Consider the following 70,664-nt stretch of genomic DNA (forward strand, 5'->3'; position numbering starts at 1 on the left):
ATAGGCTGGAAGGAGAGTGGGGGAAGGGCATCTAGGTTTCTGGCTTCAGAAAGTGGGTGCATGGGGTGCAGTGGTCACACTCAGGCATTGCCTAAAGTAACGCCCATTCTGCCTCAGGCGGGCCTCAGCTGCCCCGTGTCCCCTTTGTCAACACTACATAAATCAGGCCTTGATTTCTAGTCTTTTGTAAAAATTTTTTTCAGAGGGGAGGTAATTAGGTTTGTTTGTTTATTTTTCTAATGGAGGTACTGGAGATCAAACCCAGGGCCTTGTGCATCCTAAGCACACACTCTACCACCGAGCTCTACCCGCCCCCTGTTGCCTAGATTCTTGAAGTATCCTCCTGACCTCTCCCAGTCCACACTGCTGCCAAAGTCATCTTCCAGGAACAGCCAAACAAGAATCTTCAGCAGTGTCCCACAACATAGCGAGTAATCTCCAAGTTCTTCAGCGGTGACTATCAATATTTGCTGCTAGAGGGGACATGGAGACAGGCTCCTTGTTCTTAAACAGCCTAATTTTCCAGAGAAGGTGGGGCATGTTACATGTGAAGTAGTTAAAAGTTCAAATGTCTTTGGAAGGGGAAAGAAGGAAGGAAGCAAAGTGTCTCCTAGAGGTGACCCAAGGTGACCCCGGTCTTTCCCCATCATGTTTTTCCAGGTGTGTCTGCCATCCTCTCCTGCACCTGCGCTCTCTGGTCTGTCCACACTGGTCACAGAGTTGCCTGAAAATGATTCCCCTTTCCCACCACGCTGTCTTTCCTGACTCCATCGCCTCTGCCTGGAACACATTCCCACGCATATCTGCCCATTGAAATCCCACCCATTGTCAATATCCAGCCCAAATGCAAGAGCTCCACCGAGTCCCTGACCCAGATGGGATCCCCAGGAAGCACGTGATCTCTCTGATGGATCTTGGTACATTTTACTGTGTACAGCACTTACCACGCCTCATCTGCCCCCGCAAGACAGGAGCAGAGATGGGAAACTGGAAGCCCTGGGGGTCAGTCCAGCCCGCAGGTGTACTTTGTGAGTTTGAACTCTTATTTTTTAATCAAAATTAATTTATGAAAAAGTTATAACCTGTACAGAAAAGTACAGAATACGTTATCATCAATACTCGGAACCTATAGCCGAGAATGAATAGACGGCCTCCAATACCTCACCACCCGTTTTTTAAGGAACAAAACATTACACATACAATTTAAGCACTAGCCCACGCCATCCCGTTCCCAGGGCTGGTCTTCACACTGTTTTTCAAATTTAGAATTAGTTGACAGTATTTAGAAATCAAAAGATTTCACATAAAAAAAATGGGAAGTTTTGCTTTCCTTGAAGGGTCAGCAGATCTGGTAACTTGGGGAATATTCCCACAGGAATCGGCAGGGGCTCTGCCGCAGCTGCCCCCCTGAGGCATGCCACACTCCCCACCGCTCCCTAAGGCCTCTTAGCTCTAGCTTGCCTCACCTATACGCATGGGTGTCTGGCTCCTGCAGGCGTGTGAGTTTGCCATCTTCATGTAAAATCTTTAAAGTCAAAAAGCCTTTTCACTGCTGGAACTGAACCACTAAACAGCTGGGTGACCCTGAGTAAGTAATTAACCTCTCTGTGTCTCCATTTCCTCATATGTCAAATTAGGATAATAAGAGTACTATTGTCACGTACAGCTAGATGTGGCTTGGAATTCAGATTTCTTTTTGATCTTAAGTGTATCTATCATATATTACAGAACACCCCCAGCAGGATCCAGGTTAGCATCTTGTAATTAAACACCCTGAAATTTCTGCAGGAAAAAAGCATGCATATTCACATGCAGTACCATACACAGTTAAATTGCGTCATCTGTTTTAGGGTGGGCCCAGCTGCCTAGAACAGTCAGGTCCTCTGGGATGAGGCGGGCCCCAATCTCAGACCCAGGCCGGCGCGGCTTCCTTCTTCCCTCCGAGCCTCTGCTGCCCCCGTGTGGTTCTCCCTATGCAGTGCACCCCCGGGCTCGTGTGTGGGAGCTCAGATGGCCCCGTGCTTTATTCTGTGCAGGCATTAAGCATGGCTGACTCGTTGGCCAAAACATTCCCAGGTTTTCATGCTTATTCAGTTGAGACCAACAGCTGGTCAGATCCCCTCCCCTCTTTCTCCGCGCACGCCAACCCAATGAAGTGGTTTATAGGTGTGGGGCTTCACCAGGCTGAAAATATGACTGATGGGAATTTGATCCAGACTCCACCACCCTTGTTTCCTTCCTTCCCTGTTGGCACAGACATATGGAGGCGTGCACACCTTACAAGGCTGGACAGATGCTGCCTCCTGTGTTTTGTGTAGTGGAGGATGGCAGCAAGAGAGGGTTTCATTTCTCATCTCACCCCACTCCCGTGGGACGACTCCACCCGGATCTTGGGGTGCTGACCCTTCGTCCCTTGGGGTTTCGAAGGTGACAGAAACCTGTCTGTCTGGGCCAGAGCATTCTTTTCCTTTCTTCTTAACAGTGAATGCTTAAACTATCTCCTTTGTGATAATTCAGTTGAATTCATGATCCATTAATTCCAAGCAAGAAAGAGGCCATCTTGATGTTGGCTGTGATTCTTGTGTGACGGTGGCTCATACAGATGACAACACCCTGGTCTGGAGGGAGACACAGCCCATCTCCCACACTCTGACGCCCACAGCCACCTCGTCACCTGCTTCAGGTCACATGGTCCTTGTTGGCCTGACAGTATCTCTTTTGGCTGTTGGTCCTCCGTTTAGTTAATGAATGTGTCATCACTTACGTCCCCAAAGTTGTCTTGATTGGCCTCTTTCTCTTAGGGGAGTTGAGCAGGATGAGGGGACCAGTGACTAAGGGGAAGATGGAGGGAAGGGACAGAGGCTAAGGAGGTGGAGGGATAAGGGCAGAGAGCATGAAGGGTGAGGGAGGGACGGGGAGAAGGAATGAGGAGGAGCACAAGTTAAGCCTGGAGGTGTGACGGAGTAGACCTCTACTTCTGGGGCTGAGCAGGAGACAAATGTTTGAGGGAGCTCACCCAAGTTCCCTCTACTTTCCTAGGAACCCATGGTGTGGCTTCATTGTGTGATTTGAAAGCTTGGAATACAGGCTTATGAGTTGCCAGAGTCGCCAACACACATGTACCCAGGAGTATTCTAGAGATCTTCAAGGACAGTGGCATTGGCAGTGAGGCTGGCTGCCTCTCTGCTTCTCCCTTGCCCAGCGGACAAGGGTATGAACACCTCTCAGATTCCCCCAAGGGGTTCTCCTTGGTCCTAGGGAGTTTCCTGCACAGGACCAGGCAGGAGGTAGGTGACCCAAGGGAGCTGGGCTCTCCCAAGGATCAGCACCCCATGCTCCAGTGCTCCGCTGCACCCCCGACAAACCTATCCACCACCCCTCCCCACTTTGCTGTAAATTTTGGGCAGTTCAGGCTACACGATTCAGTGGGGAGATAAGGGGTTTCAAGTCAGTTGATCTGGATTAAATGTCCTGGTCACCTACCAGTTAGTGTGACTGTGAACAAATTTCCTTATTCATAAAAGGACATAGTAACCCCTGGCCCCTAGGTTTCTGGTGAGGGTTAAAGAAGTGATGCATGTCCGTCATCTGTGACACGCCTGAAACATAGTAGGTGCTTAATTGATCCTAGTTTCCCCTCCGGATGCTTCTGCCCACCCCAGTTCCATGCTGCTTTCCTAAGTAGGAGATGGTGACACCTGGAAACAGAGGGGAAAGGAAAAAGCATATATTCACATAAACCACAACTTCCTCCTGATAAGCCATTAAAACATTTATTTTCATTGAGCTGTGTGAAGGAATACGAACTTTCAAAAGAAATGCTTTTGCATTTACCAAAGGAAATGGAACCAACAGGCAAAACTCTCAGTGAAAAGTAGCCCAAATAGCTCAGAATGAGCAACTGAGACTTCAGGACCAGCAACGACAGCAAATCACCTTGTCTGTCCTCTAAAGAGCAGGTAGGGCAGAAATCTCCTGGCGGGGCCAGTGGCTGGGAAGGTTTCTGGTGGCGGGAGTGAGACAGTAAGATGGCCATCTTGTAAAAGGGAGGCTGTAGTATCCAGGCCTGTGTCTGTGTTACTCTCTGTAGGAAGCCGGAAGGAGAGAGCTTGACAGACATCTAGCAATATGCACATCCACATTGTCGTCGCCCCCAGATCAGTGAGTCTTTGTTTTCAAGGTCTCCCTGTGCTGTCTCACCAGGGAGCCAACCCATTCCGTGGTATTCTGGCTGGCTTCCTCCCACGTGAAGAGGGGTTCATACCCCAGATCTCGCTGAGCTTTCTTATAGGAGAAGGTGAACACACTGTTTGACAGTGTCACGAGGTGGCGGCTGAAGGTGGGCTTGTATTTGTAAATTGGACTAAGCAAGAAGCCCACCATTTCCAGCAGGAAGGCAAGCCAGTACTGCAGAGAAACAGGAAGTTTCATTCTGGAATCAAGCCGGAAGCCCCAGTCTTTGCTCAAAGCATAATTGAGGTCATCATAGCTTTGGTGAGGCGTGTCGTCTGAGATGTAGTAGAACCGTCCTTGGATGCTTGGGGCCTTTCTGGGGTCCCGCAGGGCCCTCAAGGCCAGAATATGGGCCCAGGCCACATTGCCAACATAAACTGGGTTGACGACGGAGAACCTGCAGTAATTTGTCAGCATGCCATTGTTCTTCAGGGCACTGTCCATGTAGCCAAAAAGGAAGGGGCTCCCCTCCCCATAGATATACATGGGCCGTAAGGAGCAAGTGTACAAAGTGCCACCGTTCTTAAGAGCGCACCCATTAGCTTCCAGCACAGCCTTCTCAGCAAGCTTTTTGCTTTGTGGATATGGAGCGCGCCATCGGCTTTCGAGTTGCTCTTCTTCGTGGCCATTCTGGATGACCTCTTTGTAGGAGTTGGGCCCAGCCACCTCTATGGTGCTGGTATAGATGAAGATGGGCACACTCGCCTGAACACAGGCCTCCAACAGGAGCTGGGTACCTGCCCACGGGGAGCACACCATCAGTGTCAGGAGATAACCCAGAGCCAGCCGTGCCCGGAGGCAAAGTCTGCCTCTCACCCCGCAGCCGGGTGGTTATTGCAGAACAGGAGTGCATTTGTCTGTGTCTCTGGCTGAGATGTGACCATGCTATGGCCATAGGACAAAAGGCAAAAATGAAAAGGGACCAAGACTTGGGTTCTAGAGAGCAAGCATTTCTAAGCTTTTGGGTTTCATGGACCTGCATAAGAATGTTTAATTTTGGAGAAGGATGGAGAGGTGCCACTTTATATTTTGCAGAGTAAGGAGATTTAAAAATGCTCATTTTTCACCTCTACCACCTCCTTAAAGACAGACTATCTTAAATAAGAAAATCAGGAGGCCAGCCTCTTGGAATATAGACAATTCTAGCTTTTAGGCAAAAGAAGACAGTTGAAGGACTCACATGCACACACAGAGTTGTGTATATGTATATAGGTAATATACACTCTTAAATATACACTGAATTGTTCGTATTTTTCTTTTTCTTTTCTTTCTTTCTTTCTTTCTTTTTTTTTTTTTTTTTTTTTTTGAAGACCAATAAAAACGTCCCAAGGACCCTTTTTGAGTCACTGTGCAAATGATTGGTGGGTTCTGGGGAGAAGCTAGAGATCCAGACTCTGTTTCTGTGTGTTCCCTACAAAGGCCACTCCTAATTCTGGCTGTGACTCTGTTTACCCAGGTAGGAAAAGCGGGAAGGCGTGGGTGGGTGATAAGCCTTTTTACTTAGCGTTCTAGAGCCCTGCGCGGGCTTTGTATGTTGAGCCTGGTGAAGAACCAGAGGGGAGTGCGCCCTCTGCTGGTAATATCTATAATGGGGGGACCTGGCCGAATCCCCTGAGCCGGCGAGCATTTTAGCTCGTGGAGGTAGTCTAGAGTGCCTTTCCGACAAGAAGGAAGGAATTTCCCGGCAAAGCACAGTTTTTTGGGTGGTATTTTGAAAAACAAAATCCCTTTTAAAGCCTTTGTCCAATTTGATTTTCAGGAGGACAAGATTCATTTTTTCTTTTTCATTAAATCTAGAAGCAGAGAAACTTTGGAGCTAATTCACCTGCAGAGAGGGAAATGACCATCACTGGGATGTATTTTCTAAACCTGGGAGCAATACTACTTTTAGTCAACAGCGGCCTCTAACATTTCCGAGGGATTTCAAATGCCCTGTTGCTGGCAGCTCTGTAGAGTAGAAATTATGAGAAGGGGGCCTGAAAACTAAAAACTGGTTAATCTTAGCACCTTCCTGGCAGCAATCAGGGGTGATCAGGGGTGTGGCTAAGTAGAAACTAGAAAGGGTCTTTTCTTTTTTTTTTTTGAGATTGTTCTATTTTAGGCTGGAGATGCAAAAGCAATGAGTTGCTTTAGAAAAGGAGTCTCTGAGTAGACCAACTCCGGTGGGCAGGGCGTGGAAGACAGATGGGCTGGGGGCTGGGGTGCTGTGGTCCTAGAGAGGCTGGCTCCCAGGGATCAGAGGGATGATACTACAGAGCAAATTAATAAGGGGTTTAAACTAATCCCTGGAGTGAATGTGTCTAGATTTAAAGTAGATTGGAAAGCCACAATTCAGAAAGAGCCACCAAGCACTGAAGGGATGAGGATTAAGGAGGGTGTCCTTGGGGCTCCTGGCTAGAACTACTCTTCAATAGTAGACCTGGCAGTGAGCTGAGGGGACGCTGTTATGGATAATGGGAAACTATTCTTGTTTAGAAAATATTATGGGAAGGCTAGTGGTGGATAATTCTGTACTGCCAGGCCACTGTGAACCAGCTTTGCTAGTTCTCCTGGGAGGAATCCCCGGGAGCTGAGCTAGAGGTCTCTGGTCCTCTTACCCTTGGGGGTCCTGTGCAGGAAATCCTGCCTGAAGGGAGCCAGCCTGGAGCTGTGGCCCGTCGCTCCTGACTTGGAGGCACCTCCTATCACAAAGCTCTTAGTTCTTGGCCGTAGCGTGACCACCCGCTTCTAGCCACACAGAAGGGTTAATGTTCTGACCAAGGAAGTACTTGGAAGGTCTGGTTCCAGCCCAGGGGAGGCAGGAGGTGGCTGGAGAACAGGAGTTTGAGGTTGGAGTTTAGTCCACACTTAATTGGAGCAGCAGAAGAAAGAGCTTTCATGGCCTTTGGAGCCACACAGGTGTGGGTTTAAATTCTCTCTCACTACCCCTAGGGCCTTGGACATGTTGTTTAGCCCTCCCAGCCCTAGTTTACTCATCTGAAAAAACTGAGGATGCAGGCCCTGAATCTCTATTGGAGGTGACCAGCAGAAGCACTTGGCGCCCGCTCGGCAGGGGTTCAACCAGCTTCCCTTCCCTTCCTCATCCTGGCTTCTGCCCCTCGCTGGCCCACCTCGCTCCATCTCCTCCCCGGGACCCTGTACCTTTCACGTTGATGTTCATGATGGTCTCTTGCTGCACGGCATTCACGACGTCAATGATGGCCGCCGTGTGGATGACCACCGAGATGCCCTGGCAGGCGTCCTTCAGGCACTGCTTATCCAGAATGTCTCCCTCCAGCATGGTCAGCTTGATCTTGCTCTGGAGCTCTGTGTGAACATGAGTCTAGTCACTGGAAGGCTTTCCAGACCTGGAAGTTTCCTGATAAAGGTGGCATTTTACCCAGGTCTTCAGGGACAGGTAGATTGAGGGGAAGAGGGGCGGAGAAGGGGGGACATCCCATGGAAGGAACAAGTCAACCAGGGCACAGAAATCAGAATGTGTAGCATTTCTGGAGAAAGAGCCAACATCTCTTTCCACCCCTTCTCTTTCCCAAAAAAAGAGTTGAAGCAGTGAGGAGCCAAGAGTGCCTGAAACACAAAATCATTGAAGACACTCATGAGGAGTTCATACAATATATTAAGGAGACAGTCTGAATTGAATTTGGAAGGGAATGAGAAATCGTGTATGGAGAAATGTGGACAGAGTTGTGAAGGAAGCTAACCCTGGCTGCGGTCTTACAAAGCAGATCAGTGTCAGGGGGCAGAAGAGAAAGCACGGTGATCATGAGATTAATTGGACCGTCTGCACCACAGTTCACAGGAGGAGGGATGGAACCCAGGGTCCAGCAGTGGGAGCTGAGAAGGGGAGACACACACAAGGTTCGACTTTCAGACCTTATCTTGACAGGTCCTGGTTCTTATTGGAGATGAGCTGAGAGGAAGAGGAAGAGTGAAAGGCAGCCTGAGTTTTTCCAGCCTGAGTGATCAGGAGGATAGTGGTGCTTATTAACAGGAATTTAGTTGCAAAGAGACATGCACCCCGATGTTCATAGCAGCACTATATACTACAGCCAAGACATGGAAGCAACCTAAATGTCCATCGATAGAAGACTGGATAAAGAAGATCTGATATATTTACACAATAGAATACTACTCAGCCATAAAAAAGAATAAAATAATGCCATCTGCAGCAACATGGATGGATCTGGAGACTGTCGTTCTAAGTGACGTAAGCCAGAAAGAGAAAGAAAAATGCCATATGATATCACTCATATGTGGAATTAAAAAAGAAAAGAAAAGAAAAAAGATGACACTAATGAACTTATCCATAAAACAGAAACAGACTCATAGACATAATGAACAAACTTATGGTTATAGCGTCGGGGGGAAAGGGGGTGGGAAGGGATAAATTGGGAGTTTAAGATTTGCAAATATTAACTACTTTATGTAAAATAGATTTTTTGAAAAATTTCTCCTGTATAGTACAGGGAACTGTATTCAGTATCTGGTGGTAACCTATAATGGAAAATAATATGAAAATGAATGTATGTATGTGTATATATGACTGGGACATTATGCTGTGCACCAGAAATGGATACATTATAACTGACTATACTTCAACAAAATTTTTTAAAAACCCAGGAATTTAACATAGGACCAAATGATGGATTTAACTGAAAGAGCTCTTATTAGATATCCTCAAAAGCAGAAATCAGCCACCCACAGACGAACAGGACAGCCATCTACCCAAGGGCCATGGATACGACATCAGGGCTTCCATCTCCTCTGAAGCCCCTGGGGAGTGGCACCGCCAGTAACATCATCACCTCAAATTAGCCCACAAAATAAATGCCACCCTACGTACAGTTTGGGTAAACACCCTGTACTTATTTCGTGCTTTTTATTTGGCACACAACTTTCAGTTTTCTGATTTCCTTTCACAGTACCTATCTCATGAGATATGTACTCTGATTTTCACTTTACAGGCAAGGAAACTGAGGCTCAGAGAGAGTGAGGGACAGGTCCAAGTCCCACTTCTAGTGAAGACTCAAGCCTGCTCACTTTCCCGTCACCCACACGCAGGACTGGCACTTTTCCACGGCAGAGTGAGGATAAGTCAATTTTAGTGAAATTGGCAATGGAGGCCGGAGGAGAGCGAGAGAGAAATTCAGAGTGAAAAACTCAAGGCTGGAAAATTGCCTTCCTGGGTGACAGCTTGGAAGAAACATCTGCTCTCCTTAAGCATGTACCAGATTAGCTCTGCCCCAGCCCCTTCCCACGGTTAGGCAGCTCCCAAAAGGCCACCAAGTGGGAGAAAGGCAGAGGAATTAGCTGTTTAATTTTCTGATTGTGTCCCCACCTCTGCTTTCCTCCCGTCTTCCTCTGCCTCCCCTTTAAGGCTAACTTCAGCAGACTGGCTCCAAGGACTTGACGTGTGGAGGAGGGAGAAGTCCAAAGCCCAGTGCTGAAGAGCGCTTATCCCATTAGTCTGCAGGGATGCAGACAGACCAGCAGAGGGCACTGTGGATGCCTCAGTGGTGGAGCCACAGCTCCCTCCCTCTCCAAGGCTCCCTGGACTTCCTGTGTTTTGCAGAGATGGAATATGTAGTTGCTGCTGTAGTGTGAGCTGGATTGGAGGAGGGCCCAGGGAGAAGCTACCAGAAAAACTGGTGGTTAAGAGCACAGACCCTGCAGCTAGACTGCCTGGGCTCAAATCCAGCTTTGTCATTTTCCACGTGTGGGGCGTGGAACAAGGTAATTAACCCCTGCTACGTCTGCATGTCTGCGTGTTCTCAAATCCATTTCTTGAAATCCGAAAGCCAATGTGGTGGCATTAGGATCATGAGTGGGATTCGTGTCCTTATAAAAGAGACCCCAGAGAGATCTCGGGTCCCTTCCACCATGCGAGGGCACAGCGAGAACGTGCAGGCCAAGAACCAGGAAGAGAGGACCCTGTTCCGAGAGACTATGGCGCTCAACAAGAACCACACGGAGGGCGGCGGAGTGATCGTCAGCAACACTGAGAGCATCCTAATGTCCTATGACCATGTAGAACTTACGTTCAATGACATGAGAAACGTGCCAGAGGCCTTCAAAGGTACCAAGAAGGGCACCATCTACCTTACCTCGTACCGGGTCATCTTTCTGTCCAAGGGGAAGGACGCCATGCAGTCTTTCATGATGCCATTTTATCTGATGAAGGACTGTGAGATCAAGCAGCCTGTGTTTGGGGCAAACTACATCAAGGGAACAGTGAAGGCCGAAGCAGGAGGTGGCTGGGAAGGCTCTGCGTCGTACAAATTGACCTTTATGGCAGGGGGTGCCATCGAATTTGGACAACGGATGCTACAGGTGGCATCTTAAGCCTACCGAGGTGAAGCCCCCAGCGGAGCCTATGGTTACTCTTACATGCCCAGCGGGGCCTATGTCTTACCCCCCTCCAGTCACCAGTGGAATGTACCCCTGCCCTCCTGGCTACGCCTATCCACCGCCCCCACCTAAGTTCTATCCAGGACCTTCCATGATGGATGGAGCCATGGGATATGTGCAGCCCCCGCCACCGCCCTACCCCGGGCCCATGGAACCTCCAGTCAGCAGCCCCGATGTCCCCTGCACTCGTGTAGCTGAAGCCAAGGCCGCAGAAGCAGCTGCCAGCGCCTAGTGCAACCCGGGCAACCCGCACAGCGCCTGCAGGCCCACGAACCGGCCCCCGCCAGCTCCCTACTACCCCCCAGAAGGTAAGAAGACCCAGCAGACCCCTCCCACCCACTCCTCCCACCTCTCATCCCTCTTTCCTCCCCTCCCCTTGGGCTGAGTCTGGGGTGGGAGGTGATGGGAGAGCCTTGTCCTTCCTCCAGGTTTGATTATAAAACAGTTACCAGGAACTGTCATTGAGGGAGGGGAGGGGCCTCTTGACTCGGGGGCGGTGCCTCCCAGCTTCCCACACGAGCCCAGAACCCCCAGGCGCTTCCCTCCCCCCACCTCTGGGGGCACCCCCCTTGTTCCTGTTTGGCTTCTACACACGGAGGGACTCTCTGGTCACCTCCTCCAGCAGTTCTGCCCCCTGTTTTGGTAGCGCCTTTATCCTCAACCTCACGAGCTCCGTCAGACAAGCCACGTGTCTTCCCTGGGGCCCCTGCCAGGCCCTACTCACATCCCCCCACTCTAGTCTGTGCCTGGCTGTGAGAGGCCCCCTTCCTGCCGGACTGTCGGCCCACATTCCGTTCCCAGCCAGCCTCGGCCCCCGTCTCGCTCGCCTTCCCTTCCCTGTCCTGTCCTGGTCATCCTGTTGCCACCACTTTTGACTTTTGGAGCTCTCCCCTGAGCTGCCAGGGCGGTGGCATCAGGGCCAGGCCCCTGCGGCAGGGGAGGGGGCCCTTCTGCTTCCCTGCTAGTTTTTCTGGAATTTGTTTCCCTTTGCCTTCTCGCTATTCCCTCCATAAGGGGCTTCTTGGACTGGAACTTGGGAGTGCATGTCCATTTGGGGGCTGCGAGGCAGGCAGGGAACACGGCACCTGATCCCTGGGGTCCGGCCAGGGTGCTGACCATGACCTCTCGCCAGCCCCTCAGCCTGCCCCCTTCCCTTTTAGCTTCACGTCTGGTTGGCAGTATGCCCCCTGGATGCACTAAAATTTGCTCTCATTTGCTCCTGGACTGGCCTTCAAGTGAGGAGATGGTTATTTAAACAGAATTCCCTATTTATTTGACAAAAAAAAATCCAGTTAATAAATTAATGTGAAATAAACCCTGTTTGCACCTTGTTTTGTCTGCTGAAAATGTGAACTAGTAAAAATGAAGTAACTGGGAAAAAAAAAAAAAAGAACCAGGAAGAGAGGTCTCCCCAGGACTTGAATCTACCTTGATTTCAGACCTCCAGATTCCAGAACCCTGCGAAATACGTTTCTGATGTTTTTAAGCTACCCAGCCTGTGATGTTTTGTTATAGCAGCCTGAAGGGACTGTATTTTTCTGTACCTGTATTCTTATCTTAAAAAAAAAATACTATAACCCATCCCAGAGCGTTGTAATGAGGAGCAAATGAGTTGACCCAGTAAAACACATAGCACAGTGCCCGGTACAGAAAGAGCACGGTGAGCATTCTCTGATACTATCTTTACAGAGGCCCCTGCCCACCCACGACAGCACCTGATTTGTCACATATGGGAACTGGTCCTCTAGACTGAGAGTCGCCCTCTCTGGGCTTAACTTGTCACACTGCAAGTATGGCTGCCATGCAGGGGTCACAAACAGCTGATGTTGATCATTTGTGAATTTGTTTTCTTCAAGTCAGAGACACTGCTGAAGCAGAGGGGAGAGGAGGTAGGACGTTTGCAGAGGTCAGGGGAGACGGAAGGAGAACGGAGCGACAGGTTCAGTCCAGGAAACAGGCTGGGGAGGGGGCTCTGTGTGGGGAGGTGGTCCTCTGGGCATCCAGGGACCTGAGTTCACTTACTAGAAAATTCCTCTCGAACTTCTGATTTGAAGACTTTGTCTAGGAGCCGAATCTCCTGCAGATCCTTCTCCTCCACCAATAAGCGGACGATCCTCTGACCCACAAAGCCTCCTCCTCCTGTCACAAGGCAGCTCCACCCAGACATGGCCAAACCTGAGCTCTGAGAAACACTTGCCAGGAACCAGAAGACCCTGGGGAGCAGACTGGATGAGAAGTGACCCTGGAGAGGGCCAAAGAGAGAGGACAGGTGATGACGTGCTCACAGAAACCCATTGTGCTCCTTCCATTCCACTTTTGCAAAAGTCCCACGCACCTCCCGGGACAGCTGAAAGAAAACGGAAAAGCTCTAACCTGTCAGACTGTCGAAAGCCAGATGAAAGAGCCTGGGTCCTGGTCTCTGGATCTCCTATGGGCAGGACTGGACGTTTATACACTGTTGCTCTGACTCAGCACTTTTCACCTTGAACTGCCTCTGCATACTCACTGCTCATCCCTCCCACTTCTTAAGCAAAGCCTGTCAACCTTTAACATGTATCTTTTCTTCTCCCAACACACAGGAAGAGAAAGCCAGCTTCAAGGCCACAGCGTGACAAAGATTCTTGGTTTACCCTTCACTTAAGGACACCTGGCAGTCAGTGTCAGCTGTGTGAGATCCACCATCTATGAACTTAAAATAGATGGGGAGAAATCTCCCCGGTGCAGAGCGAATTGTTACCTTTTCACTAAATACATCTGGGGCTGGGAGGTGGGGCGGGGTAGGAATCCACTGGAGTCCAGTTTCTCCTCAGAGTGGTGTCTGAAGCGCTGTTGCTGTTTTGCAAAGTTTAGAAACTTGCTGTCATGGCAGCTCCAGTCACTAAGTTCTATAGAAGATGACTTTCCAATCCAATACACCTGGAACCTCAATTTCTCTTCCCCCTTGGGGAGCTCTGGCTTTCCTCACTGAACAGAGGCTAGCTAGTGATAACCACCGAGTTCTACGACATGTATAACACAGCAGGTGTATGGCTGTTTACAGAACTGAGCCCATCTTAGGCCCTTACAGTTTCTCCTGTCCTTTTGTTGACCCTACCCAGGACTGTACTGTGCAGCACTTCTCTGTCATCAAGGGCTTTGTAATCAATATCAATAGATACAGTTTTATAATCATTGAGGGGGAGGGTATAGCTCAGTGGTAGAGTGCCTGCCTAGCATGCACAATGTCCTGGGTTCAAACCTCAGCACCTCCATTTAAGTAAATAAGTTTAAAAAAGTACCCCCCCCCAAATAACAATCATTAGGGACTGGTGGCCTCTGTGATCTGTTAGTCCCCAAACAATGATGAAAACTGATGTGTGCCTGGTACCCACGAGACTAGTTACCTGTTCATAAATGTTAACCTAGGAATGCACATCCTGTTTCGAAGCACCCATCCTCATGCCCTAGGTTAGCTATAAAATTGTCCCAGTGCCCCCCCCACCCCCCCACAGTGTGGAGTGTGGCTGTGAATGCATCTGGATCACTGTCCATTAACTCCCACCCTGGGAGTAGGTCACGCTCTCATCAGCTGATCCATAGGTTATGTGGAGCTGCCTGCCTTGTTATTCATTCTCAAGATGCCTTTTCAGATAGGGATCTGTAGCTGTGGGCCACAGTGGCTTTAAATGTAGATGTTTGTACTCACCCCACAGTTTAGTTGTAAAACCACCCTCAGCGGATTCCTGAGCTGCAGATGCTGTAGATGCTTCAGATGCCTATGACCCAGAGATGCCCAAATACCACTGCTTCTCAAGATACTGTCTTTCTTCTGCTTATAAAAATTGAGGTGTAATTTACATGCATTAAAATGTTCGGATCTTAAGTGTTAGTTCGACGAACCTTGACATCGTGTACATAGAGTTGTACACTATATGGTCTTTGGCATCTGACTTCTTTTACTTATCATAATATACTTTTGAGGTTCATCTGTGCTGTACAGTGTATCAGTATTTCATTCCTTTTAGGTACTGAATACTGTTTCACTGTATGGATAGCCCATATTTTGTTTGTTCATTCGCCAGTTGATAGTTGGAGTGGTTCCACCTTTTAGGTACTGAATACTGTTTCACTGTATGGATAGCCCATATTTTGTTTGTTCATTCGCCAGTTGGTAGTTGGAATGGTTCCACTTTTTGCACTCTTACAGATAAAGCTGTTATGAATATTCACATACGACTGTTTGTGTGGACATATGCTTTCATTTCTCTCGGGTAGATAGCTAGGAGTGAAATTGTTGGGTCATATGGTAAACTTATTTTTAACTTAAGAAGCTGCCAAACTGTTTTTCAAAGTGGCTGCATTTCCTGCCAGTAAGAATTGAATGTTTGAGTTTTTTCACCTCATTGTTTCTTCATATTATCCAATGGACATTGTCAAGCTTTCTTATGATTCTATTGGATAAGAAGTAGTGTCTCATCATGGTTTTGATTTGCATTTCTCTCATGACCAGTGATGCTGAGCATCTTTTCATATGCTTATTAAACATTCCTATACCTTTTAGACGAAATATCTAAGTGAATCTTTTGCCCATTTTTAGCTTCACTTATGTATGTATGTATATATGTATGTATGCATGTATGTATGCAAGCATCTATTTAATGGAGGTCCTGGGGATTGGACTGTGAACTTTACCAGTGCTTCTGTGTTTCCCCACCTCCCACCTTATGTGGGACAGCATGGCTAGAGGGGCTGGACTTGGGTATTTCCCATCTCCTGGGTGGGTCAGGCTCTAATGAAACCCTAGTAGGTGAGGGTCTAGTAAAACAGGTTCTCTTGAGGGCAGGCCTTGTCAAGAACAGAATGCTCTGGCATATTTCAAAATGGTTACTTTCTCCTCCCCTCTTTGGAAGCTTCAGGGAATTTTTCTCTGATATTCACTGTGAAAACCTAGTAGACTTCCTGTAGTTAAAACAAAATATGGGGGCCTCCCCTGACTGGGCCTCCCTGCAGTTTTGAGCTCTCAGACTTGTCCACGCTGCTCCTCCAGCAATTCATCAATTACAGTTCAGGTTCTCTGACCCTGGTGCTGGTTTTCATGGAGGTTCCTACTCAGATAAACTATGATTCTTTGTATCTTCCTATCTCTCCAGTTTTGGGGGCAGTGGTGTGCCCTGTGACCTCACTTTTCTGAGCAATCTAGAGGAGTTGTTGACTTTTGAGTTTTTCCCACCGTTTACTTGCTGTGGACTGGCAATTTCCAAGCTCCTTACATCCTGGATTGGGAATCAGAAGCCCCCCACTATCATTTAATTTTCACAACTAGACGCCAAGAATATCGGTATTATTATTAGTAGATGAAGAAAAAGATGCATTGAATCTTGCCAGATATCTTGAGAACAGTGCAGTCAGAATCTGAGCCCAGACAGCCCGACTGCGGGCTGACTCCAAGGCTGATCTTCTTTATCAGAATACAGTGCTTATCTTTGAGATACCGTGTTCTGTTCAGCTGTTGAAACTTTCCAGTGGGGAAAAGTTTCTCTGCCTTCTTTACCCATGCATTCTAATGCAGAACATTTTCAGGGGCCAAGAAATCCCTTCTGAGGTTTACTATGTATCTCTTCATGTGACCCTGGATGTTCCCTGTCCAGACTTCTGAGGCGATGAGAACAGCCTTTTGGCACTGACTTTATAACATGCTTGCTTATTGCCCCTGGAATTTTGGAGCTAGCCCACTGAGTCTGGAAGGAAAAGCAACTTAAAAAACAATGCACACATCTGTCCAGGACCGAAAAAAAAAAAAAAGTACAGTTATCGCCAAGGTAGATGTTTACAGGGAGAATTTGTACGAGACTTTTTTGTAAAGTGAGCTAACCCCATTATCTGCATACCAAATTTCCTTACCATCATATTGTATTGTGATTTGTTTCTTTCCTCCCCAAACCAATCTGGAATGACTGAATCAAGCCCCATCTGATGATCTCAGGGCTGAAGAGACAACCTGGCCATCATGCCTACTTAGACATTCCTATAATAAGTAGGGTTATTTCAGAGAAATTTGAGGAATTGTGTAGCATGTTCATCAGCCAGTTAGATCATCTGAGAATGGAGGAAAAGATTTGGTTTATGAGATTGCAGTGGGGTGGTTAGAGAGGTGGATGTTATCCCACCAATGATTTCTCTGGTTTCAAACCTTATTTTCAAGGCTGCTTATTGATTCTTTTGCAGCACAAAGGATAATTCAGTACTGAGATATTCTCATCTTGTTTCTGCCATGAAAGAGTAATGAGACCAAAGTTATGGACTTAACACAAATGGAAAGAGGCTTCAGCAAGGGGCATCTGAGGCAGAGTGCTGTGGGCTAGAAGTCAAATTCCAGAGACTGAAGTTCTAGAAAGTGTGCCAAGCCCCAGTGTATGTGATGCTGTGTCCTGGGACGGGGGTCTAAGAGGGCTGAGGACCAGGGCAAAGGAGAGCCAAGTCTCTCTAGGAGCTGTCACCTGCAGCATGAAGTGCCTGGGTTGTGCGGTTCTCCCATGAGTCTGCCCCCTGTCAGAGTCCATGTTCTTGAGGACCCCTGGGTACGAGGATATTTCTCAGACTTAAATCTCTTCGCTTGGTTTAACTCTTTAGTGCTTTATTGAGAAAGTCTACGTCTGTCTAGTAAAACTGTCCAACGATCCAGTATGACTGAAATAAAGATCTCTCCTTTCTCATGTATTGGTGAAGGTCTGGTATAGTCTATTTTAACTTGTTTCCAGAGTCCTTGAATCTCGTCTCAAACTCTCTTTTTGCGACTTCTCCTGGAGGTCAGTGTACTACACAGAAGAGGCATTCCTTAATGGGCCATAAGGTCTTGTAGCATCCTAAGTTACAAAAAAATATTATTTTAAGCTTTTATTTGCTTTTCTGTTCTCTCATGTCTCTGTGAACTACAGTAAAAAAGTTTCCCAAGATTCCTTGCAGCAGCACATGAGTTGGGGTACCCCAGGACCACAGCTGCCCCACATCCCTTTTTGATCCTTTGAAACTCCATCTTTTCCAAGGCACATGTTGCTGCTGTAATCAGTGTGTTGAGGGTCTCCTTCAAACCCGAGGTTGTTTAGCCCCCCGTCCCACCATGCAACTTTGACATCTCTATCAGCCCGGGAGTTGTCCCTAGACATGGCACTTCCTTCAAATGTTCTAAACTTTTAGCACCAGCACTCCATCCTTGCTACCAAATTAAGACTCCTTCTTGGCCTCAAATTGACTATCAGCCCAACAATGAAGGAGCTAATTTTAATTTTTCACTGAATAAAAACGTTAGACTCTAAGAGAAAGGTCATGGGCAATTCTCCTTTGCCTTTTATTAACTCATTAACAGTGACATCTCACTCAGCCTCCTGGGCCTCCTTCCAAAGATCACAGCCTTATGAAGTATCTACTACCTTTTAAGCATCCTAACTACAGTAGCTTCACCTTCCTTCTTCCCTCTAGTTGGTCTATCCTGCCCGTCTGATAGTTAGGGAGTATGATTTTGGCCGGGGAATATTTTATATGGATAGATCTTCTGTCCAGAGTGCAAATTTCCATAGTTATTTCATAAAGGTATAGAGGGTGTGCAAAAAAATATAGCTGCTGCAATCATTACTGATCTGCCCTTTTAAGATCTTTTATTCAGAGAACCATCAAAGGAGTTGATTATTTGGGAATCTGAGTATTCACTTCCTTTGTATTCTGGGTTCTGAATACCCCCAGCGTAGGCAAACAGGACTATCTAATACCACTATACTTTGTTTTTTCTTTCCAAATATGTAGGCGACATATGTGCATATATTTGGGTTAGGCAAGTGGCTATAGCATTAAGAGTGATAACCAGGGAGGTCACTGCAGGACTGCCTTGACTTTCAGTGTTTCCCGTGCTATCTGATGTTCCCTTGACCAGGCCCTTGGTTATGTGATGTAAGCTGGGCGAACGTGTAACTGTACTTGGCATGGGTTCAGGCAGAAGAGTGTCCAGCCCGGGAATGACAGGACACTTGATGTCTGTTGGCTTAGGTAGTGACCAGTCCAGCCTGGCTGTGTCTTAACTCACTGTTTTCCCTCCGGGACGGCTGTACTTCTCCAGATGTGGCAATGCAGTTTGACCCACCTTTGTCTTTTCGGATTATGTCACTGAACAAATATTTACTCAAAGCGTTCATGGGGTTGGGCATGGTTCTGTGCTCTGGGAATGAAGGGGAGAGCACAACTGACGAAGGTTCCGTGCTGGTGCAGATGCACGATGAACAGATAAACAAAGGATAAGTTAATTGCCAATTGTAGTAAGTACTGCAGTGACAAAGGGGAAAACAGGTTGCTGTGATGAGTCAGGTAGAGCCCATTCTAGATAGGATGGTCAGGGGACTCTCACCTCCCCGCGGAGGTCACATTTAAGCCGAGATCTGAATGTCAAGAAAGAGCCAATCACAGGCAGAAGGTAGGGAAGGACATTTTATGCAGAGGGAACAGTTAAGTGTGGAAGTCCAGAGGCAAGAAAGAGTTTTGCTTGTTTAAGAAACAGAAAGGAGGAGTATGGCTGGGGCGTAGTGAGCGAAGGAGAGAGAGAGTGATAAAGAAATGAGTTGGGAGGGTGACACCGTGCCCCGGAGGGCTGATCATCAGTTTAGAACTTGGGCTAAATGGAGTGGGAAGCCATAGACAGGCTTTAAACAGGTGAGATGTAGGATTTGCTTATACTTAAACAAAATCTGATAGCTGCATGGAAAAACAGAACGTAACAAGGAGCAAGAGAGAACACCTGGAAACCAGTTATGATGTTACTTATTTAGGACACTGATTTCTATCCCTAACTTTCTTGCTGTCTGTAAGTGTGAGAGCTTACTCAGCTGGGTGTTTCTGCTCTAGGAGTCTATTTTCGCTGACTGACTGGTCTGGGGAGTTTTTCCGCTGGTAGGGTATTTATTCATTTTTCCACCTCTCCTTTCACTCCGTTCACTCACTTCAGTCCATCCATCCACCCATCGTCCCACAGAAGTTTACTGAGATGCCACTGCATGTCAACCCCGGAACCAAGTATACAGTTTCTTGCTCAGAGTCACGTATAGTCTATTTGTGGAGCGAGAGATGTGAAAAATTCAATCAGCAAAACCACATTATATTAAGGGTTGTAATAGTTTAATGTGCAAAGTACAACAGGAAGCCCTTGGGAAGCAGGCAGGGTAAGAATAGGTGACCTTTGAACAAGGTCTGGAAAGATGAATAGCAACCTGCCAAATAATAAAATCTACTGTTCCTTAAATGTATCAGGCGCAAAGCATTGTGCTCTGAACATTACGTACATTATCTCACTTAATCTCTCTCTCATCGTAGCAAGCTGGGTAGCATAATCCCCATTTTATAGACAAGGACATGGAAGCACAGAGAGACTGGAAAACTTGCCCAAGTCAAAAGTTTGACTGTTAATCCTGTCTGTATGGCTCCAAAGCCTATGTTTCTACCTCTATTATTTCCTTATTATCTGCAGATAAGAGTATGAGTTCTGTTGGGGAATATTTTATATGCAGTGCTCGTCTGTCGAGAGTGTAGATTTCCATTGTTGTCTCATAGAAACGTATAAGACAGGCAAAAAAATTGAATCCACTAGCTATTTCAGTCATTATTGATTTGCCTTTTGAAGATCATGTCTTTTGGAGGAGGATTTTAGGCAAGAGAACAGCCAGGCAGTGAGGCAGAGCAGGGCACATTTGAGGAGAATGAGGGATTGGCGTGGAGTGGTCAAGGGTGCAGGGAATGAACCACTGGACAGGATGGGGCTGAGGCAGGGTAGCATCACACGTCACACTATGATTCTGACTTCCTCCTCTGGGCAAGCTCAGCCATCAGTCAGGTCATTCACTCTCTTTCTTTACAACCTGGAGAACTGGATCAGGTCCCGATTGATCTCAGCAACTGACCGGCAGCCTAAAAGAACAACATAGTTTAAAAGCTCATTTCTCTAAAACACCAGTTGCCCACCCCATTGTGGGTATGGGATGGTCCAGTGCGAACAAGCATGACTTGATCTTTGTTCTCACCCTGATAAAATGTTATGTACACTGGATGTACCATGTAAATTTGATCACACTGGGAATTATTTTGTGAGCCTATGCCTGGGTTCTCTTTTAAAACAGCCATGTCAAAATGGCATGATAAAAACGTAAAAGCAGTATTGCAGCATGTTGAAAAATCAATTTGTCTGCAGTAGATATACTTGGCCTTTATCTCAGTCCTGATAAGGCTTAAGGACATAGGAAGTCTCTGTCAGGGAGGAATATGACTCAGGGATAGTATATGACATAGGGTGAGTATTGCATCCACAACCACCCTCTAAGGGAAAGTTGTAAAACAGAACTCTTTTCTTTAGTGGAGGACCTTAATTAAAAAGCAAAATTAGGGCTAGAGATTAGACTGAAATTAGACACAGGAACTGAAGACAGTAACTCCAGATAAGAAGTAAAAAGAGACGGCAGAAAATGATAATATGAGCTGGAGAATTGTGGGCTCAAGATGACAGTGGAAAATCACTGGTGATTAGAAGGCTGAAAGAATTTAATAAGAGGCTATGTCCTGTTTTGCTTGAAGTTCTCATCCACATCTGTGAGGTATGCACCTTCACCTCCCAAAACATAACTAGCAAAACGTAGTACTCACAAAAATATAACTAATGCGGGTGTCCTTTCCTGAAAATGGAAGCAGAGAGAAGAGTTGAGTTCCATGCCTGTGTTGATTATAGTGGACGGAAATGACAAGCAGGGGGTAGAAACATAACCTGTAATTGACCTAATTCAGCAGAAGAAGGAATTCAGAGCCAGAGATGCTCTCGTCAGAACTGACAATGATCTTGAGAGCTCTGGGCTTCTACAGAGCAGAGAACAGAGCAGCTTCAGAGCCGGCAGGCCTCCTCGAGGAGCACAGAGATGCCAAAATATAAACTCCGGTTACGTGTTATCATAGAAATAATATTTCAGCTGTATAAAAGTCTCAAGGGTTGCAGCAGAGTGTTGTGATTCCATTTGGAGGCAACTTGAAGCATCCATTCACATATAAGCCCTGGTGATATCTGTGTATTGTTCTGTGTATCAGTGTAAGCTCATCAGACTGGGTCCCACGTTGTACCAGGAACACCATCTCGCTCTTGGTAGAGGTTTCATAGAAGGTTAAGAGCAAATGCAGAATTACAGTGTCCTCCTGCTTTTTCATTACAGTAAATAAGGAGGCTGTTCACACTAAAATACATTGGCTAATTTAACGTGAAGTGGGTGCTTCTAAGCAATAAACCTCCAGAAGATTCACAGTCTCTGATTCAGTCCCCTGCCCTTACAAGGGAGGAAACCTGAGTGAGGGCTGTGCAGGCTTGTGTGGGTATGAGTTATACGTGCACGTGTTTTTTTTCTTTCAAGACAAATCAGGATTTTAACCTTTCTATAAATGTAATTTCAGCAATAGGTTTCACAGTTAGAAAAGCGTTATTTTTATGCTGATTTTGTTTTTATCAATAGTGCAAATAGGGTTCTCCTCCTGGGGCTGTGATGACACAGCATCTTAAGGGAAAAGCAGCACATATTTCTGGGGGAATTGGGGAAGAAAATCATGTTGACTGGTCACCTCCTGGTTGCGGACTCTGTATCAGATGTCTTATGTGCATTGTGCTGGGAAGAGCTAAGGGGTAACAGAATCTCTGGGGTTTCATAATACGATTCTGTATTCTAGTGCATTCCACCAAAAGCACAGGCCTCCATCTGAGACCCTCCTCTCCCCAGAGACTCACCTGGGGAGAGGGGGGGGTCTCTCCTGGAGAGGGAAATTACACAGAGGATGCTGAAGGATGCTTTTCAGCCTAGGTTTTCTATTCTTTCTCTTCTTCCTCAGACCCTCTTCTCCATCCCACATTTGTTTGTTGATTACTGATTTTTCTATATATTAAAAAATTTTTTAACAAATATTTTTATACAATTTATTTTATTTGTTTACTTTGAAATTTTTGAAGGGGGAAGTAATTAAGTTTATTCATTTATTTTTTAACTGGGGATTGAACCCAGGACCTTGTGCATGCTAAGTACACACTCTACCACTGAGCTATGCCCTCCCCCCAATTCTTCTATACATTTGAAACAATACATTTTCATTGTAGACCAATTAGAAGAAAAGGAATATAAAAAGTCAGGCATAAAAGTGCTCACCACCCTGTTTTTACTTTCTTTTTTCCCTGTCCCCTTTTAAAAAGGGTGCTTTCCATGCTCTAATTCAGAAAAAGATTTTCCAGCCACCACTTATGCCCCAAAGGTTGGTCAGTATAAACTTTTGGTGGAATAAAAAAGCTTTGCTATTGCAAGTTCCCCCTTCTGGTAAAGAAGTTTAGACAGCATTTCACAAGGATGGGAGAAAATATTTGGGGGCACAGGAGAAGTCATCTCAATCTCCTGGGATCTGCAAAAGCCTATAGGTCTTCCCATCTCTCTCCCTGCTCCCTCTCAGGGGCAAAAGACACCAAGATGATATCTGTTCACACTTGTGCTCTCCCCTCCCTCATGGGAGGGACTTGGTGACATTGAGTCATTTACTGACTTACATCATAGGCTTTGTAGTAGGGCTCTGGCCCCAAACCCTCGTGGTCCTTGATGCCTTAATCTATTTCCCCTTCTTTCTATGAATCTGCTCGGTGGAAAGTAGGCTGGTCCTGGTGTTAATGCTGATCTAAGTTTTCTAGCTTGTGCTACTCGAGCCCAAAAGGTTGAGTCCGCAGCCCCAGTGGACGCTATGCAACTTGGACACTGGGTACAAGATTCTTGTCCAAATATCAGATCAGACCAGACTGGAAAAGACCTGGATGCCCTGTGCCGGGCACATGGCAGATGCTCGGTGGCATCCGCAGAAATACGGCATGAAAGTGCCCTTGATGCCACTTTAGAGCTCTTGGTTCATGATTTCCTCACTTCTGCAGAAGATTTCTGTTATTACCAAACTTTAGGATTGAGGTGTGAAGGGCGGCATTATCGGAGTCCACCTTGTCTGTCTCTCACATTGCCATCAATTATCACCAACAGCAGACAGTGACAGTCAAAGGCAGAGAGAGCTACTGGCCACTGGTGTCTGAGCAGGACAGTTCTCTCTGAGACGGCTCCAAGCATTTTAGGACACTCAGCATCCCTGGCCCCTGAGCACTAAATATCTCCAGTACCCACCTTCCAGTCATTATGTCAATTAGAAGAAAACCAAAAACCCAAATCCTAAAACCAAATGCTCATGAAGAGAGAAGTTACCATCATTAGTTGAGAAACACCATTTTATCAACTTGCTGGGATTCTAGGCTTTGCTAAAAACATAAACATGTTTATGAGCCCTGCTTTACAGTCTTCTCATTTTTGACGGCAATCCACCTGCATGTGACTTCAAGACATTCATGTTTGTCCTGCTGTCTGTGGTTATGGAAGACGATGTTTCTCCTCCTCCCTCTTCCGTCCTCTGGTTTACCTCCATCTCCCCAGCCCCTCCATGCTTCTGCTCTGACAGAAATTCTCTGTTCTTCAGAGTCCATGAATATTCCTTCAAAGACACCCAGAACCACATCCAACAAGCCTGATGTGATCTGAGCAGAGTAAGTGGGACCCTCTTTCCCGTAATCAGAAATTGCACTTGCTTTGGTAGCAGATGTGTCATGTTTGTACTTTGTGCTTAATTTTTGTCTGGAACATTCCCTCCCTGCTCTCTCCTGCAGCCACTGGGCCCAGGAAAGGCGAGCAAGAAGAAAGGGCCACCTCTCCTGCTCTTTAGATGGCTGGCTTTCAGTTGCGAATCAGGAAAAGAGCTGTAAACACTTACCTGTAAGGGTCATGGAAGTGTGGAACTCATTTTTTAAGATGTTCAAAACTTCCTCAACACCATGTTCACCCTGCTCCCGAGACAGAGACAGAGAGGAGAGAGACAAAACGAGGCATGATGGAACATTCTGACCATGTGCTGAGTATAAATTTCAGGTGAGCTCAGAGCTGTGATGGGGAGGATGGAGCCATGAAATCAGAACTATGCTGGGAATAAAGGAAGGCAAAGAGGAGAACATAGGCATGAGAGCCCTTAAAATTTTGCAACACGATACAGAGGAAGCAAAGAGGGGTGGAGGAGGTGTCACAGTCCTTTAGGAAACTGTGGCACCTCAAAAAACAGCTGAGCTTGGGGGTCAAACCACAGAAATGCGTGGAAAGGAATGGGCAGCATGGTATCTTCTGGTGGTTTTCCCTTTGCCACTCTCACCTTGTAGGCAAGACCCCACAGGATCGGTCTCCCCAGAAAAATGCACTTGGCTCCAAGGGCCAGAGCCTTTAGCACATCATTGCCGGTTCGGACCCCACCATCCACGTACACTTCGATTTTCCCCTTCACAGCAGCCACCACTTCCATCAAGGCATCGATCTGCAAAGGAGAGACAAGAGTGGCTCGAGGGATTCCTGTTTTGACCCTCAGGGCATCATGGGACAGCGCCCCCTCCACATGGGCTGGTACCAGGAGGTCCAAGTCGGGGCGATGGCTGACAGTTCCTCCCCTCCCTGCTTGAGGATGCTGGTGCCTATCAAAGCAGTGCGGCCACAATCCCAAGGCTCAAGGACCTTCTCCGGGCTCTCCCTCCTGCCATCTTCTGATCGGACAGAGCTCAGATGTCTACAGCTTGGAACAACCTCTTGGTTCCTCATCACATCCCCAAGGGGACATTTTCCATTTAGAGTGTTCACTTTAATGCTCTTCTTTTTAAAGAATATCTTGACTTTTGGTTTTTTTCCACCTTATCTCTTTCTGGGGTGGCAGAGCTAGAGATGTTTTCTATCGCTTAGACCATGCGTCTTTTTGGCAAAACAAGCACGATCAGTCATGACCCCAGTGTCTGGACCGCAGCCTGTTCTGTGTAGATGGGTCCTACCTCATTTTGAAGACACCATACTTGAGCAGCTTGTTCCTGACTCCCTTGGGGGTTGTCTAAGACAGGGGATAGGAATGCAGCAGTAACACTGTAAAAGTAGGGTTGAAGCCTTTGAAAGACAAAATAAAAACAGCTGATCACTTTGGCCTGGTCTCCACTGGCTCTTTCCTCTCACCGTGTCTCTCCCATTTCAGGCTCTGTGGCCAATAGACCTTGTGGACCTAAGATGCCCCAGACCGAGTCGTGCTCCTGGGCATCTCCAAGTCTGTAAGGAGGAGTCACAGCCGAGTCTGGGAGGAGGGGCCTTCAGGAAAGGGTTCTGGAACTGCCTCGGGGCTCCTGTTCTGTGCCTCTTTGAGGAATGACCAGGGAAAAAGAGCAAAAACTGGGCCCTGCGGGGACTTCTGCTGCTTAAGGAGTCAATCAGCCTCACCCCGCTTCACGCCTTTTCTTTTTCTTTCCCAAAATTCCATCTATGATGGATATAAATTCGTAAGTCAAGGGGGAAAATTACACTATCCCAAATTTTTAACAAAGGATTCATAGAACATATTTAAGTTTTATTGTGAAAGATAGTTGTTTATTAGCTTAAATGTGGCACTGTTTCTTCCTGGAATGTGTCATATGAGAAAATATGAGGTTATTATATAATCCATGCAGACAGGCAAGCTTCTCACTGAACACTCCTTCCAGATGGCTGGAGACCTCAGTGCCTGGGGCACAACTCCTCTGTCAAATTCCAGCTTGACCACTTACTGACTGTGTGAACTCAGACAAGTTACTTGACATCTCTGAACTCCAGTATCCTCATCTGTAAACTAAGGATAATGATGCCTACCCTGTAGGACTGTTGTGAGATTTAGAGATGACATATGTCAAGTTTTAAAAAATAACCTGGCATATACTAGGCTATTAGTAATAATTAAAAGTCCTTACAATTCACAGGTATAAACCAACATAGGTGGTTAGGGAGAGGGGAGAGTGTGTATCGAATGACAGAGAGTACCTCGCTGTGGATGCACACACAACTCACAAACACACTCACTCTGAAGGCATCCTACTCACGGAAGCAGGAACGTCGTCGAGCTGCCTCCCGCCATGGTTGGAAACAATGATGCCCTGGACATTGTGCTTCACAGCTAACTCTGCGTCCTCTTTCGTCAAGATCCCCTTCAGGATGATGGGCAATCGAGTCAGGCTCTGAAACCAGGAGAGATCATCCCAGCAGATGGCTGAGTCAATGGGGGTCATCTGGAGATAAGGCGCTGAGTTTCCCTGTGGGGGATACAAGAGAACCTTAGTGCTGAACTCCTTCAAGACTCCCATTCCAAAGATGGGACACCATCTGAAGAGCCACCATTTATAAGCTTAAAAAAGGAGGCAGAAAATCCAACACTACTAGCTCCTTTTCCTGACAAATTTTCTGTAGAAGAATTTCTCCGTAGGGGGAGGGTATAGCTCAGTGGTAAAGTGTGTGCTTAGCATGCATGAGGTCCTGGGTTCAATTCCCAGTACCTCCATTAAAAAATTAATTAATTAATAAACAGAAGAATTTCTACTTCAATTGCTTATTTATTTACCATTATTTGTGTCCATGCTCAATAGTTACGCCAGGATCTGGGCACACAAAGGCAGATGAGACACAGCCCTAACAACAACAACAACAAAACCTCAGAGTGTAGTAAGTGAGGTGGAAAAGCGAGAGCATGTGTAGGCCGATGTGATGTGTTACGGGGGAGACAGGCACTGGGTACCAGAAACTAAGCAATACTTCAATCATTCTGAATCTGAGATTACCCAATTTGTATCTTGACTCTCCATGTGAATCAAATATCTATAGACCCCAATATATCCCTGGAATCTGAGATAGATTCCAGGAAACCTCAAGGCCAATTTGTAGTTAATGAGTAGAATGGCTGAGGCACTTGGCTGGGGATCACAGCTGCCCATTCACTGAAAAGGCTGGTGTTACCATCTGTAATGAAGCCAAGGGATGCCAGCTTCACCATGGCTTTCTCTCTCTGGGCACTCCATCCCATCTGACTGTAAGTTCCTTCTGTAGTCATCTCATCCAAGCAAGTGTGCTGTGGCACTCTAGTGCCACGTGGATGAGTTCTAGACGTGCAGAGATAGTGCCCCCTCAGTTTTCAACACTCCAAGGGCTGTTCATCTTGGCTATAAGCATCCTCTTCAGAGGGTCCGTTTATCTCAGTGTGCCAGCCAAAATGATCTTCTGCTAAGTGTGCCATAAAGTAGAAAATACTGGGAGAACTTTTTAGTTCAATCTCCTATTTTGTGAAAAAAATCTTTCCTTAGCTTTCCTATTTCTCGGCACCCAGCCCCGGCCAGAACATTTTTGGTGACAGGTGGGGCAGCTCCAGGGCTGAGAACATCTGGCCTTATATGCTGCTTGTCTGGAAGTTCTGGGTAGCAGAAATGACAGCTGCCTTTGGGATGGCTGCATCCCTAGCGCCCAGCGCAGGACAGGCACTCAGTGACTTCCTGTGGAAAGAAAGAAGAGAGGAGAGAGGGATGGAAGTCTGCCTCCTGTGACGCCTGTGCATTGGCTCGGGTATCTTTCCTACCTTCTCAGGTGATCCAAGATTTTTCAGCAGTAAGCTCTTCTTTAGGTCCATAACGTTGTATCGTCTGTTGCCAATTTTGGGTACATCCACAGTGATCACCAGAGCTTTGAAACCCAGGGATTCTACCTTTTGGATCAGCTGTTTGTTTAGCTGCCGATTTGGCTGCACATACAGTTGGTACCACCGCAGGCCCTCGGGGGCAGCAGCAACAATGTCTTCAAGGCTGCAGCTGGCATACGTGCTGGTGATGTAGCAGACATCAGCTGCTCGGGCAGCTGCAAAGCAAGTAACACAACTCAGATTGAGGAGCAGACACATTCTGCTCTGGGGTGAGAAGCCCTAGAGATCTGTGCTGCCTATGGCTGCCTTGCCCTTTGAGTGAGGGTACCACCGGCCTGCATTTTGCTTTCCTGTAGGGCCGGCATAGCAGGTATATTTCATCAAGACTAGCAGACCTAAAGCTGTCTGGGTCCTCCTCCCAATACCCGCCTTACAAACTCTGCCCTCGGTATCCAAAAAATTTCCAGCTAGAGATGACATTAACTCCCCAGAACCATTTTGGGCCTGTTGTGGCTTTCAGATAGGAACTGGGCTTCTTGTGAACTCATCAATGAAGCAGAAGGGAACTAAAATGGACCAAGGATGAGAAAATGTAATTCCAATGGAGAAGGCTGAGCTACATTGTAGAAAAAGCATGACATTTGGAATTAGAAGAATGCTGGTTCCACCAGTTCTTGGCTGCGTGGCCTTGAGCATCATTTTCTTTATCTTTAAAAGGAAATACTAATATCTCTCTTATACGGTTGCAAGATGGGATACCAGCTAGGGGAGCAGTTTTTTTTGTTTGTTTGTTTGAATTTACGAAGTGAAGTATTGTACAAATGCTAGTGCTTATGAGACTGACAATGACAAGCGCTGCTTAATTCTCATTTCTTCTTTTAGTCATTCTCAGTGGGATTCTCCAGAGGGTTCATGTCACAACCATCCTACAATCCAGGGGCAGAGAATTCAACCTAATCAGAAATTAATATTTTCCATTCCTAATGTCAGCAGGAGATACCCCCATCCTCTCACCCCACAACACACTCAACCAGGAAGATTTAGTAAAGTAGTCATATTCACATAGGGTATTCATATTTCAGCTTGGCCAGACCTGGGTCCTAACCAGATGGATGCCACTCTCAGCTCTAGAATCCTTGGATTCTAGATTCTAGATTCACTGCTTCCTATATCACAGAATCAAAGGAAAAGAGCTCAGGGAAGCCCTGGGCATCTTGAAAAAAACCAGACTGGGGGTGTGTAGCTCAAGTGGTAGGGCGCATGCTTGGCATGCATGGAGTCCTGGGTTCAATCCCCAGCATCTGCATTAAAAAATAATAATAAATGAATAAACCTAATTACTCCCCCCCCCCAAAAAAAAAACTCCCCAGATTTGGCTGAGGGTGAAGCTTACAATGAGTCACAGGAATATTTTGACCCTCTTCCCCCTCCTTTTCCCCTCCTTTCCTCTCCCTCTCCTCCCCCTTCCCTTTGCTTCTCATTATTATTTTTTGATGGTAGTGGATGAGGGAAAAGAATGAGGGGGTACTAGGAAGGCAACAGAGCCCAGTGAGAAACTTTTTGTCAAATAAGATGGTCAAATCAACTGAGGAGAAGGGAAATGGAACATCTGGACAAGAACACCTGCCAGGGCTTTGCATCAGGGCCCAATGTCATGACTCTCCTCATCCTAAATCCAGAGACTCACCATTCAGCCCCAGCCCTGGCCCACGAGAGTGCAAAGAGAGCCTTGCCCTTGGGGCCACACTGAGCATCCCTTCCCCACAATGGTGTATCCGAGGGGCCTGTGCCCCTCTTCTGTGGGCTGGCTTGGTGGGATCTTCACACCCTCCTATTCCTCTGTAGCTCCCTCCCACTCTGATCATTCTTTATTATGGAAAACTGGCATTTTCTCACTCTTAGGTGAAATGTTACGCAAACACAGTTTTAAGCATTCCTTTTACTACCCTTCATTCCAGCCAGATTGCTGGCTGTGAACCCTTTAACGGAGAAGTTCTGGAGCTGCTTGCCGCTGCTCTGAAGGACACCTCCACACACGTTAGGGCCCCAGGGAAGGGAGCCTCGAGGTGGGGTCTGTACCTCTGGCTGTGCTCATCTCTCCATCAGGCCAGGCCAAGCAGTGGAAACCCGTGGGCGCGATGCAGATGGGGGCACTGATCTGCTCCCCTTGGATCGTGGTCCTCATGTCCACCTTTGACACATCTTTGAGGTACCGGGGACGGAGGCGGATTCTGTGCTGGACAATAATGAGATTTTCTATTGGAGGAATGACTCTCCAGCATGGAGGGGCTGCCGGGTGCTGAGACCTCCAGATTCCTGGCACAGATTTAGATCAGACTGAGTCCCAAGAAACTGCTGTTTGAGGGTGTGGGTAGCTGATCAGGCAGCATAGACAAGCTGGAGGCTCCCTTCCTCCAGGAAGCCTCTCCCAACACCCTGTCCCACATTTACCCCATTAACCCTGCCTTCTCTAAGCCCCCAGTGCACATGTGGTCCACTGATTTTCCCCGTCAGTGGTCTGTGTCTTGGAGCCATGCTTCCCTGACCAGGCTCTCTGCACTTGTATGCTTTGATGGATTCATCATAACAAGGACTAGAAAGTAAGAGAATAAGTGGGGAGGATTCCAGGCTCTTCCTTCTTAGGTTGGAAACAAGTTTCTGTAATGTAAGGAAAGGTCACTGAACGAGGACAAATTCCAGAGGATGATCATGATTTTTTTTTTTTGCTAGAAGCTAATTCACTTGAAAATGTAACTTAAATATGACTTTAGAGGAAGGTATGGCAATTGAGAAATAGTAAATATGTGAAACATACATTTAAGTGCAATAGGTACTTAGCCTCAGGGTCCCAAAATGCTTGTTTCTCACAAGATATTATTGTTTCTGTACAGAAACTGAGAAAGGTTTTTCTGGAAATACTAATTGTGCAAACTTGGGGAAGACAGCATTAGTTACTTCATCTGTGAAATGGGCATAATAATCCAACTTTCCTAAGAGTCCTGAAGACAAAACGAGATAAAGCAATTAAAGTGCCTAGTATAGCATTAAAGATGTAGGAGAATACAGAAGACAGTGACCACCTTGCACTCCTTTTTTCAGTTTTCTCCTGACTTCTGTATCATGGGGTCAGTATACGTTTTCTGTAAAGGACCAGATAGTAAATACTTTAGGCTTTGTGGACATGCAGTCTTTGTCACAATTACTCAGCTCGGCTGTTGTAATGCCAAAGCAGCCATGACAATGTGTAGATGACTGAGCTTGGCTCTGTTCTAGTAAAACTTCATTTATGGGCACTGACATTTGAATTTCATATGATTTGGACATGTTACAATTCTTCTTCTTTTGATTTTTTTTCAACCATTTAAAAATGAAAAAAGAAAAACATTAAAAACAAAAAGAAAAAAGTTAAAATATAAATAAGAAAATAATTTTTTTAAATGTTTTAAAAAATGGAAACAAAAAACCCTCATCCTTAGCTTGTGGACCATCCAAAAATCGGTAGTGGGCCCCACCTGGCCTGTGCACTGCTGTTTACTGACCCATATTTTACCTGCTACTGCCCCAGTCCAACTCTTCTCCATGAATCAGTCTTCTTTCATCCCCAAGACTCCTTGGGTCTCCACATTTCCTCCAGCCTTGAGCCCTCTCTCCTGTTATACCTCCAAGTGGGAAGTTAGGAGCTCAGGGGCTTTAGGTCTACCCAGCCAGCTTCTCTTCCCTGCCCAGGTGGCTGGAGACACTGGGACTCACGTCCTATCTTCTCAGGTGGCAAAGTCACCACGATGCAGCAGGAGAGGGCTAGTTCACTGGTGCTAGTTCTGCAGCAGCACTAAGATAAATTCTCTCTCTCCATCCTCTCCCCAGTCACCTGCATCCCCTGCCAACAAACCCTTCCCCACAAACAACAACAAAAAACCATTATTCTGAGTTGAGTACTGTTACATTCTTTGGAAGCAGAAATCAGGACTGCTACCTTCCAAAGAGCTCTCAACCAGTGCACATTAGCTTAGCATAGAAAGGATACGGATGACCAGACTTTTTAAATGCTGCGATGTTGTCATCCCTCGTGAAGCCATCATCAGCTCCTCCTTCAATATAATCCCAAGTTGACTTAGACAGCCGCTCCCGTGCATGGGCCTGAAAGTCTGCCAAACACAGCAAGGGCATTCTGGACCTTTAAAAGAAAAACCAAAACTACTCAAACAAAACCCAGTAAGAAAGGCTTCAGATATAGAGGAGAGGGTGAAGGAGGGGCTACAGAACGAAGCTGTTTGGATTCCACACGAACCCCCCCTGTAATCTTTATCTCAAAGGAGGTTCTGCCAAAGATGCTGGTTGTAGCCAGAAAGCAGGGAGTCATGCTTCACGCCTCCATTCCCCAGCCCCATCTCCAACTCCTGCTCACTTGGTTTTCTAAATATCTCTCACGTCTGTCCCCTCCTCTCTAGATCTAGTTGACTTGCCTCAGACCTAGTCGGGGCCCCACCATCTCTGATGAGTCTTACAAAAATTTCTTTTTTTTTTTTAACATTTTTTATTGATTTATAATCATTTTACAATGTTGTGTCAAATTCCAGTGTAGAGCACAATTTTTCAAATATACATGAACATATATATATTCATTATCACATTTTTTTCTCTGTGAACTACCATAAGATCTTGTATATATTCCCCTGTGCTATACAGTATAATCTTGTTTATCTATTCTACAACTTTGAAATCCCAGTCTATCTCTTCCCACCCCCCACCCCCTTGGCAACCACGAGTTTGTATTCTATGTCTATGAGTCTATTTCTGTTTTGTATTTATGCTTTGTTTGTTTTTTTGTTTGTTTGTTTGTTTTTTAGGTTCCACATATGAGCGATCTCATATGGTATTTTTCTTTCGCTTTCTGGCTTACTTCACTTAGAACGACATTCTCCAGGAGCATCCATGTTGCTGCGAATGGCGTTATGTTGTCGGTTTTTATGGCTGAGTAGTATTCCATTGTATAAATATACCACATCTTCTTTATCAGTCATCTGTTGATGGACATTTAGGCTGTTTCCATGTCTTGGCTATTGTAAACAATGCTGCTATGAACATTGGGGAGCATGTGTCATCTTGAAGTAGGGTTCCTTCTGGATATATGCCCAGGAGTGGGATTCCTGGGAAAAATTTCTTATCTTTGTCCCTTGGCCTCCAGATTCACTCTCCATCTCGTCTCCCTCCAGCTACCCAGAGATCATTCTAAAATGCCAGTCTGATCACAGCTCTTGTCTTTCAAGGGCCTGTATCACCGCGTCCACAGCTTTCCAGGACCTGGCTCCTGACCCAGCATTTCTTGATGACTTTTTCTTGTCATTTGAGTCACTGTGAGCATATCCTAAACTCCCTGGAGGGTGATTTCATATCTCTGTGCCCCTTTTCGGAGGAGATCCAATAAAGTGAGAAAACTGGGTCTGAGCTGACACAAATACCTGCAAGTTCCCAAGAATCTCCGGATGTCTGAGTTACGAGGGGCTGGAGTGGATTACCAGGGAGGAAGCTGACTTTTTGTGATTCCTTGGCTAGGTCATTAAACATGGGACCCAGAAGACTTTGGAGACCAAGAAGACAACATATGCTCCCCCATTTGTTCCCATCTCCAACCTGAACCCTGTAAACCTGGAGCTTGGTACTGCTGCTACCACCACTCCTCAAAGAGGAAAGAGGGCAGGGCTGGGTAAATCCCTCTAGTGGGGGCAAGGGCAGTGGGAGCAGCAGGTGCAGAGCTGGCTGAGGGTGCTGGTTACTGTCAGCCTCAGCCAGTAAAGCTTCTGTATAAGACGACTCCACGAGGACAGGCAGACAAATCTGTATTTTATAGCTCCAAGCATCTCTCCAGCAGTTGGCAAGGGGATAAAAATTAGCCAAAGACTGGAAGTAGAAACTAAATGACTTTTAAGTTTTTGTTTGAGGGGATAAGCCCCAGGAACTAAGGCTTCAAACATGATTGGGGCAGCAAACAAGGGGGCCCAGGAGGCCAGATGAAATGTAGGGCGTTAGGAATCTTGGTAAGGGTAAGGCTGTGTCAAAATCCAGTCAAGTCAAAGAGAAAAGTGGCCCCAAACACCCACCTTAAGGGCTAAGCAGAAAGAAGTGACATGACAGGCAGAAGACAGAGCCCCTGGGATGCACCGTGAGTTCTAGAAAGAGGCTACGAGGTGAGTTTGGAAATCAGCCACAGAGCTCTTTATAAGCACCACACCTTGTCAGTGGGTGGGCAGGGAGCAACTGAGGTGCTGAATTGAGTTTGACAAAGTACCATAACTATGTCGAATTTATCTCATTCCTATCTGACCCTTTGAAGGCTGGGTAACTATAATCAGATGAATTAATCATTGTATTTAACCATCTGTACTGTCATAAGTTATTTAAACCACTGTGTGCATAAAAGGGTTAACAGCACGCCAAAGAATGCTAGTCCTCCAAAGGCCTGCTTACAATGTTAGACCTTGGCTGGAGTCCGGGATCTTGGGTTTCGGGAGGGTTCCCACCATTTCCTGATAAGAACGGCTCACTGTGTCTAAACTGGCTATGCAAACAATGTGCGCTATGTTGGACATCTGCTTTCCCTCTGAGAGTCTAGAATTTTGGTATGGGTTAGGCAGAGAGTGTCCATTTGACCAGATTCCAGTAAAAAAAAAAAAACCTTGGGCACCAAGTCTCTGAAATGAGCTTCCCTGGTAGGGTGACATTTCACACGTGTGGTCCCAACTGCTGGCTGGAGGGATTAAGGGCATGCTGTGCAGTTCTGCTGGGAGAGGACTTCTGAAAGCATATGCTTGGTTTCCTCTAGATTTTTCCCTTGAGTGTTTTCCCTTTGCTAATTTCACTTTGCATTCTTTCGCTACAATAAATCACAGACTCAACTACACGCTGTGTCCTGTGAGTCTCCCTCACGAATCACAGAACCTGGGACCCCCCAACACACGGCTTGTCCCCAGGCAGTAGGATAGCATGTGACACTGACTTGCTGATCATAAATGTTCATTATTTGAATTTAACATTCCCCTGGGTGTCATCGCTCTGCCTCGTTGGATGAAAGTTCTCCACCGAGTTTCTCCTTCTGATGTCTCAACAAACCCACATACCTGTACATTACACACTCACAGAAAGGTTCTTCATCAGATTTCTAGCATTAAAAACTCAACAATGTTGGTATCTAATCCAAGAGAAATAGTACAGACTCACTCAGAGTTACTTGCCTGGAATAGTATGAATTCTCTCATCTGAAAGCTGCTTGGAAATAAATCAATAACCCAGCATGTTTAGATAGGTCAGACACTATTTTATTGCATTTCTATCTACTATTTTCTTTCCGTTTCCCTGTGAAGTAGACAGGGAAGGTATCAGTCTCTTTGTGTTGCATTTGAAGAGAATGGGGCTTAGGAAACAAAATAACTCATGAAAGATCAGGCAGGGGAAAGCTCAGAATCCTGTCTTCTGGTAGTCTCTAAAAATAGACATTTTCCCTTTTCAATTTCATGGTGCAGAGCAAAACAGTTGGTTCTTATAAATGACTTGTTATATTGAATTGAAAAGAATTTTGTAAGATATAAATACAATTACGATGCCCCCTTTTTTTCTTTTCATGGCATAGGTAAAGCTTAGTGGAGTCCTGAGCCCATTATTCTCACTAGAGGTCCAATATAAGGTTCATAGTTGAAGGGGACACCTTTGTTGTTCAGTTTTCTCTGGGTTTGGAAGGGAGACTAAGCACTATATATATATATATATATATATATATATATATATATATATATATATATATATTTTTTTTTTTTTTTTTTTGCAGGGGCACTACTGAACCAGGAAGCTTTATTTACGCAGCGAGAGTAACAAGCAAATTCCTGAGAGACCAGAGCGGCGCCAGAGCAGGACAGTCATGGCTGCACGGAGGACAGGCTGCGGTGGGTGGAGGTGGGCGACACAGACCCGTGCCTGCTGTGCATGGAGCGCTGCGCCCCAGGCAGGGGCCTGCCCAGCACTGCACATCTGCGCCATCCCCCTTCCTGGAGCTCCACGAAGCCAACAAGGTACAGTTGGGAAAGCACACAGGACCCCAGAGACAGCCAGCTGGTTGTCACTGGGCCCCCAGGACATCGCCCCTGCACTCAAACACAATTTCTTACCAACAAGACCATGCTAGAAAGTCAGACTATCCTACCTAAGCCATGAGATTTAAAAAAAAATCTTTTTCTTTTCTTTTTAAAGAGGCATGGTTTTCTCTGGCACCAATGGGAGGGGTTTGACCAACTACATGGCTGGGACAAGACGCAGCACCACTGCCTACACGGAGACACAGCCCTGGCCACCCTACATGTTTTTATGTATTTCAGTTTGATCCAAACTGGCTTTAAAATCACCAGAAGCTAATGGGAGGATCCAAGTTATTTAATGGTTTTTTTAATTCCCATTTTATTTGATCTCCAGTCCAGTATTTTTCCTTCTTTCCTCCTATATCCCAGCTGCACAAGCAGAAGAGAAAGGGGAGAAAAGGCTAAAAGTCTCTTGCTCACCGACCAAGAACTTCAGCTCATTTTGGCTCATTTAATCTGTTTAGGCTTTTGGTCTATGGTTAAAAAAAATGATGAGGTGTAACTTACATACCAGTGATGAGGAAGCTAAAATCTAAGAGCACGGACACTTGGTGGTACCCGTTGCTAATGATCTGAAGTTCAAATCATTTTCCCCGGCTGCGAGAAGGGGGATGGACACAGACTGGGGCTGGTTGGCATTTCAGGGCAGACTCTTTTCTTCAATATTGCTGTTTGATGGAATGCAGTTTAGCTAGAAAGCAACCTGTGCTCATTTGAAGTTTCAAATGACTCATGTGATTTGTGTCGACATTTCAGGAATCCTGGGATATCAGAGATTCTATGTGGATAAAAGCTCCTAGGAATTCTGTAAGAAATCTCAGGGCGGAATGCACAGGACAGATCGCTGAGATACAAGGCGGGTGGAAGCAAAGGCTATCCCTGAAGATCACCTCCCGGTGCAGGTGCTTGGTGTCCTTAAAGACCCTTTGGCCCGCGCCCTGAGAACTCATGCCAAGTTTCCCAATGGAGTGGGAGAGATAATACCAAGGCTACCATCTGGGGGCCTTGTTTGAGAGATTACACAGTTCAAGGTTGGCCGGAAGTGCTTTCATCTCTGTGGGATGAAAGTCTCAAGGAGAGAGGCCGCAAAGCCTAGAGCCATCGCCATAGCAGCAGTGGCACTGAAAGGGAAGACGTGGAGGCGGGAGAAGGCCCTGGTAGGGGCTGCGTGGGGGCAGGAGAGGGAGGGCCCAGGGCTGCTGGGGTCCCAGGCAGGGTCCCAGGGTCACTGAGGCCGACAGGCCCCCCCGAGGTGTCCCTGAAACAGGGAGGAAAGATCAGGGTAGAGGACTTGGGTTCCCAGAGACATCAGGTCATATATCAGAGTGAAAATGAGACTGGAGTGTCCCTCTCATTGGAGTGGTCTCAGGAACCGAGAATGACATTTGTCTGGGAGGGAGGGGGCAGAGGGACAGGCGCCAGTAGTCACACACCGACTGGGGTTTCTGTCAGTCCAGGATCAGGTCTGGCCTTTTCCCTGAACCCTCGCACATTTTGAATCGAGGACTCAGGACCCCTTCCAGGCCATAATGGCCATGTTTTCGTTTTATTCTGTTTTGTCTAATAATATTCTGCCCTCTCCAGCCACCACCCCATCAACCGCTCTCATTAGCCAGTTTTCTTTCCCAGGAATTAAAATGTCCCCTGCTGACCTGCAGACACGTTCTGCCCTGAGGAGAAGCACACACAGTTCTTCAGAACCCAGTCTGCAGGGAAGTTGGGGGAGGATCACATCTTTGTTTTATAACAGGAGCTTTGTTTATTGTGGGTTGAAGGAGTTTTTTGAGGTCTGAGGGGAGGCACATCTATCTGAAGGATTTGCTCACTCTGGAGTGATCCTGACCTAATTAGGTCATTAGCCACCAGTCCCAGCTCCGTAAGCCATAATGACCGCAAATCCCACCCGGCCAGGATTAGGAGACAGTTGGAAGTGCTGTGCTCAATGGAGCTGAGAGGGATGTTAGACAGAGGAGAGCTGTGCACATGTTCACGTCGGAGCAGAATTTCAGCATGGATCTAGGTCTCCTGCCTCCACGTTCAGGGCTCCGCCTGACACAGCTTGTCACGCTAAGAATTTCCACTGGAGAGCCTGGCAAAAGTACCTGGAATTTGCTGCTCCTTATTTTGAAATAAGCATATTTTGAAATATGCTTCTCAGCATAGCCCTGAGGTTTCTGGAGACTTATCTGCACCGGGTTTCATCCCTCCAACTCCAGCTCCACTCCTGTCCCCGCTTGGTTCACCAGTGTCAGGGAAAAGGGCCGCCACTGGAGGGGCACAGCAAAGCCTGGTCTACGCAGTCGGGGGGCCGGTGCTCGCAGAGGCAGCCGGCGCCCGGGGAGGTGACTGACATGACCAGCCCAATGAGCAGAGGCAAGTTATTTCATCTGTCTGGGCCTCAGCCCCTCCTTTGAAAGACTGCAGGTTTTTATTCATGTTGGTAGAACCTCTGCCGGATTTGAAGCCACCAGAAACTAAAGGCTGGGCTGATGTCCAGGTCCTCGCCTGCTCTGCTTCACTTGGTCACCAATGCAAAGGCCTCCGTCTGGATGGGTCCTGTTAACATTCTAGTTCAGCACCTCCTCCGCGGCTATAAAGTACAGAACAAGGAACTAGCCGGTTAGTTGGGCTGGTTCCTAGCAGCAAATAGATGGGAGCTCACAGCCTTCGTTGCCTCTTCCTCACCAGCCTTGAGGTGGCTTTCATCACAAGCTGTTCTGGCCCAGTGGCGCCACCTAATGGCTTCAGAGGGGAACTCTTTGACCCGTCAGGACACCATTTCCCTTTCGCCAGTGGTGTATGTTCTCACCCCATCCGTTCCCTGCTGGCGGTCCAGGTAATCCATCTTACTACTGACATCTGCCTTTTCCCCCTTCCCTGATTTCGCCAAGCTATTGGCTGTTTCTTTGTTTTGGTTTGTTTTTTCAGGAAATCTTTCTCATCCTTTCTTCCTTTTCCCTAGTCTCTCATGTCTCCTTCCCTTTGCAAACCAAAAGTAACCCCATCCCAATGTGATGGATGAGATTAGTCCCGTGGATTAAGAACAAAAAAGTAAAACCGTTTTGAAGTCACATTAGAGCCAGTAAAGAACCTCCAAAGCCTTTGAAAATACCCTCAGAGGCACTTTAAGATTCCTTACTGAAGTTACTGCTGGACTCTGTCTTCCTCTAATTAAGCCTGCTTTTCCTTATCAGGAGCATTTATGAAAATTAAAGAAAGCATTTATTACACAATTTTCTTAGCTTTTAGTTTGGACCTATGACTAGCAATACATTACTTTGTGCTCGTTTGCATGGCAATTATGCCAGTTTTCTGCTACTTAGCATATCAAGTGGGTATTTGCAGTCACTCGGGAATCCAACCACTACTTTAATAGCATTCTTTCTATGGGAAAATAAGTGCTGAGTTTCAAACAAATGACTTCCAAGTAGAGTTTTGGAGCACAGCCATGTTGTGAATTGTGGGCTGCCTATGGGGTGTTGGAGACGGTTTAGGGTAGACTGGGAGACACTGATCCAAGGACTCTTATGGTATTTGGAAAGGTTAGGGACGTTCTAATTCTACTGAGTAGTGGAATAATCTGATTACAAAGACCCTTGGAGACAGCGTAATGGCTCCTTAATAATGAAAATAAAATCGCAGCCATTTACCCAGTGCTTCATGATGTGTCATGCACCGTGTAAGTTGTTTTATATGCATTAATATTTCAACCTATATAATAATTCCCAAGCACAAATATTATTATCCCATTATTATCCCTGTTTCACAGATGTTCAGAGAGATTAAAATATGTGATGCCCAACACGCCTAGTAGTATGTTCTGACTCCCAGTGCCTGGCTCTTAAGCATCATGAAAAGAAGCAAACGTGTGCAGCCAAGCATGCTTTGCAGGGTGAGAGCTGGCATTGGAACGCCACGGGCAAATGCATCTTTGCTCCCTTCCATTAGCAAAAATCCTAACTCGATCAGAAAGTAAGAAAACACCATCACTTAACTGGTCATAAACAATCACCTTGCAAGTTTAAATCAGTCTCAACAGTCTACAGAGAACCCTTCCATATTTAATTTCATTTGTCACTCATCTTAATCCAATGAGATAAAGGATAATCAGTGTAAGAAATCAGAGATGAAAGAAATGAAAACCCAGAGACTCCAAGTGAATCCCCCATGTTCACAGAACGAGACTGGCACAGCCTGACCAGGAATCCCTCTGACTCACTCTGGGTGTCTCTACAGACATGGCCAGTCTGGAGTATCCGCAGTGAGCTAGCAAACGTTCAAGTCTTTGCTCTGTAGGGTCAGAAGAGCTGCATAAAGTGAGCTTGGTCAATTTCCAGAAAACCGAGACCCCTGGGAAAGGTGTCCTGCATGGAGATCACTGCCCTGCCTCTTCATTTGTTCAAAAAGGATGGAGAGTGCCAAAACAGACGTCAGAAATGACACAAGTGTTCAGAGCAAGCTCTGAACTCTGAACACTACTGACTTGAGAACTGGAAGGTGTTGCTTCTTGTGAGAGTGGCAGATGCCAGAAGGTGGCAGGAGAGAGATAGGAAGGGCAGTGCGGTCTGGATGGACAGAGCAGCTATAGGATGGAGCTCGGTCTCTCTCCGCCTTCCTCCTAGCACCTCCCACTCTGGCATCCACTCCAAACTGCATTTCTGAAGGCCGTTGCTTTCAGCTGCTCCCAGTACTCCATAAGACATCAGTAGCTGAGAGCATCCAGGAAGACAGACTCTCATAAGCTTTGTAACTTGGCCAACGTGGGCTCAAACTCAGCTCTGCTGTTTGCTCACCATGGTTCCATGAAAAAACTATTTGTGAAAGAAGAATATTAATGCCTATCCCATAGAGCCTTCATGAGGACCAACACGATAGCCCATATAAACTTTCTAGAACACTGCCTTGGAGTGTGGATTATTAATGAATGGTAGACCCATTTGCATGATTTCTCTTGTTGATGACAAGCGGGTTCTCCTCCGAGGCTCTGGAGGTTGAAAGTGGATTCAAGATTTGAGTAATTCTGTGATAGTATAATTTAAATCTGTGTCGGGTTTACTCATTTGTTCATCCAACAAGGTTTGCTGAATGCATGCCATCCACCAGGAAGGCAGAGGCAGCCACTGCTCCCCAACATTTCCCAGTTAGTTAAATGTGGGTGGGGCTCATATGACCGGATTGGGCCAGCGGGCTAGGAGTGGAAGTGACATGTGTTAACTGTAGGTCAGGAATTTAAGAGCTGATATGTGACCCTCTCTCCTTCTCTCCTGTTACAGGATTCTGGGAGCCATGTTCTCCAGGAGGCATAGCTGTAAGGCAAAGGGAGCTTGGATCTCTGAATCACCATTTGGAAAGAAATAGTCCTGGAGATCAGCTGATTTGGTGTGAGCAAGAAGTAAAGATTTGTGTGTTAAGCCACTAAAAATTCAGGGTTTATTCTTTACAATGGCATAGCCAACCCCAACCTGACTAATAGATCTAGGCATTGAACTAAACACTAGAGATTTTTTTTTAAACTTAGATGATGTCAATCTCTGCTTTCAAGAATCTTATAGTAAAAAGAGAAGACAGATTTCAGTATCTGATTTTCTGTTACTTGAGATGATACAGAGTATACCAGAAATCCTTTTCTAGGGAGAGTTATCTGGGAATTTGGGATTATTGCCATTGTTTCTCAAATGGTATCTCATAAATGATGCTTTACTGCATCTAGTCTAGACAAGCTCCAGTTCTCACCTATCTATATAATTAAGATAAGGCTGTCTATCTCATGGAGATCTTGTGGGAATGGAAGGATTCTGTAAAATGCAGACTAGCCTAGTGATTAACAGTAAAGACGTTGGGAGTTTTGTCTCCTGTTACAAAAGCATTTCTCCCCTGATACTGTTTCCAGACTCTCTATCACAATCTATTTGTCTGTCTTTATACCAGTACCACCCTGACTTCATCACTGTTTTGGCAGTTCTCCCCAGATTGATCTGTTGATCCACAGATTCAACTTGACCCAATCACAATCTCAGGAGGCTTTGCATTGGAGGGAATTGGTTCCTAGTTCAGAGCAAGCTTATTCCCCAAAGAAACTACACCAGCCCAGTTGTTTGAGAAATATTAACTTCTTTGCCTTTTAGAAGCAGTAGCCTTGTGGCTGTTTTCCTCTGCCTGTGGCCAGGCGGCAATGGTCTAGTTACACAAGCATATCCTTGAGGGTAGGAACTGTGTCTTTCAGATTTTCCAGGACCCTTTCAAGTGGACATCTTCTGACGCATCTTCCCTCCTAAGGACACCCATAAACATTCCCCAGGTGGTTCTAAAGATTAAGTTATCTAGACATAACCTCCTCTATCTGTAGTGTCTGTGAAGCGAAGCCTTCCTCTGCCAGTTCCCTCAGCATCCCACTGCCTGTCTCCGCACTACCCCTTTCTGCCAAGACTCTCACCTTGTCGGCTCACAGTCAGCACCTGTGATGCCCCGCGAAGTCTCTCTTCTCTCCGCCTCTCTCCCCAGCCGACCTGCCACCTCCTCTCCTGCCCCCGTTCCAAGCATATAGACACCCAACAACCAACCTGATGTTAGTCTCTTCCAGGACTTGGGAAAAGTGGTGTCCAGAGGCAGCCACCCAAATCCCGGCTCACGGCTGGCTGTGGTGGGAATAGCACGTCCCCACCCACAGCTCCCCGAGGACAGAGGACGTTCAAGGCTATAGGTTAATCTTTAAATGGGGACAACACCCTTCTTGGAAGTCAGTGAGCAAGTGGTCCAGAGCCGGGTTAACCATGACACGAACTTTGTGTGCTTTGCCAAGTTGCCTCCCATTTAAGTGAAGTTCATTGCAAAATTAAACCTCAAAATAAAAGAGCTGCTGCTTTGCTCCCATACCTTATATTTCCCCAGTTCACTCCAGACAGTTCGAGGAAAGTAGCGGGTGACTTCAGGTGGAGAATTACAAAAGCCCCATGTTGGAAAGGAAAGGCCAGTCTGGGGAGGTGGTGAGGGGACTGGTAAAGAGCAGCCACAGCTGGGGATCCGGGGCCAGAGAGCCACGGGGACCCAGCCAGGATGGAGCGAGGGGCACACTGTGCAGAGCCCTCCAGGCCTGACCAGAGACTAATATGCGAAGCAGGGAGAACCACTAATATATATATATTTTAATGGAAGTATAGTCAGTTACAATGTATCAATTTCTGGTGTACAGCACAATGTCCTAGTCGTGTGTGTGTGTGTGTGTGTGTGTGTGTGTATACATACATATATTCGTTTTCATATTCTTTTCCATTAAAGGTTATTACAAGATATTGAATATAGTTCCCTGTGCTATACAGAAGAAACTTGTTTTTTAATCTATTTTTATATATAGTGGTTAACCTTTGCAAATCTCAAATTCACAAATTTATCCCTCCCCACCCTCTTCTGCCTAGTAACCATAAGATTATTTACTAGTGTTCTAATCCCAAAAGATACATGCACCCCAATGTTCAAAGCAGCACTATTTACAATAGCCAAGACACGGAAGCAGCCTAAATGTCCATCAACAGATGACTGGATAAAGAAGTTGTGGTATGTTTACACAATGGAATACTATTCAGCCATAAAAAAGAATAAAACAATGCAAGAACAACGAGCATTTATTCAGTGCTTTTGATATGCCTGACATATTGCATACATTATTTCATTTGATCTTCACTGCAGCCATATGAGTCGATATTAGTTTCCCCATTTTTCAGAAGAGAAAATGAAGTTAATTAACTTGCCCAAGATTTTCATCAGTAAAGAGCAGTCTGGATTTGAATCTAGCCTGTAGCCACCACTCAGTGCCATGTGACATTCTAGGCTACTTCGAGGACTGTGGCCATGGTATTTGCCTGTCTTTTAGAATCTGTTGTTGGAGAGAAAAACAACAACTTCCCTGCTAATTATACCTGCTGGATACACCTTCCTCAAAGGCTCCTTCAGTATTTTCTTGGAAATTAATTGCTATCTGTTGTACCACCACTAGATGGCAGTATTACCTCAGAATGCTTTTCAAAGCGGCTGTACTCTGGGATCTGGAAATTCCTTTTTCATTTCACCCCTCCTCAATCAGCCTCCAGGCCATGCTCACAGGCAGCTCTCACATCACCTGGCCTGCTCTCAGTCCTCTGATCCAGACTTTCCATTGCCATCTTCCAATCCCAGACAGCGTCCCTCCCTTCCAGGATTTATTACAGTCAGGAATGAACAGAAACACAGACACTGGAGCATCACGCCTGAGCTCAAATCTGCAGCCTCTTACTAACATCTGCATGTGACCTGGCTTCGTTGTGCCTCAGTTTCCTCATAACATCTCCACACTTTAATGAGAAGCAAATGAGTTCACTCCTATCAGGTTCTGGGACTTGGTAGAACAGTGGAGGTTCTCATAGAGCTCTCATAACTGGATTCCTAGATTGAACCAAGTTCGAACTAAGTTCTCAAGTTTGAATCTAATATGAGGTCCTGGGGGACCTTTTGAATCTGATCACTGAGCTAAGGAACATTCTCTCTTCTAAGATGACGCACTTAACTATCAGCCTTCACTGCTGTAGCTTAAGTGAATTAATTTGCATAGAGGCACAGAGGGCCACAGGCAGAGCTATTTGAGATGCTTTTGCAGCATCTCTTGAATTCCAGAGAATGTGTTCCTGTCCAACCTTGGATCTGGCGGTGGGTTGGACAGGGCATCACCAGCAGGCTTGGAGCACATTTCAGGACGAGGTTGAAAAGAGATGTTGGTTTTGTTTGTTTGTTTGTTTGTTTGTTTCAAGCAGCCATTGGGTACCTGTTGAACAATGTGCCTGCTTAATTTGGGTGGAGACAAATGGCAGGCCATTCCCGAGCAGCCATGGCCCAGCTTCTTAGAGAGTAAATGGAGTTTTGTGATCAGAAAGAAATGCCCCAGTCCCCCACAAGGGAGGGCGTCCAGGCCCTCCTGGTCCCTGATGTGCCACCTGGCCATCCATCTTGCTTGAGCTGATTCCAGAAGTCAGACGAGTCCTGGACTTTGAGGTCTGCGCTCAAGCCCACCAGGGTGCTTGACCCTTTGGAGCCTCAGGTTAATATTAACCTTGGATTGCTGGAGCCTGAAGCCAACCAGTCATGCACGAGGCTAAGTCAAACCAAGGGGGAATTTGCATCTTTCTGCAGCTCCCTTACAAGCTATGGGCCCAGTGGTTTGGCTGCCCCGTGGGTGGGGGCAACTGTGCAGCATGAGTCACAGGGAGGGATGGGGGCACAGCCCGAAGAAGGACTTCCTGGAGAGTGTGGTCATAGGCCAGTGACCCTTGTCGTGGGGCTGTATTGTTTGTCCTTGTTTTCCAGGGTCGAAAGCAGGAAGAAGTCTCTCTCCAGCTGCTGAGTTCGCTACATAGATCAGATCTGACCAGAAGTAGATGGAGCCTCGGGGTGTGAAGGTGAACTAGGGAGCGAGAGCTGGAGTTATGAAGCTTTCTGAGATCATGGAGAGAGTTGGGCACTGGGTACAGAACAAGAGTTCAGGATCCCAGAATCCGCTGGGTGTCGGGGGTCATGGGCACGGCTGACCACATGGGAGATGATGTGGGATCCACTATCAGTAGCCCACTGGTATGAGAACCATTGACATCGTGCAGATGACTTGTATTCTTCCAAACCAGTGACATTTGGGAGATGACTTGTTAGGTGGCAGGGGAGGGATGTTCAGCATAGGAGAGAAAGTTTCTTCTACTGAGAGAGCAGTAATGTCCTCCCTAAACACCTCATGGGCTTGCTCAGACACCAGGGTGCCTCACAGCTGCCCTGTGATACAGTGGGTAAAGGGTCTCACACTGTAATACTAGTAAGTGGTACTAAGTCTTATCCTCAGTGCCAATTGGTAACATTCATAAGACATTTACTATGTGCCAGACAATGTTCTAAGGGTTTTACAGGTAGTAACTTGTGAGGTGGGGGCCAGCTTTCTCCCCATTTTACAGATAAGGAAATTGAGACACACAGAGGAAAAGTAAGGTGTCCAAGATCACACAGCTGGCAAGCAGCAGAGCCGGGATTCAAAGCAGGCAATCCAGCCTCGAGTCTGTTATCTCTTACACTATTATTCATGTTACAGAGAATGGCTTACAGGAGACCAGAGGAGGAAGAGATGGCTTCTGGCTGGGGTGACCAAGGAAGTGGGTAACCCAAATAAGCAGCTGTATCAGCTGGCCCTTCAACATAAATCCAACTCTATTTTCTGCTCCCAACCCCAGTCCTTGGGTCTGAAATAGAGCCTGCAGGTCCTGCCCCTGCATGAACAGGGGTAGGGTATTCAGCTAAGGCCTCAGGTCTGCTGAACCCGGAGCCAGGGGTGCAGCTAAGGAGGGGCTCTCAGAGACAGTCCGTGGATTCAGGAGAAGCCTCAGCTCACTGGCTGCCTTTGCCTCTGCCTGCACCTGCATCTGCACCAAAACACCGGGTGTTCATGCTTCTGCCTCTACCTGCTGCCCTTCTTCCTGTAACATTCGTGTCACTCCTACTTGTCCTTATGGCTCAGTTGATGTGTCTTCCCAGCCACGAAGCCTTCCCCTGTGCTGTCAGGCTGTGTGTGTGTGTGTGTGTGTGTATGAGAGAGAGAGAGAGAGAGAGAGAGAGACAGACAGACAGACAGACAGACGGACAGACAGAAACATGTCACACTGTGTTCCAGTTGGTCCATTATGGCGGTGGCTCTGGCAGGACTTTGAGTGCATTGAGGCCAGGAACCATGTTGCATTCATTCTTGAAACCCACTGCCCAGAAGAGCCTGGCGTATAGTAGGCACATGACGAGTCTCTGCTGTAGGATTAGAGAACAGATGTTAAAACCTGCATCCTCAAACAGGGAAGCAGGCATTAGAATGTGGTCAGTCAGCATCAGGCCTTCCCGTCTCAACCCAGCATCTCCCTCCTCTCTCCTTTCGATCATCTCTCTCGCTGCAAGAGTGTAGCCGATTTAATGCAAAGGTCCGGACATCTCTGGTTCCTGGACCGTGGCCTGATGTTCACACTTCTGAGCCTGCAGTGAACACGCTGGGTTATGCTGGGGCAGTCAGCTTCACGAGTGGTAGCTTTAGCACCCCCGACCCCTTGCAGGTATACAGCACCGCCGACTCCCATTGAAGCCCACCGTTGAGGATGCTGAATGAGCTGTGTCAGGTCCAAATGGACTAACCAGCCTGCCGTGTCACTATGGGTAAGAGGAGTCCTTGGTGCCTCTGAAAGCAGCTGTCCTAGTCTTCCCTTCTCCTTCCTCCTGAATACACTGAGTTTGCAAACCCTCCTTCTCCAGGGGTCCTTTGTGTGCGCTCGGGGCTTACTCCTTGAACAAGGCAGCTTCAGGTTCTGTGAACGGGCCACCCGGCTGTTCTTATTCTGTGCTCGGTGGTGGCAGCCATCATTTGCTTGCTTCAGACCTATTTGATCTGCAAGCTGCTGAATCCATGTCCTAGAACCAGGGGTTGACTATCATTTTTAAGCCATTAGACTACAGTTACCCCACTGCTCCAGCATCCCACTCTGATTATTTCCACTGAGGATCAACTGTATGATTCTCGATCATTTAAGACCCAAACCTCAAAAAAAAAAAAAAAAAAAGAATCAGAAGACACTCCTGCCAGTGTGAAACTGGTGAACACGTCCATCAGCACAGGAAACGCCCTTGTGTGTTTCCAGTCGATGCCTTCCCACCCACGGCAGAGATCACTTCCGATTTCTATCGCCACAGCTTAGTTGCACCTGTTCTGGAACTTTAAATTAGTGGAATCAACTAAACGATTGTTTATGTATGTACAGCTTCTTTTAATGCAACACAATGCTGCTAAGATACACTTAAGTTGTTGTTTATGTGAGTAGTTTATTCTTTTTTATTGCTGAGTGTTATTCGGTTGTGATAATATAACACAAATTTGTTTACCCATTCATCTGTGGGTGGGCATTCAGGTTGTTACCAGTTTTGGGGGGGCAGTTATTATGAATAGAAATGCTATGAAACTTCTTACACAATTCTTGGTGTGAACATGTTTTCATTTCTCTTGGATAGATGCCCAGGGGAAAAATCACTGAATAACAGAGTGGGTGCATTTTTAATGTAGTCAGAAAAAGTTCTCCAGAGTGGTTGAGACGTTTTGCCCGCCCACCACCAGCGTACCAGAGTTTGGGCGATCCCTTAGGCTTCATTCTGTGAGCTCAGAGTCACTACTCAGAACAGTTCAAACCATGACAGTGGTCCTTTTTTTTTTTTTTTTAAGTTGAAGTATAGTCAGTTACGATGTGCCAGTTTCTGGTGTACAGCATAATGTCCCAGTCATGCATATATATACATACATTCGTTTTCATATTCTTTTTCATTAAAGGTTATTAAAAGATATTGAATATAGTTCCCTGTGCTATACAGAAGAACTTTGTTTTTTTTAAACCTATTTATATATATATAGTGGCTAACATTTGCAAGCCATGACATTGGTTCTTAAAAACAGATTTTAAAGTGTTCTGTCCCCAAGAGATGCTTCATTTTTTTTTTTTTTGGAAGCTTCCTTCTTGAATGTCCTCGATAGGAAAAAGGTTTTCTATGCATTGGGACCTTACAGCCAGCAGGCAAACTTAGGGAGGGTGCTCCAGGAGCAATGGGGGAGGGGGAGGTGATACAGCTCAGCCCACCATGTGGGATCAAACCCAACAGTCAATTTGATGACAGATGTTCAAGCCAGCTCACCCTCATGTCTAAGAGTGGCTTGGTAACAAGTCACTATTCCATCCCTGAGCAATCAGAGAATTTATTTGCAGTCTGTTAGCTAATTGTTCCCATACTGAACACAGATCTTAACTAAATGCCGAAGTGACATTTAAATTTCTGGTCTCCATTATGAAACAGCTGATAAATTACCATGCTTATATCCTGCCAGTAGAGTTTAATTTAATTTGCCTAAGATTGCAGCTGATTTCTGAGATCCCTAAAACAAGATAGGAAGGAAATATCACAAAATGTGATGTAAATGCTACAGAAGAGACGGATTTGCAGCCAGGACTGGGGCAATGCACTCCAGCTGCACAGCATCTAGCAAGTCACATCACTTCTCTTGGCTGCAGGTCCCTCAAAACCAAAGTGAGAATGAGAATCCCCGTTTCTGCCCACCTACCTGCTAGGGTGGCTGTGAGATTCAAAGAAGATACAGTAGCACTTGAGTCCAGTCTCTGCCGCATCCCACCAAAAGCTTGACTGTGTTGCTTATTTAATTCTCCAAATCTGGGGTCTCCTCCCTGCAAAGTGAAGATGATAAATGAATATAAATGAATCCCTTACAGGGGCGGTATAAGATTTGGGTGAGCTACATAAAGCACCGACCACTGAGCGCTCAGTAACGAGAGCTTCACTGTCAAGCAGGCTACTTGTCTGGGTCATACACCAACCAGATGGCAGTGTTCTCAACCAGTCGGCGGATTTACTCAGTTGACAAGCAACCTTTGCTGAAGTAGGCACCGAGTCCTGCTGACAAAGCTCACACAGTGACAGCCACGGTACCTGGGCTGTGACTTGGAGCCCAAGTTCAGCCTCCCAGGTGTCCCTGGTCCTCCGGTCACTGGGGGAGGGGGCACACCCCTCTCTTCAGTATCAGATCACAAATAAACTGGCTGTGGCTGCCATCTGACACGGAGTGGGAGCTTCTCATCCCCCTACCCCGTATTCCCCTGGATTCTCAGAGGACCCACGTTTCCTTCAGATACCGCCTGAGTTCCCGCTGCTGCTGCGTTCTTGATCTCCACGTGTATCTAGCTCCTGTAGCCGTTCTGCTGTTTTCATCCTTCGTTGACCCAAATGTAAGACACATCTCCTTTTCTCTTTCCTTAAGGTCATTTCCTTTTATATCATATCACATATAAATCATCAGAGTGGTCTGATAAATTTATAATATCATATAGAATATAGTTTATATTTAAATATGTTATTACATATTATAATATATAATAGACTTTATAATAAAAATGAATATATCATTTTTCAGAATACAAGGTTTTATTCTAGTCATCACCTATCTTTCTGCTCTTTCGTTTTCCTGCACTTCTTGTTGAGAGTGGCTCCTGATGGTCTTCCTTCCCTTAAATTCACACTTCATCATTTTTTGTGTAAGTGTAGGCACATGACCCAATTAAGTGCTCTATCTGTTCCTGTGAGAATATATACATATTGAAACACATTTCAAAAAGTCAGATGCTTTTTTTCACCTTTATATTACAGTTAGGACATTATTTGATTTTTATAATAATGCACACGGCTGATTATATCATCTATGAATTTAATTTTGGGGTGGTAAAGGGGGCAAAAACTAAATATATCTAATAAAAAGAAGGCATTGGGTCTGACGGTGTGGAGAACCCTTGTTGTGGGTGAACTGAAGGACATGGGTGAATTGAAGGGACATCTTTCCATTCCTGTGGCTTCTCTTTTTCGCTGGCACCATTCTTGCTTGAGCAAACCCTGAGATCTGGCTGGGACCCTCCCTTTGTCTGTGAGAGCCGTATTTGCCGGCCAGCCACCTCCCTGTCTTTCCACTAGATGCCAGCAGCATCTCAGGAGACTGGATGGCTGGGCTCTGCCTCCCTGGGAGTTTTCAAAAACAGCACAAGGAAAGTTGCTCTAGCTCCAAGGAAACTGCGGTCCTTCTGGAGTAGGAGGGCTGCGGAGTGCACCTTGACTGCTTGGTCCCCTACCTGCTCTGGTTTCAGAACAACAGTGTCAAGTTTAGGCCCCCAGCAATGTATCAGGTGAGACCCGGAGCCTAACCAGGGATGGGACCCCAGATGCTATGCTGACCACCTCCCTGACCCACCCACTCACCCACCCACCCACCCACAGACTACATCTGCTGGAGACTGACCATAAATATTTACCTTTCATTAAACATGTCATCACTGCCACTCACTCACAGTCTCAAGAGCACCAACCCAGAAGCCTGTGGGGGCTGGAGCTCGTTGGCTGCAAACAGTGAACCTGTGATTTCTTCCAATCCATGGAAAACAGTACTCTCCTTTCTGCCCCGGTCCAGAGCCCAGGATAAGGCTCTGACTGTGCTGAGAAAGATCTTGGTCTTGGGTTTTGCTGAACAGAACTGAAAAAGAGTGAGCACTCTCTAGAAGTAAAAATAAAACTCCTCTGGATTTCCAAGGATCTGATGATAATATGGAGAGACGTGGAAAGACACTGGCAAATGTCAGTTTTGGGGGACTGCTGGGGAGTGTGCCCAGTAGCTGTTTACTTGTGGCATCCAAGTTATCGACCCACTCCTCCCCTGAGGCTGGCTGAGGTGGAGAGGATCCCTTTCACTGCCTCCTGAGACCCTAGTTCCCCACACTGGCTTCATCCATCCCAGTCAGGCAGGGACTCTGGAAGAATCTTGGATGGCCAGGAGCTGATCAGACACGGCGGGATTGAGGGTGGAAGGGGATCTGCAGGTCGGGCAGAATTCTCAGCCGCATCTGCTGCTGCTTTTCCTACACCCCCTCCCCCCAGGGGAACCCATTTAGGTGGGGTGGGGTTTTCTCTCTCCCCAACCCCTCAAGGTCTCTGTATCTGGTGAAGAAGAGAAATGGTGCATTTTCCAGCTTTTTTTGCTCTAGGATCGGATAAAACCTTACTCTGACTTCTTTATTTTCATCCGTAACTACTGAGACGCAGTCAGTCACAAGAAGCCCATCCTTACTGCAACTAGAATCAGTGGGGAGGCATTTCCATTTCTGAGTTTTGAGCAATTGTTGGCTTTTATGGAATCCACTCACCTCTGCTGGGGCCTGCCAGGTAGTAAGGCTGGGTGGCAGGTGGTCACACGTGAGTGGTCACATGCAGACTGGACAGGACTCAGGTCAGACAGGCTTTGATGAGGAGAGGGAAGGAAACATGCAGGAGAGTCTATCAGAACTACCAGAACTTCAGCCTCGAGGGGCCAAGCCCTGCAGGCCACTGGCTCCCCAGCCTGCACCGGCGCCTCTGGCCTCCACTTGGCAGGTGAGCCTTGCTCCCTTACCCTCGCTGTCTCCTTTCTCCCGGGGTCTGGTGAGGACTAGACACTTCAGGAGGCTCATGCCCCACCACACCTTGCTCCAGGAGGCCTGGTTTTCCCAGGTGACTACTTGAACCACGTCGTATGTCTTACTCTCTTAGCTTAGTCATGGGCATCTGTCCTTCTTCCGAGTATTGCTTCTGCTCTGTTCTCCTTTTCTGGAGCTGGGTCTGGTTGTGGAGCCGTGTCTCACTTTTTGTCCCTCAAAGTCGTGGCCGGGGTAGTGGTGAAGTAGAGGAGAGCTTTCTAGGATCACCCCCGGCCTAGCTGACTTGCAGCAGTGTGCTCCGTATCGGCACAGATCAGCTAATTTCCCAGGTATCTTGAGCTGACAATCTGAACTTGAGTCTCCCCCTCCTCTGCCATTGGACGTACTTCAGCAGAAACATCGGAGGAGCACTGGCCCAGGAGAAAGGGGCTCCCCAGGCCTAAGCCTCAGGTCGGCAACACAAACAAGTCTGTGGTGCTCACAAATGGTCCACCTCACTTCACTTCCCAGTGATTTGGGGCCCATAGCCTCGGATCATAACAAAATGTTTGTTCAGCCAAAGTTCTGTTTCTATAAATCCCTTACAGACTCAGGCCTTGAGGGAAGGTTACAGCCATAACTGGCGGCCAACAGGATTCTCCCTCTGCTACTCACCGGCCCTGTAACCCACGGCCAGTTATCCAACTTCCTTGAGTCTTGATTTCTTTTTCTGTAATAGGAGAATAATAGTTTGTATTTTAGAAGGACATTTATGAGGATTAAATAGGGTAATGTGTATGGAGAACCGAATACAGTGCCTGGCGTGCGGCTGGTCTTCAGCGCTGGCTTTCTGTTGGTCCCTCGTTAGATGTCACACGGCACCGTGTGAAGCAGGGCAACGTCTCATGCTGCCAACCTTTCCTCCATATTTTCTTCCCTTTCCTCATCAAAGCCTGTCTGGCCTGGGTCCTCTCCCCACACAGCCCTGTTCCCAGAACTGAGGAACTAATTCAAGCTAGGGTGAGGTGAAAGCAATAAACATTACTATCATGTATTTTATCAGACACTGTAGGCTGCGCACACCAAATTCATCCTCTCATTGCCCCCCTCATGCCTTTCTCCTTAGTAGAGCCCCGAGTTTTTCCTCAGGTGTCCACACTCTTCCACGTAGCAATGTGCTTAGACAAGTTGATCCCACGGCCAACTCAAGGGTAAAAGCTGATCAGTCTAATTACGGGATGTTCATTCTTTAAGCCAGTGCTTAGTTTGGAGGTGGCCATGTACTCCTGTTCCAATCAGTGAATGTGAGGGGGTATTTGCTGGGGGAGCTCTTGATAAAGATTTCCTCATTGTTTCAAAGAGCTGTCACTGGAGGCCACCATGCCGATGAGGAACAGCATGCTTGTGACCACGAGGAGGGCCAGTCCAGGACATAAGCCAACACGCTGGCTGAAGAAGACACAGAGACCTTGGGCCCCTGAGGATGTCCTCAAGCTGTTGCATTAAATGAATTCTTGGAGACACTCTAACTTGTGGCTTCTTGTTATGTAAGGTAATTAACTGTCCATTAAGTGAAATCCTTTTGAGTTAGGATCTTTATTACTTTGGCTGAGACATCCTGACTGATACAGTAAGGTACTTGGGGTGGTGCAGAAGATGGAGAGATAAATATGGCAGAATATTAGTTCCCAGGGAATATAAAAGCTATGGGGGAAGGAAAAAAAGAAGCACACACACACACAAAAAAAAAATTAGGAGAAGGGCTTAAGTAAAGGCACGGGGAGAAGAGAGCAGGAGCAGACAGGATGAGTGTTGGTTGTAATTCAACCACAAAAAGAATTTGTAGAGTCACAGCCCTCTTTTCCAAAGTGAGGCAGCTTGGCCTGAGTTTCTGACCAGCTAAGTAATGGCACGATCACGTAGGCCTTTCACTCTTAAACCGGCAGGTGGTCAGCGGTGGGGCCGCTGGAGCCAGGCAGAGGGAAGACAAGCTTTTCTAGCGGGACTTCTCCAGCCAGACCACGCTAGGCAGAACCCATTCTTTGTTCTCCATGACATTCCTCAGCCCCAGACCTAGGTCTTCTATTCGTGGTTCAGTTTTTCCCCTCGTGAAGGGTTAAGGCAGGAAGAGAGGGAGGAATGATGGCCTTGGAGCCTCATCCTGGTTCCAACAATGGGCTTCATGGCCTGGAAACAGGCAAATCGAGGGCACTGCCATTTCCCTCCCCAGCTGCCGGGCTTCGCCTCCAGCCTCACCTGGCCCCTCTCACCTTACCTCCTGTTGCTGGAGATTAGGTTCCTGTCTCATCGCAGAAAGATTTCAGGGATGAGACATGGAGGTTAAGAAAGTAAAGTGAGGATTTATTAAGAGATAGCCAGTACACCCTCAAGGGGAGAGCGAGCAGGCTCAGGTGAGTGGCTGCCCTGAGCTTCTTTGGCAAGTTGGTTCTAACCATAGGGTATAAAAGTGAATGGGCGGGATATTCATTGGGGAGGGAAGGGTTTGGGGTTGTATTCCCTGATTTTCATCCCAACCCCACTTTCCAGAGGGGAGAAGGGATTTCTGCTCGGAAGTGTCATGGCGTCGGTGCATGATGGGTACTTCTAATCTGCAAGGCTAATTTTATTGTAATAAGGGCATAATGAGCAAAACGTTACTTTCAGACACTGGAGATTCCTGCCTTTTCCCATCTATCTTTGTGGGTCTCCAGGACACCTGTCACCCCAAAATGTGTGATTTCATATCAGAGCCAAGGTTCCTGCTTTTCTCTGCCCAAGGACCCCTGTTGTTTACATGATGTCTGACTTCCTCCATTTGGCCCCATGCCCCTCCTTTCTGCCCAATCCCTGCTATTTGGTCTGTGTGCCCATTTCTCTGCTCATGTCTAGCTATCTGCCTCCTTTAACACTACCGCCATCACTCCAGCTTTTAACAAATCACAGGCAGCAGTGGCTGTGGTCGGGAAGTTTACTAAGAGGGAACAGACAGCAGAAGACCACTGCATGAGAACTCATGAGCGCTAAGAGTGAAGTGGGGCTTTGACCAGCTTCCTGCCACCCCTGTCCTCCACTGCTGCAGCAACTGGAATTGAGTGGCACCCAGCAAGGCAGACACTGGAGGAAAGAGCCCCTCTTTCCAAAGCTGTGCTACCCAAGGACCAAGACTCATAACAGAGTAACATGGATGAGAGCTTGGGCTCCAGGGCCAGTCCAGCTGTGTCTGAAGTTCGCTTCCACTTCTCACTGGCTGTGCTGTTTCGGTCAGATCACTGAACCTCTCTGTGCTTCCACTGCCTCATCTGTGGAATGACTTTAATAACAGCAGTTACCAGAAAGGATTTTAAGGATTCAATAAATGGAAAAACGTGTGTACAAGGTGACTAGAGTGCCTGGCACTGAGTGGAAACACATCAACATTAACCACTGTTGTTCTAGAAAACCGAAATCCTATGGGACTGCAGGGAGGTGATTATTCTGTAGCATCAAAATGATCAGGTAACTGAGAACTGAACCTTTCAAACACTGGAAGTCTTTGACTTGATTTTCCAGGATTCTTTTCAGAAGAGATGTCCCTAATCAGTGTCTCTACTTCCTCTTCTCCAATCAGGCTTTTGTTTCTACTCTTGCAGTCCAGTCCAAGGTTTAATTCTTAGGCCTCCTCTTGCGCTGTCCGCAGCGCTGACGTAGGAAGTCACTATTGTCTTTAAACTCTTTCTTCTGTCGGCCCTTAGGACCTACTTCTCTCCCAGGTTTCCTCTTACCTCACTGGCTGCTCTTAGTCTCCTTGGCTGGTCTGTCCTCATTTTCCTGACTTTTTGAGGATGGGGTATCCCAGGACTCAACCCTGTAAATTTCCTCATCTCAGCAAATGGAAATTCCACGTTGGCAGTTTCTCCGGCCACTTTCATCAGTCTTAGTCGAACAAGCAGTCAGAACAAGAGGAACTGACCCTTCTACCCTGTATATGGACTCCTTGCATGGGCCCTGTGAGTTCATCTCTGAATTCCTACAACACTCACACCACTGCCTTGAGTGGTATAGTGTCTGCTGAATAAACAGATGGCGAATCTTCTTCAAGGATCCATTTTTACCTAAGGCATCCAGCCTGGAAGTTTTATTTTGGCGGACATAACAAAAGAGGCTTGGGTAAAATGACTGCACCCCAGCAGCCTTCTTTCAAGAAGGCATAAATGTGCAGAGGAAAAGTGATTTGAGAAGGCAGACATATGGCTTCTCTTTCGGACTCTATCTGGTTCCACATTCTGGAAAATAACCCCAAAGCTCCCGGCCTTTATTTTTGTTTATCATGAAAAATGAGACTGAGCTTAAGATGGGTCAGGACCTCACATACCAAGTAAACAGGGAAGCAGAATTAGAATGCTTGGTATTTGGGTGGGGAGGTGGGGGGATAGTGAGAGATCTAGCACTTACCTTTTCTTTTTCTTTTTTTCTTTTTTTTTAATTACGAAAATCACAGAGTCACATAAAAATCATTACTTCTGTCTTCTTCCCAGTAAAGGTCTATGAGAGTATCCTACTGGTTGCTTGCTGGAGCTCTGTAGAGAGAAATATTAGTTTTATAAATTGATACAGTGTCCACAATTCCATATGAAAATGAATTTAAGGACCAACCGGGACAGGCCCCAGAGCTCCATGGAGCCCTGATGAATGAATAGAACCACATTATAAGGTTCTCCAGAGAGTGGGGCAAAAGGAACCGATTGTCTTCCTGAAATATACCGGCAAGAATGCAAGCCTTAATTAACAAAGCCCAAGATTGATTTTTCTTGCTGCCTTTTTCTCTGAGAGACAAATAATAAGAAATGAATGAGGTTGAAAGCAAATGAAAACCATATTCGGAAAGCAAAGCATAGTCTAACTTTTGGCTGAGCTGGTTGCAAAGAGCTAAAGTTCTTTAATCATCTCACTGGAGATGTAGCCAAAAAATGCAATTTGAAACACACACACATACACACACGCACACACACACATTTCCACACCATACCCTCCTCCTTTTTCGCTGTAGATGAATCAAGATGGTGGAGACAGGATATGATGAGAACCATTCCTGCTCTCCACCTACTTTATAAAAGGCTTTGGCAATCAGTAATCTCTGCTGCCATGCTTTGGGGAATCCATCTATCAATTCTTGTTCGTTAAACATTCATTGCACATTGTGCATTGGCTGGAAAGAGCAAATAAGCAGCTGAAATAGGTAATGTGTTGTGGCGACGCTAAGATGGCAAACTATGTAAGATTTAGATTCTTCAAACTTGATTTTTCTAGAAGACAATGAACCAGTTTGGCCTAAAAGAGCATTACTACACCTGAAGGCAGGGATGGGGTGGGAGGGGAAATGATAACTTTATTAGAATTAAAATAGTCTCTTATTAGCTAGCAAATGGATGAAACACAGAGGGTTTTCCTTGTGTCAGGGATAGTCAGGGCGACTTTATTCAGAGACAGAACCCATGGCTCAATGTGGTGGTGTGATTTCAAGATGCTTCAGTATACAGTCCATTTCACACTGCCTCACAGGACCTCAGTGTTGGTTTAAGGCTTGAAGAATTACTACTGTCCTTGTTAACAAAGAGGCAGAAGACTTTTATCTGGCATTATGGTAGTGGGCTAAAGGAGATACGGGCTTTTCTAATGAAGTCTAACTTAGATTAATAGTAAATAAATCGGGCATATTGTAGGAACAGCTTTACCCAATTCATGGTGTTTCCATTTGTTAAGGGGAGCTTATTTAGTGTAACTCCTGGCCTGATCCTCCCATTACTCACGTTTCCCTAGAGGAGGATGGAGCATCCTTACTGCCTGAAACATCTGAGTATGCTCGGCTCAGCTCCACCCTTCTTCCTCTTGGGAGTGAGTTGCTCACAAAGAAAGGATTCTGTTCTGCTTTTCTAGGGGAGGGATCTTTTTCCTCACTGGGGTCCAGTGTTGGCAGATCTACTTGGCTAACAGGCAGCCACATCCTCCAACCTGGCCTCTGTTAGAAACAAAGGGTATTTCTGTCTCCATTTGCCAGGCTTTTGTTTTACTTGTCAGTTTGTACAGAACATGGGCAGGAAAGAGGGGTGTCATGTACTGGGCTCCTCGGTCACCCCAAGATAGTTTAAGTGGAAAGAAACCTGAATGGAGGACTTGAAAATGTTAGTTCTGATCCGACCTCTGTCTTTCCTTAGGTGTTTAAAGTTAAGGGGAAAAAGAACTTCTCGATGCCTCACTTTTCTTAAATGTAAAACTAGTTCATGAATTTATTACCTTATAATTCTATGTGCAAAAGGGCACCACTCCGAGACTTCTGTTTATATAATACAGTGTACTGTTACAGACTTTTTCACCCCCAACCAGAGAAGATTTCGGGGCTCTGTAAAGGCAGATCCTGAGGAATCTCTGTCAGTCATGTAAGAGTTGGCTGATTAGGTTATAATTTTCTGAGAGAAGGATATAATTGGACCTTCTGGTTTTTAAGCCTTCATAAAACTGCCTGTCTCCTTGGGAAGGGACTCTCTGGCAAGGGGTTATTAATTATTTGCAAAATCTATGGTGGCTCAGCTCTTTTCCACCAGTGAAAATGCATGAAGCTTCTTACAGCCTAGTCTCAAATTGACACACTGCCACTTCCTCCTTTCTCTCTTGGCCAGGGCAAGTCAGATGGACAAACCCAAACTTAAGAAGCAGGGAAATATACTCTGTCCCTTTAGTGGGGAAGCTCCAAAGACACATGGCAAAGAATACAGACTTAGGAAGGGGTGAAGAATTGGGACCAATGGTACAATCTGTCAGAGTAGGGTGGGGTAGGTTTGGGCACAGTACAGTAAGGTTCATGCTGGGAGCTCCTCCAGACATGAGCACTTAGCCACCAATGTCTGTGCTCTGGGATTGGTGGCTGAGCTAGGAAATATGAGCTCAAAATAGTTGTGGCCTTTGCATGGAGGACTGTAGTGACCTAGGCAAGGCCATCACAATGTCAGAAGTCAAGAGCAGCTGTCTGGCCATGATGGACCAGTAGTGACTGAGGTGGATGCTCAGTTCTTTCTCTAGAAGATAATTATAAGCTGGAACTCGTGGACAATTCGAGAGGGTGGGTGAGGTGCTGGGGGCCGGATTAGAAAATGAAGGTCTGGATCCCCTGATTGTAGAACACGTGTGAGCGTTTGGAAAACTAATAGAGATATAGCCATTCATGTACCCTGAATCGATGACACAAATCATCTCACGTACAAATGAAAACCACTCACAAATGGATCTCTGCCTCTGCCACGCTCCTCTTCTTCCCTTCATTTTCCTTCTTATTTGTTTCCTAATTTTCCAAAGTTTATAGTTACAGATATTGAGGAAAGGGTCATGATTCCTATTATGAAAACAGTCAGTATTGTGGATCAGAGGAATTAAAAGTATCTGACAGACTCACGTAGAAAACAAACTTATGGTTACAGTGGAGAAAGGGAGTGGGAAGGGATAAATTGGGAGCTCAAGATTTGCAGTTATTAACTACTATATATAAACAGATAAACAAGTTTCTTCTGTACAGCACAGGGAACTATATTCAATATCTTTTAGTAAACTGCAATGAAAAAGAATATGAAAATGAACATATGTATATGTGTATATATGCCTGAAACATTATGTTGTACACCAGAAATTGACATTGTAAACTGACTATACTTCAATTAAAACAAAAAGCAAACAAAAAAGAACTATCTTCCTGTTTCTTCTCTTCCTAAAATCAGTTTTGGAATAATCCTTTCACTCTCCACTTCCAACAGTTAGGTGTGTGATGAAAATCTAACACCCAAGGCTTCATTCAACCAGGACAATGATTTCACGTTTCCTGTCTCTTGCTCAGATGAAGAATCCTTTCTTCCTACAAGGCCATGAGCAATCTGGCAGGAAACCAGGGGCGCTGCAGGCTATGTGTTTGCAAGAGAGCGGAGATTTGAGAGCAAAGGATATTCTTCTGCCTGCACTGCCCTCCCTCCCCCTACAACATGGGGTCTGCTAGCATCCCTCTCCCATGTCCCCTCTCTTCCCAAAGTCTGGAGTCAGACACCAGTTAATGAACAAACATTTTTCATGAGCAAAGAAAGCACTGCAGGTCTTGTTTGCTGACCAGGGCATGGAACCATCTCACCCTACACTTCCTGCTCATCCCTTTCAAAGGAAAGGACTGCTCTGTTGCCCAGCCAAAGTCTGGTTCTCAGGGGTCAGAGCTTTATGGATACTGGTAAAGAAGAGATGGGAAAGGAATTCAATGGCTTGTGAACATCAGTGTGCTTTGGTCCAAGGAAGATATAAGGACTGGGATAAGATGTCGTAGAAAACATTAGCTTTAGTTTTCTTGTTTTAATTATATTTATTGTTACATAGGTAACATGGCTTAAAGTGCAAAGGTAAAATGTCATCCTTGATAAATTCTTCCTTCCAATCCTGAGAATGTATGTTTTGAAGTCATACAGCTACAGAGACAAATCCTGGCTTTACAGATGATGAGCAGGGTAACCTTGGGTAGGTAAAAATCTCTCTGGTCTTACATGGTGGGAAGAGTAACACATACGTCATAAAGTTGTTATGATTAAATGAGATGATATGTACAATGTACTTGGCCTAAGATTGACACTCGATAACCACAAACCATGGCTAATGTAACTATTCATTTCACAGAACACAGACTCAGGTCGGCCAAAACAGTACCTGTATTTTTCTTATTTCTAATCTTACTTTCTATCTTGAGCCCTCAATCAAATCGTTACAGAAAAGTTGATGTAATTATTTTGGGGGTAAAAACCAGTTAAATTCAGGGATTTCCCAGCCATGATGGATTGTAATGGAGTCACAGTTGAGATCTTCTCCCTCTTCCGCCTCCTCCCTGGTTGGCCTTTGTTCCAGGAGGGAGAAGGCTGCCCAACCACTGTCTGGCTGCTGTCATACTTGCTTACGTGGTGCTAAGAGTTGGGGTGAGGTGGGGGCTCACACCTACTTCTCACCTTGGTTTGCCTTGGTGCTCTGGAGACTGGCTGCTTCAGAAGGACCCTGTCCTGTATCCACTCAAGATGCCCTCTCACACACCAGCAATCCTCTGAGATGTGCCTGCAGCCTCCCAGAACTTCAGCAGTCCTGTTCATAGGCTGCACGCTTCAAATATAGTGTTCCCTTGTGCTGGTCCCGAAGCCCCAAGGGCTTCCTCTCTCTCAGATATCTTTTGTATCTTGCTCAGGAGCCTTGGATATTTTCAGATGGTCATCCACACTCTTTCAGGGATACAGAAAACTCAGGGTAGCATCTGGTTCCGTGTCACGCCACCATTTCCACCCCACTATTGATATGTGACAATGGGCCACGTTTGCAGTCTCTCTGGACTTCATGCAGGTTGAAAGACACAGATCCGCTCCACTCTCGGACCCCCAATTTAAAAGGGGTTCTTTGGTGTACCCCTGACAGACACACCCACACCTGGGGTTTGGCTGTGGGGAGGGCACAGATTGGAAGGATGTACCACTTCAACGCTGCATCCACCCCTCTTATTTCCTCTTCAACTCTCCTCTCTCTACTCAGCTTAGAGGGGCTTCATCCATTGGCTTGGAAGTGGAGGAGGACGTAGATGGCGGGAAGGCAGGAAGAAAGGAGAGTTGTCTGCTCACAGCTTCTTTCACAGTTTCTCTATCTTATGCCTGGGCAATTCCTTCTGAAGCCAAGGAGTTTGGTTGGTGTCCTTGCTCTCTGTTTCTGCAGTGTCTGGACCAGAGGAAGCTATCGAGTGTGCAAGTGAATGATGGGTGTGAGGATATGTGTGGGGGAACATGTCCATTACTACTGTACACGCTACCACACATCCAACTTGCTACCACTCTCTCTGCACCTTTGTTCCATTAGAAACCATGCTGTCCAGTCATCCTGGTGAGGAGGAGTTTTGTTTATTCTAAAAATTCATTTGCGGATTAGAGAGAAGAGCATTGGCCTTGACACAAGATGACCTGGGTGAAGTGCAGACACTGCCTCCTCATTGCTCAGTGACCTTGAACACTAAACCCCTTTGAGCCAAAGTTTTCTCATTTCAAATGGAAAACAAGGATCATAATAATACCCTTCTCTCAAGTTTGCTATAAAAATTGCCAGGTCATGTTTCTGAAAGTGGTTTAACGTTTACGAAGTCAGCTAAAATCTCAACTATAGTTTCCCCAAATTTCCACATAACTGAACTATTTTACTACTGAAGGCCATGCAGATAAAGTGGGAAGAGAAAAGTTACCAGACATCCTGATAAGATTATTCAAGTGATGATAAATGCTGAAACAAAAGCTAGTCATGAAGCCAATATACATACGTAATTTATAAGAAGAAGAGTCCTGTGAATTTCTGGTGTTTAAAGCTATAGCAAATAGGATTTCAATAATAATAGCAGTCCTTTAAAGAAACTTAGAGAAACCTAGCTGTGGTCTGATATTTGACAAAATAATTTTATACACCTGCTATGGACTTAATCGTATTCTCCTGAAATTCATATGTGGAAGCCCTAACTCCTATGTGATGCTCTTACGAAATGGAGCCCTTGGGGGATAATTAGGTTTCGATGAGGTCATGAGGGTGGAAATTAGTGTCCTTACAAGAAGAGACATCAGAGAGCTAGTTCTCCCCACCCCCCACAGCCATGTGAAGATACAGTGAGAAAACATCTGCCTACAACCAGGAAGAGAGATCTCACCAGACACTGACAATGCTGGCACTTTGATCTTGGACTTCCAGGCTCCTGAACTATGAGAAAATAGATTCCTATTGTTGAAGCCACCCAGTCAATGGTATTTCGTTACAGCAGCCTGAACTGACTAATGCAATTCCCTTATAAATCCTCTGTTTCTCCATGGTGAGGTCCTTCCCATCTGCCCCAGGCAAAATCTGTTTGTAGAGCTTTCTGTGTCCTACATTGGAAAGGCAAGCAAACATTTGTTACTGTTTGTAAACATTTTCATTCCATCCACCACGGAGCTAAAATCCATCAAATACTTACCACACCGTTATACTCTTTTAAATTCATGTTCAAGCAATACAGTTATTTCTAGAAAGGATGTGGGTAAGTTTCTGCCAGTTTCTAAGTATGCATATGGTAAAGAGGTATTTTTCTCTAATTTTTTGGAGAAACTTGGTCAGTTCTTCTCTCATCCAAACCTAAGACAAGCCTTGAGCCAGTTGTCCTATAATGCCTCTCGAGTCAAAGAGGGAGGTGTCCTTTTATCAGGACTCCCTTCTGCCCCGTACGTGCCCTGAGCCCCAGTTCTGGGCACCCAGGCAGGAGGCTCAGTGCTGAGGTGTGGCCATGAGGGAGGAAAATGAAGGCACAGATTCCTAGAAGTGTGTGTGTGTGTGTGTGTGTGTGTGTGTGTGTGTGTGTGTTGGGCGGTGAATCCAAACCTAAGACCTTGAGAATAAAAGCAGCAAAACCCCAGCACGAACACCAACACTAAGGCCAACGGCAGGAGAAGCAGCCTGAAATGAGAAACAATCTGAAATTGGAGGGGAGTAGGAAGAGCACTAGAATGAGGACAAGAGGGTCCCTGTCAGCTGCCGAAGGTAGCACTGCAGCACTTCGGTTTCCCAGGAGCTCAGCTGGAGCACGGGACACACACGTGCGGGGCTGGTTCCTGCACCGGCTGGGGCCAACATTTCATCTCTTAGCTGTCCTCGGGCTATTCCTTCTCCTCCTGGTTCCTTTCTAAAACATCCAGCAGAGCAGTGCCCTGCACGTTGTGGGGATTAAACCTTTGTTGACATGACTTGAAAGTCATTGTCCATGGGGCTGGGATGGGGAGGGGGGCTGGGATTCGCCTGCCTGGAGCCTCTGTGGAAGATCTGCTTTACCTTAAATCACATTCAGAACAGTAAATAATTCTCAGAATGTGTTTCACAGGAGCAGGACACTCATTTTAGTGTCCTGGACATGGTCCAAGGGATTGTAGTCTAAATTCCCTATTTCATATGTTCATGTTTCTCTAACACTGCTCAGAAAGGTCATTCCCGGGTTGCAGTGCATTGTGAGGCAGGAAGTAAGAACTCATGCTCAGCCCTACCACCAACTCCTTCTGCGATTCTGGGTCCCTAAGCAAACAATTTCCTGACTCTGCTCTCAGTTACCCCATCTGGGAAATGGGAATAAGAAACTCCCTCTTGAAAACATGAAGATGGATTAGAGGCGATATTTTTAAAGTGATTTCCCGGTGAGGTAAAAGAATGCTGCCTATTTCATAGAAGCCTCCAGGGACAACATCACCCACATGTAAAAGCCATCTTCTTTCCTCTGGAACTGAGAAGAATTATAGAACTTGAATGGGGCAATTTATCATTCTAATGCTTAAGAGGGTTTGGCTAAGTCATCTAAACAGCTGGTCATGCCCACCTAACATCCAAAAGGACATCCTAGTGGAATCAATTGGCTTGGGAAGAAGGCAATAAACTCGCCAACAAAATCGCGTACCCAACTCTAGTCTTGGCTCTGGCTCAAATCCCCGCACAAGTGCCTTAAAGCCTGATGGGAAGCTTTTGGTGTTACACCTGGTACCAGCATCCCCCTGGGGCCCAGTAGACCTTACAAAACTCTCTCGCCAATGCGCACACCTGCTTCTGCTCACCATGCAGGGAAAGCACCCACTCTGTGCTCTTTTTGTGAGCCCAGGGCTCAATCAAGCTGGAAGTTCCACGGAATGTGGTCTCCCCAAAGCCTAGCTCAAGGCTTGGTACATTGTGGGTCCTCAGTGATATCTGTTGAATGAATGGACAAACAAGCCTGCTCTATGCAGCTGAAGGTCAGGGCAGCTCCACCTACTCTCCCCTGAGAGAAGACGTGACTGATGGTCTAAGCGGATACTTGGTGGGTGCCCAAAGCTGCAGAGGGGGCCCTCGATAAGAACACCAACACATATTTAGCACCTACTGAATGTGGCAGGCATAATTATAAGCAATTTTATGTTTTAACTCACTTAATACTCATAATATTGACAACAATCCTGAGGTATGATCCGTGATTATTAGTCCCACTTTATAGATGAGGTCAGTGAGGCCCAAAGGAGGCTTGTAATTTGCCTAATGGTTAAAATGCAGTGGGAGGTTATCTGAATGTAGACAGTCTCACTCCAGACCCCACCTCCTTAACCACCGGTGACAGTGAAGATGGACTCCCAGCTCCCAATGGGGCACAGACTCCTGGAGAAGACACGGCTCTGTACCATGTCACTGTCCTTTCTGACCAGCTAGCACAAGGACAGAAGGGACGAGTGCCACTGCTCAGCTTCACAATACCCCAGGGTAAGTTGGACCTGGGGTTTCTGTTTTGAAGCAGGGACGTGAGGCAGCAGAGCAATCAGATGCCTCACTCAGAGTCACGAGGCTTGGTGCAGGAGAGCTGTGATCAGAAAGCAATTCTCCTCACCTCTGACGTGCATCCCAGATCTCTACAGTCCAGCCACCAGCACCAGAGACATGCACCTGGGGTGCTCCTCAGCCCCACCATCAGCAGGCTTCTTGGACCAAAGGTGGCAGTGGATGCCACACTTGGTAAACATTGATGAACACCTGCTATAAGGGAGGGACCTGGGGCACCTGCATAAAAAGCCCGACATGGAAGAGACTTTAAGGAATATTTAATCCAGCCCTTCATTTTACAAATGCAGAAACCGAGGTAGCTTACTCAAGGTCCCAAACTACCTGATAGCAATGTGGGGAGTGGAGCCCAGGTCTCTCGACAAGACATCTCACGTACTTTGACATGATACACCTGACATGCTATGTTGGGTGGTGGCAACAGATTGTACCAAGAGCCTCTCCTTCCTGCCTGGAGAGCCCGTGCTTAGAGCCTCTCCAGGCTGGGTGCCACCCCCTCACCCCATACTGTGGCTGTTGTGCACGGAAGGTAAGTCCTGCCCCGTAGAGCAAGGCACCCAGCCTTAGCGATTCTCCCCAGGCTCGTGTATATGATCCTCAGCAAGCCATCCGTCGTCACGACCACCTCCCTCCCCCACCTCATCTGAAACTTAATTAATCATGTTTGCATCTGGATCCAGACAAGACAATAGCAGGGATGTGTTTTTGGTTAGGAACTGAAGCTGCATTCGGAAAGGAATGTTGATTAGTTAGAGGTCGGTATCATTTTTCATGCCTTTTTAAGTTACAAAAAAATTTTAATATCAAAGCATTTCTCCCTGCACGGCACATATCTATTTCTCGTAAGTGCATTCTGCTGGCATAATTTTCCTTTCCTTCCTGCAGGCTCTGTTTATGAGATGATCCATCAGGTTGTCTCAGTCTCCATCCAGCCCTTCAGCAACCGGAGGCGTTCCAGGTGAGCGGAGAGCTATAGCCCGCAGCTTCCCAGACCCATGTGGAAGGGGAAGGGGAAAGGCAGGCTTAGGGCAGGGTTTCTCCAGGAGACAGTGGTCACCCATCGCAGAGACAGCAAGCTCTCCTTCTAGCCTGCTCTGGGCCAGATGGAGGCTTCATTATAAATGCGGCTGCTCTTTAGAAAAGGGATGGGCCCCAGAAGGGAAGAAGACACTCCAGACTTACTCTAGACCCATAGATGTTGAGGTCTATCTGAAGACCGCAATTCAGTCTTCACTTCTGCACCAGATAAATGTCCTCAATCCAGGAAAATCTCCTAAGGCAGGAAGCGTGTCTTCCTATGTACAGTGTGCCCATGTGTGCAGAGCATGTCAAGTAGCAGATGATAAGTCATGGCAGCAAGTAATGCTGGAAATATGTGGCAGAACTGGAAATCTCTCTGCCCCACCAGCCCTTAAGCTAGACTTGCCTTTCAGGTGAAGGTGATGGAGGAGTCAAGGAAGACAGTGAGGGACCTCTTCCTTTTGTTCAGTGACTTTTTCTGCTCAGTTCCAAACCTGGCTCAGGCACCAGCAGTAGATTTGTGACGAGACTGACCAGTACGAACAAGCTGTTCTTAGATGCTCAGATGCAGGCAGACCCTCCATCTCAATTAGAAACCATCAGCATCACAGGGTCACTGATTCCCGAACGCCACTGGCCTCAGGGGAAGGGAGAGGGCTTGTTACAGAAAAGGCTCACCACGGGCAATTCAGGGAACTCAGCATGTGTTTGGGGCACACTGGCCCCCCAAAGCAATTTGCGTTTGCTATTTGAATTGACCAGATAATAGCCCCAGGGAATTGCTCTCACTATTGACTTTGGCAAAGAAGGTTGATTGTGAGCTAGAACGTTGAAGCTGGTGAATGACCTGGAGATCAAGAGTACTCTGGGATAAAATAGACTCACAGACACAGAAAACAAACTGTGGCTACCAGGGGAGAGAAGGAGGAAGGGACAGACTGGGAGTTTGGGACTGACAGATACACATTACTATATGTGAAGTGGATAAGCAGTAGGGACCTACTGTAGAGCACAGGGAACTATATTCAATTTCTTGTAATGAGTCGTAATGGAAAAGAAACTGAAAATATATATGTATGTATGTGTATGTATAACTGAATCGCTTTGCTGCACAACTGAAACTAACATTGTAGACTGACTACACATCAACAAAAAAATAGGAATTTTAAAAAAAGGTACTCTGGGCTAACCAAACAGCAAACTCACATTCATTACATCATTATTTATTCAGAAAACAAAGTGCCAATTTTGTGCCAGGCCTCGTACTAGAGGTGGACCATGTACCCCAGGCCTCTTCCTAAGATGTAACTTGGGGTTTATGGGTAGAACAAGGGTGGATGTGGAGTTGCAGCCAGCCTCAACAATAAGGAAATATTTTAGTATGTCTTGTTTTTATACTCAGAGGCACAGATGGTATGAAGCAGGGGGCTGCAAATTGTAGCCCTTGGGCCAAATCTGGTCTGCTGCCTATTTTTTGCTAATTAGTTTTATTGGAACAGGGCGGCATCCATTTGTTAGAATATCATGTAGGGCTGCTTTGACGCTGCTTTTACCAACTGAGTTGAGCAGTTGAGACAGACTGTGTGGCCTACAAGCCCTAAAGTATTTACGATCTGGCCTTTTCCGGAAAATGTTTGCCCTGGTAGAAAAGATTCACTGTCCCCATGATGTAGAGAATCTGTGGTCAAAAAGGAAGTACGCTCAGATTTCCTGGTTTAACCTCTGAGACGCAAACCACAGACTGGCCTCCTCATTAGACAGCTCTTTTCTCTTTAATATTTTAAATCTCTGTGATTCCTGCCCCCTGGTGGAAAAGGCATAAAATATCAAATGGCTGTGAGAGGGAGCAAAGGATGAATGTCTTGAAATCTTCGACCCCACAATGTAGGTTAGAAACCCCGGGGAAGACTGCAGGCTCTCCAAACTCATGGGGCCTGATCTGAATTCAGAACTGTGACCCTCCTCAGCTACTGACTTAAGGCAAAGGGTGGGCAGACTCTGGGGTAGGTTTCTGTGGACTCCAGATGGCCATGTGTAGAACACGCAGAAATCATCTATTTTAGAATTTATAAATATTCATGGATTTGTCGATTGATTTTTACCAGAGAGAGAGGCCTGTAAAGCCTGCAGAAAAACAACAAACATTTCGGATACTGTGATCAGCTAAAAATGTCCTTGGGGGAAAACTAGGCACTATGTAAATCCTGTTTTATGATCACCTGGTAAAAGCATAGATATTTTTGTGGTACTTTTGGGACTCTGGGGCAGGTGAACAAATGAGGAAAGATGATCACAAGGTTGAGTTTCTTGCACAGGGTCACATCACCGTCGTCTGGCTAACCCAAGTCAGCCTCACTTAAAAACCCATTCTACTCTATGACTTTGCTCTTCGAGGGGGAAGCTTGGTGTCCTGGAAAGCTGGGCTCAAAAGGTGGCCCTGGGACACTCCTCACAGCCAGACTCATGATGACTCTCCCAGGCCGCCCTCCCATGTGTCTGTGGCCTCAAATCACACATGAGGCCATTCCCGTGACTGCTCTCTGGCCCCCAGATCTTTTACCATTCTTGCTGGGAGGCTAAGGCAGAGTTTCTGAATATCCAAGAACTTGCCAGAAATGAGTGTGCCTTGACACTTTCTCTTGGCTCTCTGCCTTTTTGGACTGTACGTGCCATGGTTCAGGAGGGATAGGCTGGACAAAGATGCGAGGGTCGCTGTGTTCAAACAACTCACACAAGTCAAAGAAGAGGCAGCCTCTCAACCTTCTGTGTGTCCAGGTGGACAGTGGGGTCTGCAGAGGAGTGGAGGCACAAGAAGGAACACGGACAGTCACCACAGCTCCAGTTCTGCTCAGGCTAGCATAACGCACACTCTTGAGGGCCTGCTTGGTGACAAGCCCATATGGAATGTTGACTGTTGGGAGATTTGGGAGGGGTCAAAAGGACCCCCCCTGCAGCAGGAACCCATGGGGACTGAAATTCAGCCTGTGCTCCAATCCCAAAACCATGTGCCCCACAAGATGCTGGGCCCTGTGGGGATGGGGCTCTTCTCTAATATGCACCAGCGGGGCACTGGGGGCTGGTGCGGGCCCTACCTGTGGGTGAGCATTTAGTGAGGTCAGGTAAAGGATCAACACCCTAGCTGGGTGACGTGGGGTGGGCTGTGGACTGGTCTTGTGCAAACCTACTTCATCTCATAGCTTGTACAGCTGTGGCTTTACCTGCTTCAGTCACTTCTTCTTTTCATCGAACACCTATACAAAGACATCCAGTGGAATGTTTACCCATAAAATGTTTTTTTTTTCTTTTCCCGAGAACAAAGCAGGAAATGAAAAAGAGGAAAGATGAGTGACAAGAATAAAGCATACCATCAATTTAGACATTCGGGGAAAAAATTATTGCAAACACAATTTAGAGGTGGTCCCTTTCTACATATCAGGGCAGAACAGGGTTCTAGGAAAGAATCACCAAGTATTTCTTGACAATTGTGGGCTGAGTATTAAGTCTTTATTCTAACTGAAGACAGGACAATTAGTGATAAAAGCACTGGGATTCATCAAAATCGTAGAACTTTTTTCACCAACTTGGGGTCTAAAGGAAGTTGGATCTTTTATTTTTCAAGCCCCTCCCGATCTACCCTGTAAATAGTAAAATCCAATATTCTGTTCTTTGTCCCCATCCTCACCCTGAATTGTCCGAGAATGCTGAAGACTTACAGCTTCAAGATACAGACCTAGACTTTGATCACTTGACTTACTGCTGTTCATCTTGTTGCCCTTGATGATGCTTTTGAACACGGATTCTCTGAGCTTAGAAGTTACCTTGGGTTAGGCTAGAGGTGTTCCCCCATGTGCCTGTCCTGGTTATAGAGATTTTAGGTTCCCATTCCCGTGTTCAGCCATCTTTCCCCCAAACTCAGTCATTGTGCCAA

General features: G+C 46.4%; 2 protein-coding genes and 1 pseudogene across 8 annotated transcripts; 1 reads left to right on the forward strand and 2 right to left on the reverse strand.

The window, feature by feature from the left end:
* Positions 1-3,751: 3,751 nt before the first annotated feature.
* On the reverse strand, positions 3,752-13,121 carry LOC102528409 (3 beta-hydroxysteroid dehydrogenase/Delta 5-->4-isomerase-like). Its single transcript, XM_015249431.3, has 4 exons — positions 13,015-13,121; positions 12,664-12,883; positions 7,375-7,539; positions 3,752-4,970 (listed from the first exon to the last, which is right to left on the reverse strand). Exons 2-4 carry the CDS (start codon positions 12,806-12,808, stop codon positions 4,159-4,161), a joined length of 1,122 nt encoding a protein of 373 aa, XP_015104917.1. The 5' UTR covers positions 12,809-12,883; positions 13,015-13,121; the 3' UTR covers positions 3,752-4,158.
* On the forward strand, positions 7,555-41,737 carry LOC140698235 (WW domain-binding protein 2-like; annotated as a pseudogene).
* On the reverse strand, positions 19,761-53,059 carry HAO2 (hydroxyacid oxidase 2). 7 transcript variants are annotated; one of them, XM_031680549.2, is made up of 12 exons: positions 53,015-53,059; positions 52,091-52,183; positions 51,206-51,423; positions 50,347-50,482; positions 49,456-50,174; positions 32,231-32,368; positions 30,274-30,425; positions 28,135-28,409; positions 26,615-26,824; positions 24,889-25,047; positions 24,460-24,529; positions 19,761-20,562 (listed from the first exon to the last, which is right to left on the reverse strand). In XM_031680549.2, exons 6-12 carry the CDS (start codon positions 32,359-32,361, stop codon positions 20,507-20,509), a joined length of 1,053 nt encoding a protein of 350 aa, XP_031536409.2. In that variant the 5' UTR covers positions 32,362-32,368; positions 49,456-50,174; positions 50,347-50,482; positions 51,206-51,423; positions 52,091-52,183; positions 53,015-53,059; the 3' UTR covers positions 19,761-20,506. The 7 variants fall into 7 exon arrangements, with proteins under 7 accessions (XP_031536409.2, XP_072824001.1, XP_072824005.1 ...); XM_072967900.1 differs by lacking the exons at positions 49,456-50,174; positions 50,347-50,482; positions 51,206-51,423; positions 52,091-52,183; positions 53,015-53,059 and adding an exon at positions 36,829-37,120; XM_072967904.1 differs by lacking the exons at positions 49,456-50,174; positions 50,347-50,482; positions 51,206-51,423; positions 52,091-52,183; positions 53,015-53,059 and adding an exon at positions 31,745-32,012 and having other exon boundaries at positions 30,274-30,430; positions 32,219-32,355.
* Positions 53,060-70,664: the final 17,605 nt, after the last annotated feature.

The sequence above is a fragment of the Vicugna pacos genome, chromosome 9 (assembly GCF_048564905.1).
Source record: "Vicugna pacos chromosome 9, VicPac4, whole genome shotgun sequence".
In the NCBI taxonomy this organism is placed as follows: Eukaryota; Metazoa; Chordata; class Mammalia; order Artiodactyla; family Camelidae; genus Vicugna; species Vicugna pacos.

What these genes read in the sequence shown, in the direction of transcription:
- HAO2 (XM_031680549.2), bottom strand. Translation starts at nt 32,361, where the DNA reads ATGCCCTTGCTGTGTTTGGCAGACTTTCAGGCCCATGCACGGGAGCGG. An exon ending in AACATCGCAGCATTTAAAAA is followed by an intron (nt 30,426 to 32,230) that starts GTCTGGTCATCC and finishes TGTCCAGCACAG; the next exon opens with AATCCGCCTCCGTCCCCGGT. An exon ending in TGTGGGGTCTTGCCTACAAG is followed by an intron (nt 24,530 to 24,888) that starts GTGAGAGTGGCA and finishes TCTCGGGAGCAG; the next exon opens with GGTGAACATGGTGTTGAGGA.
- LOC102528409 (XM_015249431.3), bottom strand. Translation starts at nt 12,808, where the DNA reads ATGTCTGGGTGGAGCTGCCTTGTGACAGGAGGAGGAGGCTTTGTGGGT. An exon ending in AGTTCGAGAGGAATTTTCTA is followed by an intron (nt 7,540 to 12,663) that starts GTAAGTGAACTC and finishes ATGTTCACACAG; the next exon opens with AGCTCCAGAGCAAGATCAAG. An exon ending in CATGAACATCAACGTGAAAG is followed by an intron (nt 4,971 to 7,374) that starts GTACAGGGTCCC and finishes CCCCGTGGGCAG; the next exon opens with GTACCCAGCTCCTGTTGGAG.